Below are 72,089 nucleotides of genomic sequence, written 5' to 3'. Positions count from 1 at the left end.
TGGGTACCTCGGTGAGTTGCCGGCAACGTTGTCTGGCCCACCAACACTAGCCGAGGGGACAGTTAATAATCAAGATAATTAAATTGCTTTTGGCCTCAACATTCACCTTTTAATAAATAAAAATAAGACAATTTTTTCATTTTCTCATCAAAATTAGTGGATTTTTTAAATATAGATTCAAACAAACGTGTTTACATGTACATGATGGATTAGAGTTTCATTAAGGGCCTTTAATAATTCTTGAGTCTTCTTAATTTTATCGGTTATATCACGTCCATCTGTGATCAATTTGGCTTTCATTTGAATAAAATATTCAAAAGCGGTATTTTCGGTATTAAGATTTCTTTCCAACAATTGGGTGAGGCTTGCACCGCGACGTTCAATATCCTCTTTAAGCGGTGACAATTGGCTTAAGTAGCCGTAGTCTCTTACAATGCAGTTTTCGGCATACATATGTGAAAGATCCTCTTAGCAATTGCCTTTTCAAGGATATTGGAAAACCTGGTTCAAATTTACTCAGTTTGTTTTTAATGCAATCAGGTTTTACTTTTTTATACATATACCTCTTAAGTCGTGTCGGGCTCATTTGCGTCAAGATCTCTTCAAACAGATTATTATTGAAGATATCCAGTTCTTCGACAAAAATCGCACTGGCGAATTAGTGAATCGTCTCACCGCTGACGTACACGATTTCAATTCATCCGTAAAACAATTTATATCTCAGGGCCTCCGCAGTGCCGTTGGACTACTCGCCTCACATGGCGGCTATAACATTAGTAGCAGTTCCAGATGTAGTTATGTGCGTGACATATCTTGTCATTTAAGCAAAAGCTCTCAAGCTCAATCCGAACGTGCCACTTCAGTTTGCGAAGAGGCCTGGTCGAATGTGCGCGCGGTGCGTTCGAATGCTTGTGAATACCGAGAGATGGAGCTTTTTATAAGCGAAACCAACGAAGCTGCTCGACTGGCTCAAGACAACAACAAATTTCTTTTTGAATAGTTTGGTGCTATCAACACTTTTTCTGGGTGGGCATCCTATGTCCGCTGAGAGCCTAGTCATTAATGGCTTTTCTAGTGACAGCACAAGGTGTTCAAAGGTCGTTACCTCAGGGTTCAATTGTATTAGGCACAATGATACGCGGAATGACCGCTGGTTCAAGGATTTTTGAGGTAGTTTTTTTCTCCTAACGGCAAATATGTAACAAATGCAAAAATTTCTTTCTTTATCGCACCTTCAATACCTCCGAATAGAACAAAAAGTAGAATTTTTAAGTGGCTACGAAATTCCTCCTGAACGTCTCTATGGAGAAATTCGCTTTGAAAATATTTACTTTTCCTATCCTGCTAGACCAGATCACGTAGGTGCATTTTTTGCTAAAAAAGAAGCTCTAGTAATAATTGGACTTCGCTTCACTTTTTAGGTTGTTTTAAAAAATTTCAGTCTAACACTAAAACCTGGTGAAACTGTTGCTCTAGTTGGGCGGAGCGGTTCTGGTAAATCCACCATAGCAGCTTTGATGGAACGTTTCTACGAACCTACAGCAGGAAACGTTAAAGTTGACGGATATAAACTAGCCGATATTTCGCCTCAGTGGTTGAGAAGCAATGCCACAGGCAAACGTTCTTGATAAATGAAAACAGAAAAAATTAATTTGAAAAAAAAAAACACATTCAACCCAAAGGAATCTACTACCATTTGCAAAATTTTTCTGATTGTTGTATTAGAGCACGGACGAACAGTGCAGGTAACTGATTTTAACGTAAACGTTACACCTAATAGTAACCTTTTGTCTCTTTCAGTCGGGCAAACATGATGAATTAATGGCTAAACGGGGCCTTTACTACGACCTGGTCCTTACTTTTAGCTGCTATGACGCAATTGAAAGACTGACCGTGATGCGACACGCTCTTTTTTAAACGCGTAATGACAAATGTAAGCAAGCGAAAGTAATTTACAATCCTTACTTGCGAACGTTATGTAATTCAGGTCTCTATAGTTCACAACTTTTAAAATTATTAACAGTTGCGATGAAGTTCCGGCCGCCACCTTACCTAAAAACATAGCGGCTCTTGTGTGCGATGTTACTTTTTATCAACTTTAGCATAAATGTATGGATAAGCGTTAGACTAATAGACATAAAGAGACTTGGAAACGTATAGGATATGGGAAAGCTGTCACTTTTCTTCCAAGAATAAGCTACGGAAAGTGGAACGCGATTGGAAAATGGCTTATCTGGCTCGTCAAAAAGACAGTGACACAGCATGGTAGTTTAATATATATCCTTTAAAAGCTTATTTTATTCAATTTCAATTGAATTGGTTAACCAATTCAAACCATTGACGCATTGCTTTAGCTAAAACTAAAGGCAATCGATTAAGATCTCTTACGATGACATAATAAGGAAACGGGAAATCATCTAGATACGATTTTATACTGATTTTTTTATCAGGCAGCATTTCCATGGTTTGTATATCCAAACCAGGAATGCACGCTGTAAACACGCCCATTTAATTGAATTTTTAACCTGAAAGGCAATAATAGAATAGAATAGTAAAACATTCATCCGCAGTAATGATTTGTATAAAATCTGAAAGTTCAGCGATTTTTGTTTTATCTTGTGAGAAGTCCAAAGGATTGACTAATTTTCCTCTATCGAACTGTTCCGTATGATTCAGTAGGATTTGCGGGCTCTCTCCAAACGATAGAACACTTAAGCCTCCACTTTCTAATAAAGTTAACGCTCGTGAAACTAAAGATATCGCTTCTAATGTCAACATTTTCGAGTTGTTATGATGCATTGATTTGGAATCATCGATGGTAATGGTAATCTTATAATCACGTTGGGCGGGCTTAGTACGCCTTAACCAGATTTTATCTTTGCGAAACTGCGACGCTACGTACGGTATAATATTTATGCGACGCCCGTTGCGGTAATCGACTTTAAAACGCGTAAACTTTGTGGGCTCTAAGATTAGGCGTAATGCTCGTTAATTGGCAAAATCTATGTAAATTGGTGGAAGCTAGTCAAAAAACATATTCCTTTAAAATCGCAGACTTTGTCTTACCGGTTTCGGTGCGCTCGCCTCTTGTCGATACATATTTCTTATTTTCGATAATTCAGCTGTGGTCATATCTACTCCATACGAACCACTGCCTTCCAGTAGTTCTTGAAATATTCAGTTAAAATGTACTTACGCAACAATCCAAAACACATTAAAAAGCAACAAAAAATGAAAAGAGGTAGAGCTATTGGGTGGGCGCAGCTGATTTTTTCTATTTTCAGACTAAGGAATTTTATATCATGTATGTACGGTATTTTATGCATAACACGCAGGACACAGGGAAAGAAGTGTATTTCACACCTTGCACCTTGTTGCATATGCGTTGTTGGGTTGCAGGTGTGTCCCTTGATCGGCTTGCATTTGTAAACGTTTCATTGTTCCACAGATACTACATAGTTGAGCACCCATGCTTAGTTGCATTCTGAACGTGACACTGACCAAGAATATAGGTTCCTTGGCGGGTTTTTGAAAATTGCTTTTGTGCGTTATGAAGGTATTGAAACTGAAGACGATGACTTCATTTTTGCAGCTAGGAGACTATTTACAAAGGACATCACACAGATGAACGGACGGGTATGCTTAAATCGATTCCGGATTTGATGCTGATCAAAGCTGCATATATACGTTTTGGAGTCTCTGAAGCTACTTTCTTGGTGTTGCAAGTGTTCTGGCAAAATGAATGTAGGGCCAATATTCGGTGTTGAGTATAGCCCGCATGGGCATAAGCGTGCTCACTATACATTAAATTTGTTCTGCTAATTATAATTATTAAATTCAAAAGCATGCATAAATTTTTCACTATGCAATGACGTTACTTGTGATCTATGATCTTGAAAATTATTATTAAGATTTAAAAAAATTAGTTAACTAGTTATGGTCTTTCTCATTCATTCGTGGGTGATAGTCCCTCAATCTCTTTCACCAAAAGACCGAAATACACAACCAAGACTGCACGAGTGCACGAGTTATGTCGCACGCATAACTTGAAAGCATTTTTATAATCGAATAACTGAAAATGGTATCAAAATAAATTCTATCATGTATGAATTCTTTGATATGACGATACCTTCGATAGCAACTTTATTTTAAATAACGGTTGTCAGATTGTACCTAAAATTGTTTTGTTCATTTGCTATCAATACGAAATTAATAAAAGAAGGAATTACGAGTTTTCTAGGATCTTTAAAAAGTGAAGGTAGATAGTTTTAAATATGCACTGACAATAAATACAACGTATTTCGTTTGTATATTGTCAGAATGCTGCACGTGATTTCATGCAAAATTTGTTGGAAAAATCGCAAGCGGCCCAACAATTAATTAATTAATGTAATTGCTGATCAGTTAGAAGTCGATGAATATTTTTTGCTTGGCCCTATCAACAACTGAGTGTTTATACCTTTCATTATAATGAACACTTTAAAAGAATCGAACGTTTCCTGATTGTTATATGCTTAATGGCGGCTGATCAATTTGAATTGCAATTTCAGAATATAAACGAAGCGAAGAAGAGGTAGAAACCTCCGTTGATTACACAAGGCAGTTCTTGCCCCACTGGTGTTGTGTATATAAGAAATTGGAGCGTCTGGATGGAATGAATAAAACAAAGCCTTTTTAAGGGCCTTTGGCGAGAATAAGTAAAAAATCATTATTCCTTTTATTTATATACACTCATGGTTTGACCCAATTTGTTACATTTGAATGGGTCTCTACAGACTTTCATTTTCTTTTGGGCTCAACATATACATTACAGGATAAAATTTGTGTTCGTTTATATGTGTCCGCCTTACCTAGTTTATAGTAAATATAAGTTATAGCATATATAAGTTGAATTCTTATATAGAAGCCGATAAAGCTAGCCATGTTCAAAGCCGGTGTAGATTTCGGCCAGAAAATTGAAACTAGATGAGCAGTTTTTAAGTTAAATTAGCTAAAATGAGGACATAATGTAAGGTTAGAAATATTTTGCTTCTAAGCATAAATTCGTAGCACACATCAATAAAATTTCGCACGCAAAGTATTCAGCAATTTTCTTATAAGTGTTTCCAAACATATGGCTGGTCACTCCAGTTATGTCCGATCTTCGTAAATATCGTACGCAGATTAAAGTTTCAACTTTTAGAGCAGAAAATTTGCATGACTTGTAATCTAAGAATTGAGGTTAATTTATCATGGACATAAAAAACTGCGGAATGCGTGTTATCTTGATCGCGTCTTCACAGATTTATTATTTATTTATGAAGAGGAAGCGTGCAGAGTCTGTTAAGAAAAGCAAATGCATTTTAATCTTTGACGCATGAATATTAGATGGGCTTGCTTACGCTGACATACGACCAAATACGACCAGGATTGTCATAAAGAATCCACATTTTGTCATCAGTCACGAAGCGATATAAAAATTTGTTCTCCCTTTTCCTGGGCGACAAAGCAATACATATTAAAAAGCGTGTATGAGAAATGTTCCGTAAGAGACTGCCCAGTCGCTCCCATCTCTCAGCCAATTTTCGTGTTTTGGAATAATTCCTATAAATTCATATTAATGATTTTGCCATTTCAATATTTCTAGCAATATTTCCGGTTTCACATTTTAAAACATTTCCCATTTATGCCGTTAACCTGTAAGTGATCATTTGAGATGGAGCTTGTTCTTTGTAAGTCTTCTTCCGTACTTACCAGTATTTTGAAGTGTAAGTGAAGTGAAGTATGTGAATAGCGAAGTGAAAGGAATTCATCTACATATTCAATATATTAAAATCAACAAATTAAAGAATGCTATTGTTGGCTCTTTAACCAGTTAACGTGACGAATATTAGTTAGGGGAAAAAGAAATCCATTATTTTTTGGTAGATGGCTGCACTGATAGATTTCTCGTAAAGTATCGATCAAACAATTTCCGATACTGTACGTTTACATACTGTACATTTCGCAGTAAAAAAAATTCTTTTGCTGTTTTTTGTTTGGTGCATTCAGTTGTGAGTTACAGCGTGTTAAAATTGGCAGTGAACAAAGAGAAAATTCGGTACATTTTACAGTTTTTCTTTGACAAAGGCGAAAATGCAAGCCAGGCGGCTAAAATTGTGAATGGTGTTTATGGTTCCGATACTGTAACAGCCAATTATGTGCAATTTTGGTTTCGTAGATTCCGTTCAGGAATTTTTGATGTTAAAGATGCACCTCGCACAGGTAGGCCGGTCGTCGAAAATGTCGATAAAATCGGAGAAATGATCGAAGTTGACCGGCATGTTAGCAGTCGTAACATCGCCCAGGAGCTAAAAATTGACCATAAACCATTTACACAAAGCTGGGTTCAAAAAGAAGCTCGATGCTTGGGTGCCACACCAATTAACAGAAAAAAACATGATGGATCGAATTTCCATCTGCGAAGCCTTGGTCAAACGGAATGAGATAGACCCATTTCTTAAACGGATGGTGACTGGAGATGAGAAATGGATCACATACGATAACCCTGTGCGAAAACGATCGTGGTCAAAGCGCGGTGAAGCACCGGTGAAGCGGGAGGATTGCGAAAATCGACTACTAGAGTTTTTTGCAAATAGAGACCAGGACTTCTATGAGAGAGTCATTTTGAAGTTACCTTTAAAATGGCAACAAATCATACAACAAAATGGTGCATATTTGACCCAAATCGGACAATCCGAAGCATGTTAAATAAAGTCCTGAAGTTCATATAAAAATAATGGATTTCTTTTTCCCCAAACTAATATATTCGTAATGCTAAAACTTTATGAGAAGATCCGACAGAGACGGATGGACGGATCATGGCATATACATTCGTCCGTACACAGCTAACTGCTTGAGCCATTTTATTCATTGATATAATCACAATTGTTGGGGTGAATATTATAGCTGATGTGAATTTTAAAACTAAAGAAATTGGAAGCACTTGCAAGAAAAACTAATCAATCTGTAAACTGCATATCCCCATCGATGTAACATTAAGATCGTCTACTTATCACAAACTATGCTTAAGGATGTTTTCAAGATTCCTTCTAAAGCGAAGAGTCTTCTTTTACTTAAAAATTTTCTTAGCTTTTTGAGCTAAATCGGAGATAGGACATTTAATGTTAATATTGCCGGACAACATTGAAGAGATTGGATGTCAAAATACTATCTTAATATTATTGGAAGCCTTTCGTTTACGTAATGTGAGGCAATGGACGAAAGAGGTAAAATTCTTTCGTACTACAAACATTTTTTCATTACAATTTTTTATAGTGTATTGAAAATCATGCTTTGGATGTTTTTTACATTTGGGGAAAAATTTGTAATATCTGGTGTTAGTGGAAATCTTTAACATTCTCCATAATTGTTTATTGTTTAACAAACAATGGCAACGTTTGCAATCAATAACTGATACTACAACATTGCTGTTCCAAAGACTGAAACGGCAGCTCAAAGAAGTTAAGGAGAGGAAAGTATGAATTGAAGCTGTCCTACATATTTCCTCACCATATGCACCACTGAAGATTGGTATAGTACACTAAGTTTGTCTTTCCATTTGTTATATCTAAAGTGACTATCAGAGATTTCACAAAGTAATGCCGGTCTACAAAAAAAAATTTTGAATCATTTTACTCAAATTTGTCTGTCCCTATTGTGGGTGCTTTCACGCCAACATTTGGTAAAGCACTCTACTCCAAGCCTGTTCAAATATCGCTTAAGGCACGACCGACTAACAGGCACGCTACTACTTAACAGAATACATTGAAGTTTACTTGTGTTAACGTAGGTTGCGGATGTCAAATATTCGCCTCAAGGCGAAGAAGCTAACATGCTTACATAATTTTTTTATACCTTATGCCACTGGCGGCGAAGGGGTATATGCCCAGAAGGACTTGAAATAGGCACGCGTTTTGTTCAGAATCATTTTCTGAATCTACCCAGGCTTGTTTGCCTGTCCGTCCTATCTTCTGCGTTTGTACAGCAACATGTTTTGGATCAAGGACGGACGCTATTGAGAATAGCTCGGATAAGACCACTTTTTCGCCCACATCCATTATTAAGACCTAATTTTAAAGAATTGTTATCCGAATAACTGTATTAACAGAAGTGGTGTACGATACTATAGAGTTTCTACTTGCTTTTTACTAAAATTGATTATTTTTTTCAATTTTAAAGCAAACTGCCGAAAGCAAATGTTTATTACTCGAATATTATGAACTTTTAAAACGGCTTGATATCATGATCAAAACAAAGTACGAATTATTCGATAATATAACGGAAACATTGTCTATTTTGGAAGCTTCGATTTTACAAAAACCATTTTTACGAGATCTTATTAAGGCAAATAAATGCTTTTTGGATAAATTGCATCTACAACTTTCTCTATAGAATCGTTCAAATACCTTTTTTTGTTCTGTTCTGTGTGTTTCGAAATCATTTGTTCTCGTATGCTAAAACTGTATCGCAGTGAAGGCATAACAGAACTTGTACCAAGTTAACAAAATACATATAGCCGTTGTTAGATAAAGTAGAGAACCTTCTAGCACTGCCAATCGTTCGAATAAAAACGGACGCCTTCGTCTACAAGATGGTCTGGATGAGCTTGTAATCGGTGCTGGTGCGTTTTGAGCCATTACCGGTGAATAACGTCTCCTCAAGGTGATATACTCATCTGAAAAAGTAAAAAAAATTTATTGAACGAAATAAAGTAAGTAAATCTAAATTGTTGTATTATTATTGACTTTTTAAAAAGTATTTCGTATTATAAGTAAATTAAAGTAATGCCAGACACTCAGATATTCTGGTAAAATTTCTACAGGTAAATAAGAGCTTTAGATATATAAGCACCTGCATATGCGAAAAACTGGTCGAGTGAAATAAATTTGCGAAATTGCCTCACATTCGCAATCAACTGCTTTGTGGTGTTGGAAGTCAACAAAGCAATTGGCCTAAGTTTTTACGTTAAACACGGCAGCAAATTTATGCTCTACAACATTCATTGTAAGAAAAAATCAAATTTCTGCAGAGATGTGAAAGAGTCAATGCGACTCGCGATAGACTATAGATATATATATATATATAGATTTATTGTTAATCTTAAGCTGGTTTAGCCAATAAAATAGAAAATTGGCGGCAAATCAATATGAGTAACGTTGCATATGTTGCATATATCGCACTTCGCACCGCTTCCTTCGCTTGAAAGTAAACCTAAAACAGGATATTGATAAATTTAAGTTCTTTTTAAGCAAGGCAAGTTGAAGTGCTGTTGGCTTTGTTTTCCAAAATTTTTTAAATTTAGAAATGAAAAGGCAGAAAAATGGCATTTATTCTCAGATTTGATATAAATTATATTTAATATCTTTTCATACCCGCCAATGAAGGCTGAGGGAGGGTATGCCCAATTTGTCTCTTTTTTTTTTTTTTAAATATGTGTACCACCCAACAGGAAGCTTCAGAGACCCTATAAAAAATATATATATATTCTTGAAAGCAAAAATTAGTGGGCTTTTGCCCGGCGTTCAGAAATTATAAAAGTTAGAAGGCTGATATATTCCATATTTCCATTAACAAAACACTCTACTCTTTATGTGCAAAAATGGGAAGCCATGCTCACACAAATTGACAAGTTATTAAATTTTGCATAATGCAAACAAGACTGAACATTTAAAACTAGTTTGTACATTCCTCAAATAAAGGTATATATTTTCTGCCTAAAAACGGGTCAATTCAAAAACGAATATGACAGATACCGCGATTGATCTTCTCTTCATAATAATACCAGCGATGTGGGTCTCAAATAAAAGAACTCGGATAATAGAATACGAAAGGCATAGTGGTGGGTATGCGAGATTCGCCCCCTCGTCGTATATAACTTAAGGAAGTTACAACTAAGGAGTTGTTCTTTTTAATTAAAAACTTTAGTTGCGACAGATATACCGTCCAACTTGTATAGAGTACTAAACACAATAAATGGTCGCACATATTTGAACATATAAGCCATCTTTATTGCCTTAATCCAATTAATCTCAACAATCAAAACAAAAAGGGACCGTTATTAACTCGGAATATTTAAAAAGGACGCGTTCCAATGAAACGAAAATAAAGAAATTTGCTATTTTGGATCTGAACAGAGACATGTAGACGAAATCTGATAAATTTCAAATGCAATATACAAATGTATCGCAACAGTTGCTCAATCAATATTGAAGATATGCCCGACCTTTTTAGTCATTAGAAACACTGACAAACGGACTCCTCCAACGAGTGTAGCATTAGATGAACGGGATGCAAGTTTTATATTTCTTCCGTAAGCCACAAAATAAACTTCTTCGTAATTCTGAATGATAAAGAAGATCTAGATCGTCTCTCGGTCGACATCTCTGGCCTGATTCTAACAACTTAATGTCAAATACCAGTAAAACTAAAGCCATAGTTATTTCGCCAGTGTGCTGCGATGTCTATTACCTGCCTCCTGTTAAGATGCGTGACGATGGGATTGTGTTTGGTAGTGCGTGCTCTAACCTTCAATTCTCGTTGCGGATCATGTCAATTACAAAACCATACGTATACATAACATTTTAAGGAAGCTGTCGATTTCTTCATCTTATGCTACCGTTATTACTAAATTGACACTGGTTAAAGGTCTCGTCGTGCAGCTTATACCTTATGGTACTGTTATTTGTGATCATTTAAATTCTGTCTCTAGCAATATGTTGCAGGGTGTTATTAACATGTGTGCCAGATACCTCTTTCATAAATGGAAATACAAGAGAGTATTCCAGTTCTCGCTCAAGATTTTTGATTCCGATTTCCAAACCTACCTGAATCTCAGGAACCTAGTCTTTTTGCATAACCTCTTCCGCACTCGAACACCAAAATATTTACATGAAAAAATTCGGTTTGCCAGAGCGAACGATGAATTTCGTTCATTAAGGCTATCTTTGCATTAACGTATTACCTCTCCGACGAGTGTCTTGGAAATCAAAGTATCATAAAATTTCTAAATGATTATTGGAATATACACAAAACTGAAAGAAGGGATTGAAAATTAATCATCACGAACTCGTCATGAATTTCCTAATAAAACGTATTTACCACATTTTTTTTTTTAACTTTTGAATTGCATTCATTTTATATCCTATGGCAACCTTATCCATATCAACAATAAAACAGTGCATCCTTTTCTGAAATATTGCGAGGCAACTAATTCAGTTTCAGCAAATCCACATTTATCCTGAGATTGTTGTTAATCCTCCGCTGGTCTGACTTCTAAAGCGAATATTTGCTTGCATTTCAGTGAGAAGACAGCTGCGTAAGCAGTCTTTATCTTATGACGTCGCCTTGGAAAGCATTCAAAAACTTGTTTTTGTGAATTTTTCAATATTTTGGGAAATATCGTTTACAAGGCAACTGGGCAGTCCTTATGCAGAGAGAGAGTTACGCCGTCAAGTATCCGATTTTGGTAATAACGTTAAAATGCACACGCTGCGATGGCTTCTATTCTCACGATAATTAAGTGTTATTTAGCTTAAAAAGTATTCAGCCTTCGATGGGCCAAAATCCACTTTTTCACTGCATTCATTGCAATCATAACGGATATCTTGACCTTTCATGTGGATCAACGTAAATATAGAATAAGAACTACATCACTTCGCCTAATACAGTTGTTCACTCATTTTGGTAATAATGCATCAAAAAGTAGATTCGACTTTCTCTCCGTGTAAGAGTTTGCGTATCGTGCGCTCGTCCTTGGGCCAAAGTACGTCTGGGTACAAAATTTCATCAAAACATCTCAAATATTGCGACTTGCTGGCTTGAACACAAAAATATATGGAAGGATATCAGACGGACAGACAGGCTGAGGTCAATTTAGAAAATTTATTCTGAATCGATCGGTATATTGAAAGGTGGCTCTGTCTTAAACTCTTCTGAGTGTTACATACGTCCGCACTTATTTAATTCATCAACTAAAGAGTCGAGAGCAAAAACGTACATAATATTACACAAAAGAAAAAAACAAAGAAATAAATAACAATGTGAGCATATCTTTAAGACCTTTAACTAACTAACTAAAGCGCGAGTAGTAAGTTTTAGACGCTAATTTGGCTTCATTTTGCAAAATTTTGAAGTTGGTTGAGATTTTCTAACTTCGACATGCTGGATGAAACAGCAAAATAAAGGGATAAAAGACTAACAGAATTACAGAATTTGTAAAAGAACGAAATAAGAGAACATTTGAACAATATAATCATAGCATATAATAATGAAATAACGTAAAAATTGACTTATGACGTCCAGTGTCCACCACAATATCGCGGAATATTCTACATTGTCAGCTGCTGTAGATTTCAATTTCGGATTACTGATACCCGCCTAAGATGAATTATATTAATTTTACCATACACTGGTTTCCTTAATATACAAACATTATGCTACCACTTCAGTAGCCGAAACTAATCAATCAAAATATACATCACAACGACCACGGTTATTAAGAGGCGAGATAAATATTTGGAAATGCGGTAACGTCTTTTCAATATCGCTATGCCCCTTTAACATATTTGTCATTAGGGAACCCTTTAATTATTAAAAAAAAGAAATATAATATGAAGATAAATAGCAATAATTGAAAAATATGTATGTCATTGGTTACGGCCCTGAAAACATCATATATGCCATGGCGGTGCAGAGTTTACAAATAGCGAGGATGGATGCTTATTAGTTGCATTTGTTTGATTAAAAAAAAAAACGTTTACAAATTCATTTGAAAACGAACGATTACATCGCAAAATGTCGTTGTCAAACGGAAAAACCAGTCCATGTCACAAAGGGCCTTTTTTACTTAAGTTTTACTAGTTTTCAATTTCAAACATACACAAGTACGTCTGCTGTCGACAAAATAACATTTAATAACACCTGCTCGAAACAGAAACAGGTCGTGGTCTAAAGAAAAGCATTGCTTTCAAATACGTCTAAAAAATTCCAATAATTACATGTTAACTTGGAAAAAATTGTTTTAATATAAGCGGCATCAAAAAATCGAAAACAAATAAATTGATTAAAAAATTGTAAATTTTATTTGGATGAGTTGTTTATTCTCACTGTTTTTAATTTTTCTTATAAATTGTACTACCATATGTTATCAGAGACAACTAAATGACAAAATGGTCCAATATTTTATCAAAATCGACACTAGGCGATTCTTACGGACTTTTTGTGTTTCTGTTGTTAATAACAGTATGAACGCTGCTAATTAGCAGCTACTGCTACTGCTACTGCTTGCTCTTACAGATTTCTTGAAATTAAACAACAAAAGTATTGAGGATCGAAAATGCATTCGCTGAATAACTTAACAGTATTAAATGAAAACCATTATTTTATGTAGAGGAAGGTGAAAATCATCGAAATCACCCATTACGTAATTGATCGTTTTCACCAATACATATACTTGATCTATCATTTTTTCGCCATTTGAGAAAAGACAACATTATATATATATATTTATTTAATATTTATTTATTATAAATTTTATTATAATTACATATGTGTTGGGGGTACACATTAAACTACTTATAAAAAACGTTACGGTATAAATATTTTTAAAATCAAACACAACCATCTTCCCATTTTTTATTTATTTTTTTTATTTTTTCATTTTTAATAAAGTTCAATTGAGCCGTTATATGAAATTGAAGGAATCAATCCATATTCATTTTTTACATTTCGGATTTAAGTACAGTAACCCACTTTGATCGAAGAGTGCGTCCGTTTCCTTTGTTCATTCGCAAAACGTTCTACAGACATATCGCCCAAAAATCTTCATTGGTAACATCGGCAATTTTAGAAATCAAACAAAAAATATGTGTTTTTCCGCAGAGATTTCCTTTGAAAAAAATTCCCAATGAATCTCAATTTATTTCTAATTAATTAATTAAAACAAAAAAAAAAAAAAAGACGGCAACAAAAATTTAAAAATTTATATAATAGGTGCAATTAGCATAAATATATGTATGTATGCCCGTAAAAGAAAACTTCGTTATACCCACGATTTTCCCCACCACCATTAAGGTACCGTGATAGAAGCGTTGCTATTCGTTTTAAATGGCTGGGATCATCTGTAGGTGTATACCATTGTTTGATTTGATTTAAGACTATCATAATATTTGTAATAATATATATGGAGTACCATAGATATTCTATGGCTTGCCCATGCAAATAATAATGACAATAATTTGTATATGTAACAACGATAATACAATAATATAATGATAATTGAAACCCTCAAAAGTTATTGCTGGCAATAAATTCAAGACATGTTCGTGGGCTAATCTTGAAACTTAATAAACTGTGGAAAATAGATCCGGCATCTGGATTTTAGATGGGTAATTACTAGATCGGAGAAAATTTCTTCTTTCTTGTCGAAGGATTCTTGTTATCGATTAGAAAGTATTCATCATCAACTTCTCGATGCATTCTACTATTTGTGCGGATGATTGTGTGTATTGCCGACGCTTCATACTTTGATAAAAGATTTTTTCAGACAGATGTTAGCTCAGCCTATATGGTGATATTGTTGTACTAGGGTAGGCCGGTAATAATTCTTCCATGAGCTCGATGAAATTTTCAATCATTCGATTTGTATCGTTCGCCACATGATTAGTTTTAAATTTCTTGATTACTCCTCCACATTTATTTTATGGTCCGCTACTCTGAATCTATTGTGCGTAGTCAGGTATATACGTTCTATCGAAAAAGCGAAAATTAGAATGATCAAATCACTCGGACGCCCATTTGAGCACATTTTTACACAGCTGCAACGAAGTCAGTATTCAAAACAAAACATAATATGCATTTTAAACTCATAACTAATAATTAATTATAGTTTTTTAATAACAACAATTCCATTCAATTTTTTTATACCCGCCACTGAAGCATGGTGGTTATGCTCATTTTCTTTCTTTGCATAATTTATGTGATATTCAAAAGGAAGTTTCAGGTATCCAATAAAGTATATATATATATTCTTGATCAGCGTGAAATTCTTGAATTGAATAAGCCATGTCTACCCGTTTGCCCGTCTGTGTGTTGTTTATTTGTTGGTATTCTGATATTTTCGAATATTGAGATATCGACTTCAAGTTTGGTAAAAACATGGGAAGTTTTTTGCACACACTTGGTACGGAAAATGGTCCACATTTTCCAGAGCAGAAGCCCGTAGTGGAGCGTACACTGAAAGCAGCTCCGTTGGGTATTAAATAAAAGGACAGGAAGAGTAGAATGCGAAAACCTAAGTGCGTTAATTCTAAATTAGCTACGGCGGACGTCAGGTCGAGTAGCCATTTTCAATTGAAAGTGTTTTAGTTATAACTTAATTATGGTGAACGTTTAATACCTTAAGTGTTGCGGCGTTTAGAAAAATCGATTCCTTGAATATTACAATCTTAAGTGGTGAGTAGAAAGTGAGAAGAGAGAGAAAGACTATTCGACGCTATTGATTATCAAGAGGAAACTCCATTGATACTGCCAGGTTATTATGCAGCTATTATTATAAATTTCCTTACAAGCCGGTCTCTATTATGATAGAGATTTTGGAGAAATTTTTGATCGTGATACAATAACACAATGAAGAAAACACAATAAAGAAAGAAATAGTTTTAAGGTTTTTAGATGTAAGGACAAAACAACTTCATATATAAACTACATATATATATAAATAATATATTTTCATATTCCTCTTCTTATATGACTATGGATTCAGAGTTTCAATCGCTGCATAATTTCGAAGCTACGCCAAGTGTGTAGCTAGGAAAAGCGGAAGAAGCACAGTAAGTACAGAAAATATAGTCACCAAATTTTAAAATTAAATTATTACAACAGCAGAAAGAAGATCGTTTCATTTCCAGACGAGAGAAATGCTAAAGTTAGTCCATCATACCAAAGGGCAAACAATTCGATACCGGTTAAAGCTGATTCCTCAAAGATTATATTTGATTTATTCTCAGCAACTGTGAAGCTACTAACGGAACCATCTTGCCGTTTGTCACAAAGTGGCTGTTATAATAAAACTAGAGTTTATTTTGGCATATATTTAATATTATAATGACATCTGATTATGCAATAATTGTTTTCTGTTTTACAAATTTGTATAAAACTAAATTAATTAATTATGAATTTACAATTTAAAATATATTTATAGACCTTTTTAACTGTTTCCTTTTTTTTTGAAAATAATTATCTACGAAAAACCCACAATGCGCCAAATTCTTCAACAGTGGAAACGTCCTGTTTTAACAAATAACGGACTGGAAAGTAAAAGGGCAGAACAAAGAATAACCATTATGAATTTACAATTTGCCTAATTTTTTCCAAACTCTTCTTATAACTATATTGATTCGGAATGATGAGCAGAGAATCAGCTAACTCTTTTCACTTAGTTTCTTATATAAATTAAAGTATGTGTAATAAATAAAACACATCTAATTGTGGAATGAATACTCGATGTTGTGCAATGAACGTCACTTTTGTTCAACTGCATTGGGTAGTTTAACATCTCTGGTCTACGCGATATTCGCCCGCCGTTATGTAACTTCCTTACTTGTTTATTTTGTAACCAGTTTTTCATATGTACCCCATCTCACTTAGGTATAACAAAATTGTACGTACACAATACTTAGAAGGAGTTCATATAGACTCACATTTTGCATATAGATTATAGTGCTTCTGAATCGATCTAGGCTTGTCTGTATGTCTGCTCATTCATTGGCAAAATGAACATCGACGGCGTGTATGAAAATGGCGAAAGATGGGATGGTAGAATTTTGCGCGGATCTGCAGCCTACAGTTAAATAAGTGAAAATTGCTGCATATTTCAGTTTATCAATCAGTAATTTATTTGTTTATGGGTTTGTAACGTATTTGTTATTTAAGTTTTGCAAGGATGTACGTATACTTTATTTATATCATGAATCTATCGCATGTTTTCCGGCCTAGCTCGTCGGATGGGGTGGGTAAAAAAATTGTAATTAGGTTCATAATAATTTATTGGTTATTCTACAAATACATTATTATGCCCTATCAATACTGCTTTTCCCTCACCCCGTCCGTCACCCCCCAGGAAGTCTCATCAGTTATTTAATATTTTTGATAATGCATTTTTTCTATTATTCCAAAAAAAAAAAATAAAAGAAAATATAACAAATCGAAATTATTTAAATTAATTATATAATTAAATTAATTTAAAATCTAAAAAAAAGTATCACAATTCAACGACATTTATATTTTCTCTTTATTTTTTTTTTTTAGAAGAAGTATATCATTTACAATTAATAGAATATTAAAATTATATTTAATTAACATGACTTCACAAAGGATACTCAGGTTTATAATAGAAAAGATTATTCGCAAATAACGGAAAATTCAGATTACTTTAATTTAACAAAATAAAAGAAGCTTACCAAGTTAAACAACCACGTTGATGCGCATCGCCGCAGCTAAATGATTTTTTTTATCGAATTATAAATTATAAAATTTTTGATTAATAATAAGAAAAAAAAATCGTCGTTTATTGATTCGATGAGACACGTAGGCGCTTGGAAGATGGATATTTTCAACGCCTTAGGGATGATTGGGAAAAAATTGATCCTTAGAGCCACGCAATTATTTCAGTTACTCACGTCTGAGTAATTGGAATTTTTTTTGTATTTTCTGCTTTTGAATTATAATTTGGGTCGATATTCGTAATATAGATTTATTCACAATAAGCTATATAAATTTTCACTTTTTGTAGTCTTTTTTTAGCAAGAAGTTTCTGTTAATTTTCCTTTTTTTTTCCTTTCGAAAAAAAATATCAAATGAAATGATAGTTCTCTTTAAAAATGTAAGGAAACACCAAATTTCAAAATCTCCAAAAACTGACAAATCAAAACTGGGTTTATAATCACTTCAAGTGACCACATAGCTGTTCGTTCGAAAAACTCAATCCTTCGACTGACCAAATTTTCTTTCTCTATCCCACAGGAAAACTCAAATTTTCTTTTTTTTCCTCTGACAAATAACCACATTCACTTTTTCTTTTATTTTTTTAGAATGACTAAAATTCCTTTTAAATACCTCATGTCTTTCTCTGTAAGTTACCATCTTAGCTCTCAAATTGTAATTTTTCTCATTGAGTGAGCGCTTGATCGCAATCTTGCACAAGCAACTTGACTAAGCCCTTCATCCCAATTTTTTTGATTTGCGTTGACATAAGCTCTAATTGCAGCAATAACAGTTCGATTAACACGTTCCGATGCGTTAGCCTGAGGTAAATGAACAGCTGAAAAAGTGTGAGTAATATTGTATTTAAGAATCAATTCTTTAAATTGATTAGACTTAAATTGTACGCCATTATCTGATCCGATAATTTCGGCTATTCCAAAAACGTGAAAAATTTCTTCTTCTAGAAATTTGCATATTGGCATCAGTGGTTAATTTCTTAATAGCCTTTAGAAAAGGAAATTTTGGTAAGTGGTCTATAACTACAAATATCCCAATGTTTCCTGTCCTACTACGGGAATATGGACGTAGGAAATCGATGTATAGTTTTTGAAAGATCCTTAGAGTCATAGTAGTTTTGCCCATGGGTGATCGTAAAACATGATTAGAATCATGTTTTGTCATTTTACAAATATCGCACCCATTTATATGGTTTTTTACGTCATTAACCAAGCTATGCCAATACTAAAGTCGACGAATTCGTTCTACCGTTTTGATTATTGCTAAGTGCGAAGACAGGCGATCATTGTGAGCCTTGTAAATAACTTCATCAAGCATCGCATTTGGAATGCATAGTTTCCAACATAAATTGTCATGTAATTGCTCACCTACTTCATGTTGAGTTCGCACACAAATCCATCTAATATTTTTACATCCAGCAGGTTATTTGCTCTTCCTTCAATGCCCTGAACTAGATCTCGATAATCCTCTGATTTAAAATGAGGTGAATTAAGATCCACAAACAGACCAGTATCATCAGCTGTCAAGCTATTTACATAACCATTTTGTGAAATATTATCTAGTAAGTTTGCTGAATTCTCTTAGTCTGAATTAATAAGTGAGACTTCGTCGGGAACGATGTGCTGACTGCATTTTTGATGACAAATTTTAAGTTTAAAAGCCTGTAGTTTTAAGGTCCATCTCGCTAATCGGGAGTTTAAATCCGTTTGAGACATAAGCCACTTTAAAGATGCGTGATCGGTAGCTGTAGCAAATTCCTGGCCTTTGACATAAGCCCTAAATTTTTTAACACTAAGAATGGCAGCAAAACACTCCTATTCCATAACTGAGTAAATTCTTTGAGCTTTATTTAAATTTCTGCACATGAATGCAATAGAAACTTCATCACCTTCAGCTTTTAGTTGAAATAGTAAGCTTCCAATACCTGTGTGGCTTGCGTCACAATGAATTAAAAACAGCTTGGCAAAATCTGGACTATGCAAGGCAGGTGCAGAATTCAATAGATATCTTAAATCTTGAAACGGCTTTTGAGCCGGATCGTTCCACGCGAATCTTTTTTTGTTCTTAGTCATATCAGTTAATGGAGCGCAAATAGTTACATAGTTTTCGATAAATTCTCTGTATCAACCACTCATGCCAAGGGCTCTACGTATTCCTTTTTATATTAGAGCCGGTAGCCTGTGCTGCTAGTGCTCGATGTCTTTTTTTTAGTCTAAGAATTTATTTCATTAGTCTAAAATTATAATAATAATAATAATAATATTCCTTTTCCAGTTTTAAGAACAGGATAATTTGTAATTGCAGAAATTTTATCTGGATCAGTGCAAACAACACCTTTAACAATAATATGTCCTAAATATTTAACTCCTTGCACAGAGAACTTACTCTCCTCTACATTTAAAGTTAAACCGGCATTCCTAAGCAATTTCGCTAATAAATACAGAACTTCTATATGGCGCTGAAAAGTGTCAGATAATACAAGAAGATCATCTAAATACACAAATATTTCGTTTTTTAGATGAGCTGGTACTACTTTGTCCATTAATCTCGACATCCACCAGGAAAACTCAAATTTTCTTTTTTTTCCTCTGACAAATAACTACTCACTTTTTTTTTATTTTTTTTTTTATACTACAGTGCCTATCACAGGTCTTATTGCCCTGTTGTAAAAAAATATGTATATATAATAAACCATAATCAGTTGTAACACTTTTTTCGCAACCTGCCATGTTTCGCAAGATGTCATTAATAGGAAATTAACAATATTCGAAGATTCTTTGTTCCCGCTCTATTGCGCTCCATTTGGAGCGTCAAGCTTGTAACTATTTTGACTATTCTCGATGACTGTTCACCACGTTCCATAAATAAAAACAAATTTCTAGCATTGGAATTGAACATACATTTTTGGGACTTGACACATTTTTCGAGTTTTTTTCCAAATCATTTCTTTTTTCCAATTTTTTTTTTTTTTTTAAGCAAGTAAAGTGAGTGGAAATATTGATTGATTGATTAAGCTCTTTTAGATATTAGAAATTTTTGATAATTTTCGGCAAGTTTGCATGAAATTATTCATTTTCTCGCTTCTTTCGTCACTCAGAAAAATTTCCTTGTCGTGCCGCAAAAAGACTGTTAGCTGTTTTTTTTTTGTAAGTGTCAGGCAAGTCTCAAAAATATCACGGGTTTTCATCAAGTAAGCGAAAGAAGTAAAGAACAAGAAGAAGAAGGAAAATATTCTTGGAAATGATACGTGGAACATAATTGATGCCGATAACTTTGTTAAAAAACCATTGGTATGGTAAAAGTTTACTACCGATGACGAAGCGGAACTGAAGGTTGGGATGTTGAAACAATCGCAATGGCAACAATAACGATAGAACAAAATTGAAAGTTGTTGCACTTGCTAATGTATGTTTGCCGAAGGGAAATGAGACAAAGTTAAAAAGCAGTGCTTGCTAAACTGTGTTTTTGCTTGAAATTATGGCCGCATTAGATGTAGTTTTTTCTTTTGATTACAGTATAGTGCTGTAGGCATGTTTGCGCTGCTGTATGCAACACAAAGAAACAACCGAAGATGGACATACCGCTTATTACGGCGATCGGTTCAGAACCATTTCCGGCACCGATTCAAATTTCTCTGTCCATCGGATTACTGTCTTTGTATTTTTGTATTCAGACTAAAAGTCGCAAGTTTTCGGGATATTTTGACGAAACATCTTACGTTGACGTGATTTGGCCCAAAGACAAATTCTATTTAAAATGAATTTGCTCGGACGATTTTTACGACCAATTCCCACTTCTTTTTCCGTTTATAAAGCTTTAATTTAAGAAAGAATACTTCAGAATAGTGAGTGGATGAGAAAAATTTGGGTTGGGTGGCTAACCCTGTCTTATATAACCGTTCCTACGAAAAATGCGTCTTCAAAAGCCAAAAAAATCTAATTTTTAATATATTGTGACGAAAGTTGAATTAGAGCAATAATTAAAGATAAAAGAGAATTTATTGCAGGATGCCCATAGATAGGAAAAATTTCCTATCCAATTTTTAATGCTCTATGTCACAATAGAATAATATCTATCAGATGAAAATCATTTAGCTATAATTTGGGCAAGCTCAGCTCAAATTATTATCCTCCTGTCACATAAGTGCAAGTACGCCTGTACATGAAAGTCAAGTGAAATTTTTGGCATTATATAATGAAAGTAAATGAATGATTTAATTATGCGACCTGGTGCAAAGTATTTAAGGCCTAGTTGTACTCCGCTATAAAGTCTTTACTTTGGTTTTTGTTTTTTTAATTTTTTGATATTTTAAAGTAAATACTGTGTGTTACTGTTTTATCAATAATAACAAATCTGCAACGGCTTAAATTCAATATTTTTAAGATGTTTATAAAAATGAATGAAATGAATGAAAATGAAGAAAAAAAAGCCTGTGACTCTGTACATATCATCTGTTCTTATTTAAGATAATTCTCTTGAATATGATCAATTTGTATTTTTATACAAATAAAAATATAAATTCAAAAATAATATAAATTAGATAAATTCATAAAGTTAACTTCGCATCTCTAATTGGATTTATCTTTTCTATCCCATGTTACAATTCTTTCGTAAATCCTATAAACGAAAGCTTTCTCAAAATTTGGCAACTCCCTTTTATTTAGTATGTTGAGCAGTTTCTAAAATATCCAATTTTCCCAATTAGTAGGAATAATATTGTTAACAATTAGAATGTTTAAAAGTAACTAAAAGGAAATGAAAATATCAGTGAACTTCTAATTATACCATCATTCGCAAGGAGAACTTAATAAATGTTTGCTAGTTAATAAAAAAAAAAAAAAAAACAAAACCCAAATAGTTGTACGCATTGTACATTGTAAATTATCGAGATTATATGAAAACATAATCTGCAGACAAGCAGAAAATTGTAGTTTATGTCGACTTCGTCAAATAGTTTTACAAAAATATTGTAAAATTTAGAGATTTTATAATGAAAACAAGTGCAGATGTAATTTGGTAAGGAGCAGCAATGCAAACGCAAAAACAAGCTTGTAAAGTAAAGTAAACTTGCTGGATGAGTAAGGCTGCCAGACTCACAGCTGTGTTTTATTGTTGTTGTCAGAAGTAAACAACGAAATTTTCTCATATGGCTGAAATGCGCTAATAAAAAGTATCAAATTTAAAAAAATCTACTATTGAAAGAACGCAACGCGATTTGAAAAAGACAAGTATTAGAAGTTTCGAAAATTTTGTTGTCAAATTAGTGAAAGGAACAATAAGAGATAAAAGCGGGAGAACTAAAAGACTAAAACAAGAGTTGCCAAAATATTATAAGAGAAAATTGTCGTAGGTATAAAAAGCCACGCAAAGTAAAGTTATATTTACTAAAATAACAAAAAGTTAGCATAAAAACAACGAATTAAATTATATAAGTGTTCTTGCTTATGAGAAAATTGTTTCTTCCAAAACTTTCAACAATTATTGATTTCATGATTTTTTTATTCAATTAATCTGGCAACGGTTTAAGGAATTTTTTCTTATTGCGAGAAAAGTAGTAGAATTTCAGGTTGCAGAGAAAGAAAAACTATTACCAGCAAAAAGAAAAAAGAAGAGAAAACCGAAAATGGTAATTCGGAAATTTATAGAGTTCATGAAAAATTTATATATGTAAAGATAATTTATGCCAAAATCTAATATTGAATAAATTTCTTTCGCAAAAAACCAATTGGGCAATAATAAAAAGGGTGAAATGCTCTCAAACAGGCAGTTGCTCACCCTACGCCCGCATCTTATATTAAACAAGCATTAAACTATATTAGTGGTCTTTGAGATACGACAATGATTTTGATTATAAGGTATGTGTGTAAAAAAGTTTCTACGAGTATATCTATTATCAAAAATTATGGAAATGAACCTTATACAATTTCCCCTTTAATGAATTCCTTTTGAATAATAACCATTGTGCTATTTATCCGAAAGTATAAATCCGTATCCGCAATTTGTGTGTGCTTCCGTAATTAGCATAAAAATGTGGCCCCTGCATTCAATAGATCAATAGATCAATAACATATTAGTGGTATTCACTCTTTAGTTTAAAAGGCTTGTATTGCTGTAATGATGCCAGTACATTATTCTCAAAGCAATGAAAATACTTTCATAATAATTGCATGCTCAATCTGAAGTCGCGTTGAAAATTCGATTTTCATTATGAATTGCAGTTTTCTTTCAGTAATAATATCACTTGAATTGGGACAGAAAGAGTAAATACCACCATCACTTTGTTGCGGGCGAAATATGAAAACAGCAAGCACGGATGCAGCTGTATTATTAACAAAATACCTTTTAAATACCAAGTTTAATTCAAATGTATATGGGGATCCTCCCAAAGAACAGAGTTTTGTAGTTAGTGGTAACTTCAATCATACTGAGATGAATTCAAATATGGAAGGGACCACGACAACCCATATCAACCTGTTAGATGATGATGACGAAAAAGATCCTTTGGCATTGGATACTTCCTCGGGAGGGCGGAGTTCTACGGAGGATTCGCAAAGCAGTGCTCCTACGAGTTCAAAACATTCACACAGTTTAAGGTATACATTTTAATAATTACAAAAAAATAGCAATTATTGCCATTTAAGCAAACTCTATTTGATTTATTATTTGTAGACGTCATGTTCCACGGATAATAGTTAAACCCATACTGCCGGATAAAAAGTCCACGACCATGACGATAGCAGCAAGCAGTATAAGTGAGACTGCAAGCACTACCGTGGGCCAAGCGAGCAGCTCTGCCAATAACTGCAGTCCATCCAGTAGAGGCAGCAGTAGTCGACGTATACAACAACAACAGGCTAAGGCAGCAATAGCTGCTGCTTCGGCAGTTGTGACAAACACGACAACAAGTACCATGTCTTCAGCAGCACAACTCCCTACAGCGATAACGCAAGCATCAACGATGCGTGAAGTTTTGGCCTCAATACCGGGATTCAGCATAAAACCGCGCAGAAGATCGAGTAAAAAAATATCAACTGCCGCTCAAATTGAGCAGACAAAAGATGGTAAAATTGACTTGGAAACTCCTGATTCAATTTTAGCATCAACTAACCTTCGGGCTTTACTTAATAAGCAAACGTTTTCTATGCTCCCACCTCTATACCAGTATAATTTAATACAGCTACTGCCCAGCGTGGATCGCGAGGCCATCGAAATGGAGCACAAATACCCGCCTAACACTGTACCTACGGAAGCTATACGACTGGGTCCATCCAGTCTTAATAATGAATTCTTTGCACGTGCTTGTCTTGAATGGCGCGAACGTCTTGCTGAAGGAGAATTCACTCCCGAAAATCAAATGAAACTTAAAACAGAAGCGGAGCGTGAAAAAAACAAACTAGACCCTTGGAAGCTAAAACATTTTGAACCAATATGGGGTGAGAAAGCCGCAAACCGGGCAAGCAGCAGCCGTAGCAGTGAGGCCAATTTACATAGTTCTAAGAGAAGAGCAGAAAGTACCGCTGTAACGCAGACGATAACTTCGACATCAATCACCAGTGCCTCGAGTTCCAGCATACATAAAGTCGCAAGTTCTTCCTTAGATCCCTCAACCTCTAGCACAACTTTCAATTTCACTAATATGCGAGATACTCAAACCCTCCCCTTTAAAAATGAGTCGGAAAAACTCTCAATCGCGACTGTTAACAAAGAAAGCTTTACCAGCGACAAAAAACTAGAACAGATACCTGCAAATTTGAATGCTAAGCACCCGGATATTGTCTCGATAATTAACATTAAGGAGGAAGATGATATAAAGATAAAGACTGAATGTACTCAGGAAATGGTACTTTTCTACTGCATTTTTCCTTATTTACAGTACTGAACGATATGTAATTTTTTTGTAGAGTATTTTGGGCAAAGCCGTAAGAAATAATGACAACTCTTCGACTTCCTCAATTATAGATGCTTCAAGACGTGGAACTAAGCGTTCTTCTGCAAGTCCCTCGTCAAAGGAAAGCTGCAAAAAATCCGATGAGGCTACCGAAGAAAAGCAATTAAAAATGGAAATTAAACATTTGGGCAATGTTCCTAGAGAATTGTCATCGACGGGTAGTGGTGGCATATACACTAATGAGTTATACTCAACAACAAAGGTTGTAAGTCAAATCCTAACTTCAACAAAAAAGGAACCCAGCGAAGATGTCATTGATGCATTAGTAAAAGTAACAGCGACATCAGTGTCAAATACGTCTCAGTACCTTAACCCGCCTGAAAATATTACCACTAACAGACAGCAACTATCAAGGGCCATACACGAGGGAAATGTTACCTGTGCCTCGATTAGTATGACTGACGGAAACCCTTCTATGTTAGTTATGCCTTTGTTGTCAAATAGAAACAGTACCTGTGATAGTACACCACATAGAGAAAACGATGCCATGGAATGCGACGTTATGGTTGCGTCTACGGATCAGTCGGCGTCCCAAATTGAAGAAGTACCCTTAGATTCCGCAATACAACTGGATAATTGTACAAATAATACCTTAGATGATGACGACGATGATGATCTAATTGAACAGAAATTTGCAGACGCTGAAAATTATGTTTTAGAATCGGGTGAAGTTAGCACTGACAACAGCGCAGGTACGTCGATCTACAACTTTTATTTATGTAAATATGTTATTAGAAAAATTGACGGTAATGGGCCTTTTTATTCCTTTTTCATGCTTTAAAGATTCTAAACTTGCAAAATCTAATATTAACACAAATACAAATGTAATGACCACGCCTCAAAAGTGTTCTTCGAACGAGGCAGATTTTGAATACAATATACCTCTTGACCATGGTAAGATCAATTAACCATACTAAATCGATGCACTTAGAAAAGCCGAAATTAATGAATTATCCACAAAAAATGTATATATCTTATCACATTTCTTTAGGACATTTAATGCATTATACAGTCATTAAACGATTTAATGTAGAACATGAATAACATCTTAATTTTGTTGCCTTTATAATTTTGAATGTACTTTTACGAAAATTTAATAAACATATATTCTTGAAAATTTACATTATCACATTAATCCTTTCTTGTCAACAGCCAGTGCATGCCTCCTATGTACCTTAACAAATTCATTCACTTGCTACTAACGTATTCCCATGTTTCCCCCATCTCATGTTGTTGCAGAGTTTTTTGTTGCTTATTTTTATTTTAAAAAAATAAAATAAAAAAAAAACGTAAATTGCTTAAAAATCCACAGTAAGCCATCAGTTTGCCATCATTTTTAAATATCATAATAGGCATGTCGTTATAGAAACTTAAGTATTACATGAGGATATGGCTTTATATTTTATTGTTGTTATTATCGTTGTAATTGTATATGAACAGTTATTAGCACTCAAGGAAATTGTTCCGATATAATTCAAGAGAATATGCTCTTGAATACGACGAGCATGCTATCATCTGCTGCAGCATCCAATTCGCCTTCATCATCACTAACTTCAGCTATTTCGTCGTCGGCATCCGGGTCATCGTCGTCGGTTAGCTTAGCCGAGATGAAAGCTATGATATCGTCGGTTGTTTCGTTTGCCGGTGCTCAGAATTCAGTTAAGTCAGCTCAAGCGATACAATCGCATAATGCGACGGAAAATAGCCACAATAAAATATTTCATCACTTACAACACGATTGGAATTTCGGAAATATCAAAATTGAGGAAGAAGATCATCCTACGTCAAGTAATTTCAATAATTTATTGCAATCACAACAAGGAGTTATAATTAAAATAGATGGCATGGATGTGGGCGAAGTAGGAGGAAATCAACCGCCGGGTGTCTCTGCTACGGTTGAGATTAACAGTAGTGATCAGGAGGCAAGTGGTGAAAGCAGCGCACAAAATATTATGGAAGAGTTCATAGATGATGACAATATACTAGACGACGATGATGGATGTATGAGTGACAACAGTGCGGTTAAAGTGATTGTGGGTGAATTGCAACAACAACATCAACAGTTAATGCAATTACAACAACAGCAACATCAACAACAAGCTAACGGTGCACCCTTACAAATGACAGCGCAACGACCCTTAGATGCTCAATATCTGCAACACCAGCATCAACAAGAACCCTCCGAGCCACATTCGCAGCCGCCGCAACTGAACGATTATATTGGAGAGGTTTGTGTAAATTACGTTTTTTATAATGGAACTATGGCATAAAATATTTTCTTTATAGTTGTCAACTGAAGTTATGTGTGAGGTTCCAATGTCCGCTGCTGAAATGGAAGTGTCCAGCACGGTCCTTACCAGCAGCAATTCTAACGATAGCACTAATGATATTAGTTTATGCAGCAGTAATAGCAGCTCAGTAAGTCTAAATGCAAGCGGTAGCCTTAATCAAGCCCCGCCAAATTTGAGTCGCCTGCCTACCCAAACAATTCAGAATCCACCGCAACAAAGACAAATACTCGTTGATTCAAATGGTCAAATAATCGGCAACTTCTTGCTTCAGCAGCAACAGCAACAACAACACCAGCAATCGCAGCAACACTTGCAGCAGCAGCACCAACAACAACAACAGTTACTGCAGCAAGCAGCTCAACAATTTACATTTCAGGCTGCTCAACAGCAACATGCAGTATCGACGTTAGCAGCTCGGCAGCAGCAGCAACAACAACAGCAGCAACAACATCAACATCAGATGGCCAACAAAATGCTACCTGTGGTACGAAAATCATTTGAATTGAATACTAACGGTCAGCCACATTTTCTCACGGGATCTGGCAGTGTCCAACCGTCGACACCGGTGCCACCCCAGGCGTCCATAGAGGCGACACATCAGCAATTGCAGCAATACTCGATGCCACAGCAGCACCAAACACAACAGAGAAATTTTTTACCAAATCCAGCACCGCAAAGCAATAGCAGTCCACCCGGGCCTCAAAATTTGTTAACCAATCATCAACAGCAACAGCTGCAATTGCAGCAACAATTACATCAGCTGCAACAGCAACAACAGCAATTAAATACATTTCAAACATTGACTACGCAAACGCAACACCAACAGCATCAACAACAACAAACAAATTCTTTAGCCACAACTCCCAAATATATTTCAAAACAATTAAGTATCATCTCAATGCCAGCACGGTCAAGCGTAGCTTCCACAACAGTTGCCATTCCGTCCACAGCTACTACCGCCGCACCTCATGCCCTGAATGCATTTAATGCTGTGCTCAATAATTCATCCGCTGCAAACGTGCTAAAGGCGTTACCACCTTCTGGGGTACCAACTACAATTGCACAGCAGAGACCATCGGTGAAAGTGCCTTCGAATAAAGGGCGTAAGACGACATCAAAGTTACCACCAGGAGCGGTTAATCTCGAGCGAAGCTATCAAATCTGTCAAGCTGTCATACAAAACAGTCCGAATCGCGAAAACCTAAAAGCTCAGTTAAGACCACCAGCAGCTCTTTTAAACCAACAACAACAACAAACTGTGCAAACTTCCAATTCTGCAGCGCTGGCAACCACCGCAGCAAATGTGCTGAAAACACAAGACGATGTAGTTGTCAATGCTGTGACAACAGGACCAGCAAATAGTCTGCCAATAGGTTTACCCACTAACGTAATGGGGGTAGGCAGGCCAGGCGTATACAAGGTAAATAGTAAAAAACACCTTTTTCAAGATTTTAAAATATTTTTCATAAAATTTGCTCTTCTTCAGCGCGCCTCGTATCAAACGAATATTTCCTAGAGAGCCGTTAAAGTATTTAAATTTAGTTTTTCAACGCTTTCAAGTGACTCACTCGAATAAATCGTGGATTTTGTAGTTTTTGAACAATATGTGAAAATTTTATTGATTTTTGGTCAGGTTTTCGTTCAAATTTTGCAGCTCGAACCAATGAGAAGAGAGGAGAAGAGTATTAAGATTTTAGTCAGATAAGAGGGAGATAGGTATAAGTATAAGAAGAATTATCGACAAGGTATTGGATGAAAAACTAGAAATAGAGTAGTTACACTGAGCAGAGGAATTTCTTTTTGCGAAATTAAAAACCGCAAACTCTAGATTCGTTACGAAAATCAATATTTAAACTGTTAAGGTCAGTAAAATAAATGAGCACCACAGGCGGCGCTCTTTCAATGATTTCTTTAAGTTCACCAATTTGTTTCATAAATTCTTGATTTATTTTCAATAAATATCACTCGAGCATCCCTCAAATGAGAGTTCTGTTGTATTGCAGGTTATTGGGCCTAGAATGGGATTTCCTCGTAAAAAATATGTACAACGCAAATCATCGCCCACTCTTATACGTCATGTGTTTGCGAATCAAGGAACCACAATGCTACAGGCGGCAAATGCAGCTGCTACAAACGTGGGCAATCAACAGTTAACAATTTTGCAGCAGCCAACCGTACCCAGCCAGAGCGGGCAGCATGTCTCGCATGTCCAAGCACATGATATTCATCATAATGGGAATGGCCAATATGTGCTTGTGCATAGGGCTAATGTAGGTGCGGCCGACAATCAGGCACCTCGCGCTTCTAGTGCTCCCCCAGTTCCTCAAAATCAGGTTTGTACGCAATTAATAAACGCCGCTTGGTCAAAGTCATTGCATCATATTCAACAGAATCCGATTCATGGTTTAAATGGGATATCAATAACAGGACGCGGGCGTCCTGCTTCGGTTGATGTAGACACTTTCAATAGTACTTTGCAAGATATGCAAAACTCATTACAGGTCAACAATCCCAACACACAAATTGTGAGAAGAAATCTTCCAGCAGGTAAGAGGTAAACAAAGAATACCGTTTCCTAATGAAAATTTATTTTATGGATATCCATTTCAATGAACATAATATAAATTTTCCAAGACTGATAACCTATTAATTAGTATTAGACACTTACTAGGCTAGTTGGAAAATTCACAAAAAAAAAAAAGAGAAAGCTACAAACAATATTTTTAAATTTCATTCTTACATAGAGAATGCATAGAGAATTTCTACTTAATTGCTCATTTCGTTCGTATGAAAAGGTTCTTAAAATATTCAATACGTAGCAATTGTATACTTCTGCCAAGTCGATTATTACATACCCTACCCTGCTTTCCCAATACAGCAAATATTTACTTTATTTTTATACAAATATATACATTTCATGAAAACCCTCATGCTGGATGATGCTCAAAAAATGAACTCGCCTAGTTCAAATGGTAACCATAAGTTATATGTCGAAGATAGTACAACAATTGCTTCCATCAAAACAAAACTCAGTTTGTTGACATAAAAGAGCTTGCGGTAAAGTCTAAAAAATAGACCTATGTAATCCGAGTTCCTTATGGTTAATTTATGAATCTCGCCCAGACCAATTTTCATCATAGAATATTGTAAATTGCATATACATTTTCGGCATATACGGCCTCATTTTTCGTTCGAGTCCTTATATGAATTGGGATCCAAAAATTAGAACTACGTGACCCAAATTCGATAAAGTTAATCCTTACGTCAAATTATTGATATGAACGAATTCTCGTCACGTGGTATTGAAAATGAAGCATTTTTCCCTTATCGAGACTCGATTTCCTTAGGAATAATTATAGGGCAAGGAGTTGATGAAATTTCCCCATCTGATCCAATTTTTTCAGACCAATTTAGAATGCCCAAATGCAATTATTACCCGATTTTCGTCGCGAAAATATTTTCATTTATAGCGGCGTATCAAAATATGATGTTATATCGGCGATCCAATGGAAAAAGTCTAAATTTCATGTCTAGCAACAACTTTAAGAAACCGAAAGACCCGTTTTCGGAATTATTTCAATTAATTAACCGATTTTTTAACAAGAAATATATCGGGAAACGACGAAAAAATATTGCGGCTATAATAAGACAAAAGATTTAGATAAGATGAGATGTAAATCTTAAATAGCAAGATTTTTATGAATTCTATATATATATTATATTAAAATATATATATATATATATATATATGTATATATGTTTTTATAGAATTAATAATTATATCAGAAATATCTTGAAACCTGTTTATTTACATAGGTAACATCTATATTGAAGGACTGGGAGTGGGCGAAGCAACTTCTAATCTTGGGGATGGTAGCGCTAATTATATAGTAACTACAACAACGTCGGGTATGTCGGGCATTATGGCTAGTGGAGCATTGCGTTCAAATCAACAGCCCGGTGGTGGCAATAACAGCCCCAATAACTTAGATCCCAATAACTGTGCCTGTTCTCTAAATGCCATGGTTATATGCCAACAGTGCGGAGCTTTTTGCCATGACGACTGCATAAGTGCTTCGAAATTATGTGTTTCTTGTGTAATTAGATGAGGAAACTGTTGCAAGCCGAAAAATCTATAGATATCCAATGTCGTCAAACACAGCGTTAGTCAGTATTCGCTCTCAATGATAAGATTCTGATGATGATGATATTCGGACTTCTGGATGAGTGATTTTTTTCATATGTCATCAATTATGAAATGTGGGAGAAATTTATCATCTCCAAAAATCAGAAAGAGTTTTTTTGTTAAAGTTCTGTTTTCTCTGTCTTTTCTTCTATTTTTTATGTTTTCCTTTTCTTTTTTTTTTTTATTGTTTTCTAACAATATCTCTAATATTTTATGCAAACTAATTAATCAATTCTCCTCACTTTACATACACAAATACGAATACACACACATTTATGTATATGCATATAGTGGGATTTCTTTTTCTTTTTTTCTTTTTTTTTTTGTTTTATTTATTTTTTTTTTTTTCTTAAGAAATTGTTTAGTTTTTTCCATTTTTTTAGTATTTTCGGGAACTCTTACGCATATGTACGTATCGACATTTTCTATGGGCATGAATTATAGTAGTTTTAGAGACTCGTTTAAAGTTATAATATATCAACAAAATATTACTTGATAACAAAAATTAAGAGAAAACAAAAAAAGTAAAAAGCAAATCACATTTGTAGTTGTTTCAAAAACACCAACAATTATAATTAAATTTTGAAAATATATAATGAAAAAAGAAAGAAAGAAATTGAAAAGAAATGCCCTTAATAGGGCAAATAAGATGGATATGAAAGAAAAGAAATACAAATTTACACACAAAGAAGAAAGGAGGTGAAAGGAGGTCAAATAGCGGAAACGATCACATAGGGAAACGGAAAGAGGGAGGGAGGGGGTAGAAAAGGATGATGAACAAAGTGAAATTTAGAATTTAATTTGTTTAGATTGCATATATGGATGTATGATTATAATAAGTTTTTAATTCGTTAGATTTTAGTATTGTCGTGTTTATTCACAAATGTTTCTCATCACATTTCTTTCAGAAGTTATTTCCTTCTTACATTGACGACTGAATGCGCGATTTAGCGTTTCACAGTTAAGTTGACGTGTAAGATATGTTAGCGGCATTGTCGTCATAAATATGTTAAAGGAATATATCATCAATTAGGATAACAGGAAAAATTTTTCAAAACTCGTTCTCATTTATATAATTCTATTGATTTATATGAAATGGACATCTTCTTTCGTTCCGTAACGTGAACAATGAATGAATGAATGAATGAATGAATAAATTGGAATAACAAAATATTATATTTTATTATATTTCTTATCTCCCGTTTGTGATGTTTGTGAATAGTAATTGTAAATAAATCAACTTATACATCCGTACATATGCATACATACAAACTTACATACATAAACATTCATTCAATATTAAGCTGAAAAATATTTATATATATATACATATATATATATATATATATAAAAGTAGAAATATGTATGTCACTTGTGTACATGGCGAATATTATACTTAGTTTAAATTTCGATATAAATTCTCAAGTGTTTTATTTAGTTAGTTATCCTAAGTAATATTTAGCACCTAAGTTTTTTCTTTAATAAAGAGAGTTGTAATAATGTAAATTGCGTAACCGAGCGTATTTACCACATATACACAAACCTTTCATTCACAAAAACACATTTGATTCGCATGCATGCAATCATATATGATTTACTTAGAAAAAAAAACAAAAATAAAAACTAAAAAAAAAAAAAAAAAGAAAGAAAACGGTCAAAATTTCAAATACACTGACGAACTAATGAGTATAATAATGAACACAACACAAATAATTATGGGTAAATGAAATGAAATTATGTATGCTCTAGATGCACTCACCGCGCAGAAAATTAATTACTAAATAATAAACAATATACGATATAAATTAATAAAAAGAAATTATTATTCAATAAATTACTATTACAAGAATACATTTTTCCTGTTATTTTTTTTTTTTTTTTAACTAAACTTCTTTTACTTCTATTTTTCTAAATTTATGCTTTTTCAATGATTTTATCGCTTGACGACGATAGATGGTTCCACTAAAGTCCAGTCTTTTTATGTTCAAAAACACGAAACATTTTGCCGGCAGAGTATGCAAAATCAATTTTTTTCAAATTTTGCCCGAACGGTTATTAAGCGAAAAAGACATTGTCATTAGTTTTTATCCAAGAATAATGAGATTTTCAAACTAAGCTTACAACCGAATTCTCGCAAATGTTTTAATCTATTTAAAGTTGTTAATACAATCCTTCAATTAATTTTTTGGTCGCTCTTCGCTCTACTTGTTATTTGCTGTTCATTCGCTCGCCTTTTCAAAAAAAAAAAAAAAAAAACTTGTATTTGTACTTCATCCCAATGACGGTCAAAAATATTTACAATGTGGGATTCATATTTCGGAAGAAGAAATATTTTATGCCACGTTCTTCGCCACGTGGCACAATTTACTTGGTAATAATTTACTTGTAATATCGAAATTACATTAATACGCCGTGATTGCATTCGACCCGTACTCCTTTACCGCTCACTGGTCTTTATCATTCTAAAACTGCATAAATACTTTCTCTATAAACGTCTACACACACACACACACACACACATTTTCCACAATAAGTTGTAAAAATATGTGACGACAACATATGACGATGGCGGAGGCTTCCTTCCATTCATTCGCCAGGCTTTGCCTCGATACCTGCGGCGGAATGAGCTGAACATCTGGCGAAGAATGTTGGCTGATATAATCTTAAAATCTTACTATTAAACATATACAGTGTGAATGGCAAACTTAATCGAAGAACTCTTCGAGATTACTTAATTTTATTAAAGCGAGTTTACTAACCATCTAGTCTACTTTTTTGAGAAAAAAGCACCGTTAGCCTTCGTTGCTAGGGATCATCGTACTTTCAGCCCTACAATCGATTGGTTTGGTCTAATTAGCTCGTAATTATAATAAGGACGATGGACATATATATAAGTGTTCTTAACTAATTAAATTTAAATTTTGCTTGGATAAGAGAAGAATTGCATGGAGCTTTATAGTTTCTTAGCTTCTGTTCCGCTTTCTGCATTTACTTTGATCGTTGCGACACTTGCGATTTTGCTTAGTTCCATCTAAAAAAGTTAAAAGTTTGAAAATTTTACTGCATCTTCAACGCACACCTACAACTCGTAGTAGGCTCGACTCATTTAGGCATATTTACAAGAACAACTTAATCGGTTAATTGCGATCCGCCTATGCGTGCTTGTTGAATTTTCTCATCAAATTTCACCATTATTTGCATAAATAATGCATTTTAGAAAATATTTTTGTCATTTCATCGCAACCTAATTTCATGTTATAAGTATTTTATGTTCGACGAGTACACAAGAATATCGCTAAAGAGGTCGTCATAGTTAACTGGTTAAGTATTTGATATGAAACTTATTACGATCATTGCTTTCTTGCTTTTTTCTCCTTGTTGTGAACGACAGAACCCCGCATATAGACCCAATAATCATGCATTCTTTTCAATAAAGTTTCTTTCCTTATAATAAATAAATAGCTTCGCGATTTCGAAAGAGAAGGCGGGAACTTCCGAGAGAATAGTATCATTCTATTAATGGGGCTTGCACACGTTTACGCTCATTTCGAAACCAAAAACACACATTATTTTTTTTTTTTTATTTAATAATAGCACGATTATGTAGGACGGCTACAGACATCATGTGCATCTACACGAACACGCACGCACGCAAAAGTGTTGGCTCATAGGCGTCATTGACGTCAACTTGTTAAATATTCAAACGTAGTGACAAAGAATACTAAATTTTTTTTATTCGCATGCGGGAGAAATCATCTAAACTCGAAATTTGATTGGCTTGCTGAGTGGTAAGTGCGAACGCTAGCATTACTTTTAGAGCAGAAGATCGCTAAGCTGGCAGAGCTTGCAAAGTATGTATGTGTTAAGGTGATTCTCTTAAATCTTGGTGATCCGACTAACCGAATGCCCCACACTAGCTTGTCGTCTTTACCTTTCGTTTGTGAAGCCGTTTTGGCTCTACTGGGGCATAATAATGAGTATAAGCCGGCGATATATTTCGAGTTCAAGATTCGCTCTAAATTGTCATCCGACAGACATATAGATAGATAGAAATGCAAGCGTTTCTTAATTCGTAGAATTCTTCTTTTATTAGAAATGGTTTGGAAATTAAGAAATTAAGAGACATACACACAAAAACATAATCAAATGTTTTTTTATCTGTAAGAATATTCATTTTTTATTTTTTATTGATTTTTTTATTAGATTGAAAATCCTTATGTTTATTTAACTTTCATGTAAATATAAAGATTATTAGATATACAAATACACATAATATTTTCCTTTTTATGTTTCTTTATTTAGCGTTAAAATTTCCAAACAAGAGAAAGAAAGAGAAAAGAACTTGGAATTCATGTGATGATAAGTGTATCAAGTAAAAGAAACGACGATAATTAAGGAAAGTCTCAATGGGGACGAGATACATCACTCGTCAGTTTCCTTCTTTAATAAAGTTAAATAATAAATTAAACGCAGATTTTTGTAACGTATCACAGTCGAACGGATGAACGAACGCGTGACGTGACCTTAGAAATATATGTAAACTTAATTAAAAAACGAAGATACTAAAAACTAATCAACGATTCTAGAATGAGCCAAATATTTCTCAAGCTATACATGATCTCTCTCTCTCTAAATCTTTCTAAATGTACATATTATTAAAAAAGGCCCCCCTCCCCGACGTCCCTAAGAAGAAAAATGTCATATTTACATAATGGAACAAAGACCGGAGGTCTCACTGCCACACACTATTTTTTCTTTCTTTTTAAAAGTAACCTTTTGCAGCGCAGGCTTTAATTCGTAGGTAATCGTCTCCTCAATCGGACGCGGTGCGGGTTGCAGTGGAGGATGATCGGTTTTCGTTAGAGAACACGTTGACTGATTGCTGATGCCGTAACTGGTGCCAATTACCGATATTGTACTTACACTATGATTTGAGTTCGCAATATCTTCTTCAAAGCCACTTGACATGATGCTGGGAATGGTGGTTCCTCCACTGCATAAGACCGGTATCGTCGATATTGTCGGTATAGGATTAGACGATATTGCTTGCTGACCTAAAGTTACTTTCGTCTTTTCATTCAAACTAACAAGATTGGAGTTTGGATTGTTGGTTGCAGTTGTGTTTGTAGACGTTGATGTTGCATTATTACTAGTACTAGTGCTATTTGTTGATATAGTGTTCTTAGTAATATTTATTTTAATCTTATTAACTAAGCTAACCAAGGGCACGGTAGGAGCAGGACCAGCAGCGGACAAATTATGTTCGTTACCGGTCTCTAAGTTACCGTCCATGGATATATTTAAATCCGCCGTTAGCACTTCCTTTACTGCATCCTTTTCTTCATTTGGGCAAGTTGATGCTGACGAGGGAGGACTGGCCGGAACAGTGGCCTTTTCCACCGTTGTTGAGTCTAAAGTTGGTGTCTGCGTCTCTTCTGCACAAAATAAACATTTATAACATTATGATAGAGCTCGACGTCGATATTTTTTGCTTTATTGCTTACCGCTACTCTGAATTGAGATCTCATCCGGTGCAATCATTACAGTACCAACGTCCTCGAAACCATCATCTTCATCCTCGTCTTCTTTAGGCTCTTCTTTAATCTTCACATTCTTATATGACATTTGAGAGCTTTCCTCTCCAGTGATAAGATCTTTTTCCTCATATGTGTCTAAATCCGTGAACGGTATATTAGGTTCCTGTATTTCGACATCTGATTCATTAGTTTCATTAAGGGTGATAGGTGTATCATCTTCTACCGATGTGCCCATTTCTTCACGAGTTACGTTGGTTGGAACATATTCATCATCGTCATCGTCGATTTCGGTAACGGAAGGCTCTTCATTTGGCAGCACAATCACATCGTCGTCTTCTTCATCACCAGGCGCGTCAGTAACGCTAGGACGTTCTATATGCATTCGTGTTGAAATATAATTAATTAATTCTATTTAATATTTGTAAATTTATCCCAATCAGATCCCAAAGTAGGAAAAAAAATATCGCAACTTAGGTATTTGCTGAAAGCACACTCGTCGACTATACTACTACGTTTGTGGTTGGGATGAATTCTTTGTTAAAAAAAAGCGATCAATAAGTTTATATATGCGGGATATGCTATTCGCTACCGTTTTCGTCTTTTTTTTGTTTTTTTTGTTTTTATTCTTACCTGTTTCGGATTTTATTTCGATGTCGACAGCATTGTCGTCATCAATATGAATGAGCGTTTGATCAGAAGCGTCATTGTTAAGGTTTTCTTCTACCTCGATAGTTTTTGGAGGATTAGTGGGAGTCTGGAAAGGAGAAACGAAAAACTATATTTAACATACCATCGATATTGTCTAACATTCAAAGCAGTAGTCTGTATACCTTTTTATTGTCTTTATAACAAAACGAATGATAGATTTTATCTTCGATTCTCAAAGCACGACGCAGGTACCATTCGTCAGCATCTTCGTCGTAAAATTGTTCAAACTTCTCGAGACACGCATCACATGCGCGATCAACATCGCCCCGATCAGCCCGGCAACTGGGTACAGGAGAATTCGTCGAACGTTGATTTGATGTTTCATCGATTGTCTCGACATCATTCTGCTGTGTCTCAAAAAAGTTCTTTTCACGTTCCTCGAGATCTTCAATTTCCTCATACTTTATCCACTCGCTAAGATTGTAATACCATTTACGTGAGTTAGCTTTCCGCAAAGAGTCGCGCTCACGCCTGTTTTGCCGAAAGTGCCAATCCAAATGTTGGCTGTATTTAATAGTTTGTTCGGGTGGAAATCTTACACCACAACTACAGCATTGCATACCCGAAAAAAGCGTAGCTACAACTGCAGCCTGCCGTGTCTTTACTGATTCTGCTTTGGATAAATCGATGGGTTTAATAAGCTCTTCCATTGCGGCTTCCGTTGATTCAGTTCCTTCTGATTGAACGGCACCTTCGGCGGGTATTTTATTAACAGCTGGTAAGATGCCGCTTGAACCACCCAATATACCAGTTGAAACGAGCTTTTGAAATAATTCATCTATGTTAACATTGGTTAAAGCAGATGTAGGCACGACTGCTGTCGACGATGATGCTGCTCCCGGTGGCACTGTCTCAGATTCTTTTACGGATTCTATTTGCGAACCCTTTGGTACTTCTTCTGAGCCTGTCGCATTTATAAACGTTTCCTTTTCAGTCGACGGTTGCGTTGGAGGTTGTGCTTCCACGTAGATCATATCCTTAATTTGGACTTTTCCCGCTACTATACCCTGCGGCAAAGCGCCAAAACGAACAAAATATTTTTTACCCCCAAGAAACAGACTTTTTGGAAGTCCGCCGTATTCAACCCTCGTAGGCATACCATCAAGGAGAACTGTTAACAAATTATCAGCGAATTGTATGGTGTGATCTTTGTCTCCCAATCTGAATATTTGTGCACGAGCGTCCAAGAATAACGGTATGACATTATGAGCGTCCACAATCATATTAATTTTGCCCACAACTAGATCACGCCTTAATGGGCCAATGTTAACTTGGGGTGGAGGACCTTCCGCTTTCAACATTCGCAGTTTATTTTTAATTGGTACAGTAATCGGTGGGCCCCCAAAGTATATTTCATACCAGTGTTCGTCAATATATAATTCACGTGATGGAAAACCAAAACGCAGGCGTAAAACTTCACCATCAATAGTTACCGATTTATAGTCTTCGTTAAATTGCAGCATAAGAGGTTCATGATTATCGATGAATATAGTGCGTTGCCCATTCTGGAAACCAATTTCGCGGGGCTGATCTACCTCCATGAAAACAATCGCAACCTGGTCGTAGAAACGTATTTCTTTGGCAACACCATCGATGGTTATAGTGCGAACAAGATCCTCCTGGGGATTATCGATTGAATTGCAAGGCTTAGGAATAATTGGTGGCTGCTGTAATTCCAATTGAGGCATGGAAGAGGCAAGAAGGCCACGCATTGGCGGTAGCATAGGTCCGTTTACAAATGGTGGTATGGGTCCGTTGTTAATATTATTGATTGGCCATTGGTTGCGCATATTAATCGCCATTGACGGATGAGGCCCAATACCACGGAAGCAGCGTTTATTTTGTGGACCCAAAGCCCATGGTCGCGGCGGAGGCCCTGAAGGCATCATATTACCCATATTTGGATCAACAACACGATCTCCCCATTTAGACACTTTTGATACCCGTTTGTCACGCATTAGCCTTGCGCGTGGCATATGCTCGTCATTTGATTCGCTCTTTTCTTCGCGATGTGGGGAATTTTCAGCATTACTACCGCTAACGCTTTCACTGCGAGGTGATAGAGAATTTCCTTGGTCGTTGGTTGGTACTTGCCCCTTATTTATTTTAGGTATGCGTTTCTTAAGTACCGCCTCACGTGCAGCGTTACGTTCAGCTTCATTTGTATCTTCTTCGGTTAGTTTTTGCTTGATGGCATTAAGCGATTCTCGACGCTTAGCGATTTTCAATTTATTCACTTCGTTAATCGACATGACTGTTTTCATAAGGTTATTGTATTGCTCTTGAGTAATTGATTTGGCTTCCAAAAGCTCTTGAGCTTGGACGACCATAGTACGTATCTTCTCATCATTGGCCTCTTGAGTGTCTTCATTCATATTCTGCAATTCCGCCAAACGCAAACGATGTGATAATTCCTTATTGTTTTTCTCTGCAAACCGTAAGAAAAGTCAGAAGAAAATCTAGAAAGATAGCTACAGCAAGAAATGCATACCAGTTTTCGAAAGTTTACTCAATTTCGCCGTTTTAGCTAATTTGGCTCGAACATCATCCAGAGTCGAGGATTTTTTTGGCGAAATTTTGGAAGCCTCACCCTGCAGCGTTAAAATATGATTAAATATTTTTAGTGGCTATTTTTTCTTTATAAAAACCTTAAATATGTCCCAGTTTTCATTACAACTTAGAGCATCGTTAAGCTTCATGGAAGGGGGTGGCGGCGCCGTTTCCTCACTGCAACTTGGCTGAATGGCTGGCATTAGCTGGCGTAGGTCAACGTCTTCGGAGCCAAAGAGACTGAAAATTTTCGAATTAGTCAAAATATTGATTTTCAATTACTAATCTGAACGAATTTGAAACTCACGGGTCCAGCTTGGTGGACTTGCTCTTTTTAGAGAGAGGTTCTTCTTCGTTTGCAGCGACTGATGGTCGTTTTTTCTTGTCTTCGTCTTCTAGGTCTTTACTTACTTGACCGCCAGATATTATAGGGCCATCACAAGCGTACTTGGCATTCATATCTAAGTGACTTTGTTCGATGTTCGAGGTGACCTCAGGTAACGATGATGACGATGTCAACGATGTAACCAATTTATTTGAAGTTGATGTAACTGTTAAATTTTCTGAAGATTTTTCTAATTTATTAACGTGTTTCTCAATTTTAAATGAGACTTTGTTGGGTGATGATGTCGCTTTAGTGTTTGCACTTGCACAACTTGTATTACAAGTTAGATCTATAATGATGCTGGCCCTTGAAACTGATGTTCCCGACAATTTATGACTTAAGTCTGAAGACGATAAACTTGAGGGGGAGGAATTGGCTCTTAAGACAGATGCCTTTATTGGAGGTACCACCAATTGTGGCCTCAAATCCACATCCATCGCTCTTGCAGTCCCAATTATGGGTGACTCTATTAATGGTTTAATATCTAAAATTGGGTTTCGTTTATATTGACAGATTTTGTTTTTTTTTTGTGGTTTTTTGTGGCACATAAGAAAAAATTAATAATAGAAACGAATTCAAAAAAAAAAAAACCAAGTAAAGAAAAAGCGAGCAAAATTTAAGGAACAGAAATAAAAAGTGCTTTACAAGCGAGATCAACTTAAATTGAAAGTTGTCATCATCACCATAAATAAAAAATATATGTATATATATGTAAATTTATGTATGTAGTAAACTATAAGTTAAGGTTCTAAAATGTACATTTTTTAATATGAAAGTTTGTTATGGTAGAAGTAAGTAATTACTGCTTAATTTTATGTTTACTAAACTCATTAATTAATTTATTATGCTAAAAATTTTGTTTAATTTTTTTTTTTTTTTTATTGACTTAATAAGAATTCCTCTTTAAAACTTAACATTCTCTTTTTCTTTTTTTTTTCAAACTTTTTTCCACAAGTTTTTTTCTTATCATAGTCAATTTACTTGAATAAGGCTACCAATAGCTTTTTAGCTAGAATAGCCAAGTCGATGGTGGGGTGGGCAAATATACTTCGATTAAAATTTCAACGATGAGTTCTCTTAGACGGATATCGATAGAGATTAAAATTCAAATAGAATAGAAGATAATTAAAACAACAAACTGGAAAAAGTTTTAGAACAGTTTATTTTGTACAAAATTTAGTTTTAAACACATTAAAACTAAGCTACATCATTAGCAAATTAAAACAACAAAAGGTACTTAAGAAATATTTTCGAAAACGTCTGCATACAGCTGAACGAAGAAATTATATAGATATGAATATTTTTTTTTTACCAAAAACTAATTGTCGTCGCCACTACTATATTACTACCATAACCACAACCACCAGCATTCAACACCACAACCACCACCATCGATTGGTTTAATCTATCCGGCTAAAGCGCATTTGGACCATATTATTGTGAAAATCTCTGATTTGTTTTTACTAAATACTGTTTTCTGTAAAATGCTATTTAAGTGGAGGAGACATTTCTTACTTTTCTCTAGACCTTTTGCCGACACCTGCGTCAAAATTTCGTTGCCATTGATTTCTTCCGAAGTTTTAGCTCGTTTTTCTGGCGATGTCGTCGATGAGCATGATGATGTTGAAACTCTCCGCAAATCGACGTCATTAAACATATCTTTGCGGGGTGAAGGACTACGAGATCGCGTTTTGCTACGTGAATATGTTTTATGACTAGTAAAACGTTTGGGATCACGAGCCTTGGCAGGAGAATTGTTTGGCGAAGACGATTTACGTTTAAATGCTGTGGACAAAGGTGCTATTTCAAAAGCATCTTTATCACAAGTCGGCGAAGATCCAGACTTTTTGCTACCTTTACCCGATGAGAATGATTTTTTCCGTTCCGCTGAAGCATTTGATCCAGATGATGAAGAAGATGTCGTTGAACTTTTCGATTCGCTACGCTTTCGATCCTTTTCCTTATCTCGACTAGAGCTTTTGTTTGAACGACCCACCGAACGGGTACTGCTTCCGGAAGCAGAACTTCTCGATGGGGATTTACGGATATTTTTACTGCTGCGATCATTTCTTAATGATTCAGATGATTTTGAAGGTTCTGAGGTTGTTTTATTTGCTTCTGTGCCATGCCTTTGTTGAAGCTGTTGTTGTTGTTGTTGTTGTTGCTGCTGCTGTTGCTGTTGTTGTCGTGCCAATCGAGGATCACGATGGCGAATTACATTTAGCAACGCCGAGTTTACGGGATGAACTTTTGGTTTATTAGCCATACCACTGGCGTTATTATTACCGTTAGGGTTGGTCGCATTAATATTGGATGGAGGAAAAGGCTGTGAAATCGAAATCCTCAATTGAAAAATAAAAATTTTTTTATGATTCACAATGTTATATATACCTGAGGATGTATACTCATCATGCTCGGATGTAAATGGGGCCTGAACCCACGCATATTAGGAAAAACCGGCCGCATATTGTTGATTCCCGGACCTATTGGGCCGGGATGGCCCGGGGGCGCCATAAAAGCAGGAGCCATCATGTTAGGCATCATTTGCGGAGGCATGGCAGCTGCTCGTATACTTGTTTGAAGAGCGTTAGCAGCTACCAATGCTTCCACGGGCGGTACGACCCCCTCAGCAGCTTTTGAAAGCTGTTTTTCTTGTTCTTCTAAGTGTTTTTTGGTAGCCTCAAGCTCAAGTTCAAGCTTACGTTTTTTTAGTTCCAATAATTCACGGGTTTTATGCTGTAAAATCTCTTCTACTTCTGTTGGTATGGCCTGAGAGGCGCTAACCTTTTGTCGACAATTAGAACGCAAATCCTTTTTCATTAAGATTTAATATAAGATTAAATCAAACTTACCGTTTTCAAAAAATCTGGATTAACATGAATTGAGGGCGGTCTTGCAGTTATTGGCCAATTATTATCTAAACGCTTAACTCTTAGATCTAAGGCGTAAAGTTTCTGAGATGAGAAAACTTCATTCCAGGTTTGGCGCAACGCGTACATACGTTGCCTAATCTCCTCGTTGACCTAATTGTTTCCAAAAAACAAAAAATTAAATTCATTTAGCGTCGATTTACAAAAGAATTCATTTTTATTCGATACTTACCTTCTCGAACACATCGCAAAATATATTGACAATGCATTGGCTGAAGCGCTGCACATAGGTGCTCTTGACATTTTTTACAATAGAATCGATTAAATACAATATAGGCAATTTAAAATCGGGTGGAACCTGTTTGCAAATATATGGACACACGGTACAAATTAGGAGACTAACAAAAGCAATTTTACCGATTTAGAAGAGCATTTCAAATTGTTTCTCACAATCAAATGAAATTCAATTTAAAATGTATCGAATTTATCTTCTATATGTTGACTAACAGTTCACTTTTAATATACTAACACTGCATCCTAGGGATATTAGTACAAACCAGTTCAAGCTGATAATTATGCAAAGACTATCAACTCACATTTGCCGAAACTTAATATTAACAGTGATGTCAAAGTGAAATTCTAAGCTAAGCCAATAATTTTCAAAAAGACGCAAAGCGGTATAATAATTGAAATTATAACAAAAATTAACAAAAAAAAATTTTCTTCAGAAAATTAATACGCTAACAAGAAGCCAAATCTCTTTAATTCTCAAACGTTTCGATAAACAGCTGTTTTTGTATAGAATCAAAAAGTGAACTGTTCTTTGCGTAGCAATTTTTTTTGTTTTGTTGAGGACAAATAAAAAAACAGCAGTTCACTACAATTATCAAATATGCAATTTATTTCTTTTTATTTTAAGGAGCAAAGCACCAAGTCTTTGTGTTTCTTTGGGACAGAATCCCCTCCTTAACACAAATATAAGCAAGTAATTAGATGTACTCGCATATAAGAACTTGTTTATCCAGGAACCGATTCCACTTTTTTTTGTCTTCTTTTTTTATTTTAAATAACTCATCACTTTCTTTTTTGTCACTGTATTCACCCGAAATCACGATATTTTTGGTTCAACAAATTCTTTGTTATTCTCTTAATAATACAAGCAAATTTTTTAACCTTGGCAATGTGCTGCTCTACCACTTTGACGATAATTGCGGCGTATTCGATGTTTTCCTCTGCCAGCATAGTTAGCATGTTAATGTGTGGTTTGCTATTACAATTCAAATCCGATAGACTCGAGAGGTATTCTTTTGCTACGTGTTCTTCATTTTCTCCTTGCGTTCTTGCGGCCATCTCCATAATTGGCAATTTTCACTTTTTTTTGTTGTTTCTCTATTCTGTAAATATTGAAAATTTTCAATTTTATAAGAATTTGTTCACAGACTTGATAAATAAATAAAACACTATTTTATAAAAACTAAACAAGTTTTTCAATATATGATTTTTTTTCTGTATGTATGCATACATGTCATAAAATATGACAGCAAAAAACACGAAGCTTTCCTAAATATAACAAAAACCCCCCATTCCGTAATGGATTCCTGGGAAGTTGATTATTTTAATTGATATATTTGCACATGTAAAGGAGATGCTATTGTCGTTTACCAATAACATATAGATCACTTATTTATGTATGCACATATTTTTTAGGTTACTTTTGTCATAAATATACGAAAAAGACGTCAGCAAGGTTTTTGCCAGCCGTAGCTTATATATACACAATCACATACACTTTTTTCACCAACATAATTTTCACCGTTATCTCATATTTACATACCTTATCTCTGAAGGTTTTCTTATAATTGCAATCTTTAACACTAATGTAAATGTATTTTAATATGATTAAAAGAAATGTTTGTATTTATTACTAAATATGATTCGCGTTAGTATAAAAACGATGCTTCCACAATTATAATGAACTTCAAGATGGCGACCGATGAAAAGTAAAACTGAGCTGAATTTCTGAAAAAGGCGTTTTTACACAATTTCTATGCAGTGTTGCTAAGTTTAATGAAATTTAATTTATCGATAAGTACTTGAAATTATTACATACAATTTACAAAAATTGTACGAACTGTTGGGAATATATTTCAATAAAAAATAACGCTTTTTATAATTCTTTATATATATGACGAAAAAATAGGGAGAGACAGAATGATGTGTATTTCATTTTTCGGGTTAATAACTACAAAGTGGTAACATAATGGGAAGTCGTGTTACCACATTATTTGACAATAAAAAATAAGGAAATGGATGTATATATAAATAAAAGCATATGATTTGAGAAGTGAAACTAAAAAACCGACCCCCTTTCTTATTACTATAAAATAATATAGATTACAAACCGTATGAATTGAAAATTCCTAAGCTCTATTATTATTTGCGCAGTCCCTCGTATATAATAAAGTATGAATTTATCATTAGAAGGGTAACGGCGTTGGCACAATGAGACTTTATTCCGAGTTTTCTCCAAACTTTTGGGGAATTGACAAATCATACGGTTTTGCATACAAATTAGCCAAAGAATAGCACAAGAAGAAATGATAATCGTTTCTTTTAAGTTTTATTTAATTTATTTTTCTCCTACGCTGTTGTGCATTTGTGATTTGCAATTTTACTTTAGACCACGCATTATTTTGTAAGAAATGAAAAACAAGTAATGAAAAGCATTTATTTTAAAGTTGATGGCAATTTTCAAATTACGTTTCAATTGCTACACAAAAAGACTCTTTGTGATGTCATAAAATTTAAGCAGATTGTGAAGATTAACAATATTGTTATTGTTCACAAATTTTTGTCAAACAATAGGGTAGCGCGGGTGTTCATTGTGTTTACCACTTGAAAATTTTTAAGCCAAAAAGGAAAATGACACTTCATTCCCTCAGCCCTCCCGTTAAACCAAATGTTTGTTTATAAACTGAAAATAATCTGAGACGCAATGACCAATTTGTATATATCGGTTACGAATGACTATGCGATAACACAATTATACGTTATTCCTGTTTTCTTGATGGGAGTTCTACTCCGCCGACTTATTACCAGCCTTGGTGAAAATTTGCAAAACATGTTTTTACATAGAAAAGAAGAAATAACCGCACAACAAGAAATAAAGATAATTTGTTTTAAATTTAGCAATTATTTACGTACTTCTTTGATTATTTTGTACTAATCTTAATTTATTTTTTATGTTATACAATTTAAAATATTAGTTTACAGTTCAGTTTTATAAGGAATGAAAAACAAGTAATAGAGACAGTTTGTTTCAAATTTTAAATATATTTGCAAAACAAAACAATTCAACAATTCGTTTGCTTTTTTTTGTTTCGTCAGAGAAGTCCACTTCCACATTCGTTCTTTTCAAGTTACTTTTTGTTATTTCATTTTCCCGCTAGGTATTATTGTGCATACCCAGCACATATTTACTAACATGTGCTTAAAAGAGGTTGCCTTCAAGCGGAAGGTCAGAAAGTCGTAAAGTTTGCTTTAGACATCAACAAAGCCTATGATTGTGTTGTTCTTTTCCATGTTTCAACTTACAAACCAAAAAAATAGATATATTTCAATAACTAATCAAGAATTTATTATGCTTTTATATTAATTTTCTTATCGTTGCATTTCGTATATTCTTCTTTACGTTCATATTGATTGCTTTAATTTTATTTGTCAAATTGTATGCTTTTATTTATATCTATGCCGTTTTGTTTCTTCTTTCTTATGAAATAATATGGTAACGCGGCTTCGCATTGTGTTAATCACTTGGGACTTATTAACGGGAAAAGCGGAATAACGCATCACTGTGTTGACATCTATATTTGTAATATATTACAGGATATTATCACTTACAAACTAATAGTGGCAACCGTTTCTAGAAACAAGAAGCTGGCAATACCATAAAACATGAATTCACATGTAGTATAAAAAAAGACATTATGAAATAAATAAAGTATTGCATTAAAAAATTTTTCTATTTTTAAGTCATTTGTACAATGGAGGATATTATTAAAGATAATCTAGAAAAAAAATCATTGAAAAGGGAGGATATTAAAGATAATTTAGAAGAGAAATCATTGGAAAAGGAAGAAAATTATGTGGTTTCTCAAAGCAGTAACTCCGAATTCTATTTAAATGCACAAAAGTATTGGGCAAAAATTCCACCTACTGTGAATGGGATGCTTGGAGGGCTAGGCTATATCAACGCTTTAGATATTCAAGGTTCGAATTGTTTTTTACGCGAACTAAAGATTAAAGATGCGAGTAAAACTTGTGCGCTAGATTGCGGTGCTGGTATAGGCAGAGTTTCAAAAAATCTGCTTATGCCGTTATTTGCCAAAGTTGATCTTGTTGAACAAGATCAGGCCTTTGCTGCAAAAGCTCACGAATATTGTGTCAAAGACTCTGGCGCTGTTCTTGGCTATCCAAATCGTTTGGGTGAAATATACAACATTGGCCTCCAAGATTTCCGGCCCGATGTTAATAAATATAACCTAGTTTGGTCTCAATGGGTATTAGGACATCTCACTGATGTAGATCTCCTACTACTTTTCGTACGCATTCGCCAGAGTTTAATTGCTGGTGGTCACTTTGTGATTAAAGAGAATATAACAAGTTCGCGACAAGTCGAAAAAGATGATGAAGACTCGTCAGTTGCTAGACCGTTAAAAATGTACGAAACATGTTTGAAACAGGCTGGATTCCGCATCGTGAAAATGACTCAGCAAAAAAATTTTCCGAAAGGTCTCTATCCCGTTTATATGATAGCCAGTCGTCCTCTGCGAAAAAAAATATGTGATTCTTAAATGTTGTGGAAGATGTTCTAAGGATATATTCAGTATAGTACTGTCAGGGAGGCGAGAGCGATGACCAGTAATGCATAAATAATGTAATGTATTTGCTGTGTATATATTTTAGATATACATGTTTTCTTCTTCTAAAAAATACGCAGTTTTCTGATTTTATTGTGGTTTATAGAGACGTCTACATGATCTGCAGAAACCTATATATTTAGTTGTCGAATACAAATTTATTGTGGGCTTTGGAAGCAAAATTCCGGCTTATTTATCTATTTATTCCACTTATACAAGAAACTCAACTAAAACAAATGGCAGTCGAGTTCAATTGACGCTTAAGTAAATCTTAAAATTAATTATTAATAAAACTTAGTATAAGTACAATAAAACAAATAAGGAGGAAAAAAAAAGAAAAAGAAAAAAAAAAAAAAGCATGTACACAATTAGCATAGAGCCACACCCACAACCGATACAGGACCAAATTGCAAGTGAACCACTAAGCCATCACAAACATGCATAAGCTTGGCAACCGATAATTGTTAACAACAAATTAATTTTCGACTCATAATGACATATTTAAGGTTAAGTCAGTTTAAGTACGACATAGGTAAATCGCGCTTATTAAGCAATGTTGCTTTAATGGAGTCCGTTAATGAGAATAAATGATAGACATCATTTAGGTTCTTGCAAACAACTCTGACATTAAAGCCTATCTCACGAAGTAATGCGGGCTTACATCTTGAATAATGCATAACTGATAAATTGCAAATATATTTGAAAAAATGTGTTGCGAGAAACAAAGTTATTTGTGAAATGAATTCTCTTACGCTCCAGTTTTCGCCAATTTTTAAATAATACGTGTACAACCCTTATTTAAATAAAAGTCAACCAATCTTAACCAACTTCAGAATTTAGCAAATCTGCCCGCGATTGCCATACATAATAATGGCCGTTTATAAGAACGTAACTTCCACTATTTGATACTATTAAAATACGAAGAAAGTAAAAAAATAGTGAACAAATAAGTACAAATATACTAAAAAAGACTATGTTAACAATTCAAAAAAGATAAGTCATTCCATTTTGTCCATGCTTTTGTATTTTACATTTTTTTTATTACAATTTTTGCACTAAAGTTATAACCTATGCAAAATACATTAAATTCCTCAACTTTGCCCATGCGAAATCATTTGCATTCCTCTACTATGCCAATGCAAAATTCTAAAAAAATGTTTCGAATTTGCCCATGCAAAGTTCCTTAAGTTCACCAGCTTTGTTGATGAAAAATCCACTTCATTCTTCAAGTTCAACTGTGTTAACTACGATTTGTAATAAGAATTTTCAAAATCTGTCGAATTATCCTTTGGCTCCAGTAAGCAGTACAATGTCCACTTTAAATAATAATTCAACCTCAATAAACTTACCGCTACGAATGCATCCAAATTTAAAAATAACCGCCTTTGGCGTCCATCACTACACCGTGTACGATTACCTTATCACCATCACGATAACTCCACAATGACAAGTATAATCTATGGGCGCAAGAGATTGCTAAGCAATAGTTGAATTTGTTTCTCTTAAGGATTCTAAAAGGTTTAAAAAATGCAAATTGACCATTTTCGAAAGCTAAAACGGTATAAAAGCAAGCAGCGTGGTCAGAAAACGTTTTATTTATCTTTGCGTTGGAGTTTCGTGAAAATTCAGCTGTAGCGTTCTTTGGGCGTTGCAAAATTCAAACAGTACACCCATCGTATTTCCCTGTGAATTATTAGATGCGTAACGTTATGCAATAGCAGTGGTACGCAGATCGACCATCAATGGCAGTAGCAATCAGCAACAGCAGAAGTATGTGTTCTCAATAATTTGTATAAAAATTGGGCACTTTAGGGAATAAGCGTATATGTTTGTTTACACTTCTCAATACTTGAACATGTATTTGTATAATCTATGGGCACTTTAAAGAATAAGCGAAAGTAAGTACCAAGAAGCCAAGGAAATTTTAACAAGAAAAATTAAAAATAAATATTCTATGAAAGAAGCGGTCGCCATCTATAAAAGACAATTTTCGCTTCCAAATCAAGCTCTGGGAACTTGTCTTACCATTGCGTCAAGAAACAGTCATCACACGCCTCCTCCAAGTAATGACACCACACAAAAAGTTATGGTAATACTATGACTATTATTATCACTTTTAATGTCGAAAACGTCATGATCTTCATCCCTGCCATCCATACTAGCATAAACTTCGCCTACAACACCATCAGTAAAAAGCAAATTCACCATATCAATCGTAGACAAATCTTCTTCCCATTACTCATCTTATCCATCTCTACATTCAACAATACAAAAAATGTCAGCAATCATAACATAGCATCCTTTGCACATATATTCCGCCAAACCAAACTTTTTCACTAAGTGATTTCACCTCATTTTTGTACGTGTAATATTATTAGGTAATTTTGACTCCTTGCTATTGCAAACTCGCGAGGTAAAACTATCGAAAATTTTCTACTGTGTTCAAACATGACATTGTTAAATGACGGCTCTCCAACTCGCTTCTCCACTAGACGAACTTTTACTCACATAGATTACGTTCGGCTAATATCATTACAAAAACGCAGCGGTCAATATTAAAAAATCTATATGGAAGTGATCGTTTCCCCGTCATTATTAATTTCGGCACGCCCCAAGGTAGCTCTAATGTCTTATTCCTTTTTAAGTAACAAAGATGATTGGCATTAATATACTCATCACTGTAGATGATAACATATATGGATTTTATCAGGCCACAAACTGTGAGGCGACTAGAATACTAAAAATTACTTTTAGTGTAGCACACTATGTTCTCGCTCAATATAAAGACAAAAACCACCACAAGTATGTTCCATGGTGGAGCTGTGAACTTTCACTTCACCCAAAATCTAAGCAGCATGGGCTAATTTTCGAAGAGACATGTCAATTGGTAATACGCTAGTTTATAAAAGGCCCAACTCTATTTTCAAATTAAAATGCAAGATCTCTAAGAGAATATGTTATGAAAAGTTCACGTTCGTGGAACCTATATCGTATTGGAAAAACTTTCAAATTGGAAAGTAGGACATTCAATTTAAAGCTTTGTAAAAAACTTCTTGTTGGTTTTTCGTTGCCAAAATCAACCGTGTAATCTCCGACATTTATTTATATTATATTCAGAATCGCCTTTGATGAAGTTAGCCAGATAATATCTAATTACGACAAAGTTGGTCATTGCATTTACGCAGATAGCGTTTTTATTTTCACAAACATTAATGATATCAATTAAGTTCCCGAAATTTTTACAAATACCGTTGATATTTTGGCGGATTGCGCCAATATTTCGCTAGATAAACGCAGGTTACTGAATTTATATCAGAAACATGGTTGTGTACTTTGGTTTCGAATACCACCTCCTTCCTCAAAGGAAGTCTTGTTGAAAACCAAAACCTTGATGTCACTCGTAATCCCAAATTTAGTATAATTTCTAACACCTATACGTTTCCACATAATTAAAACAAATTAAAAAAAATTAATACAAATAATATTCACACCTTTGTTCTATTTACATATAGCACATATGTATATGAACCACACAACTGTTACTTTGGGCGAGCCGATGGCCTGAAAGCTAGGTAATCAATTTATAAAATTTTATTCACAAGAGAGAGAGAAGCTATTTGATTTATTTCGCTATACCTTAGAGCTTTTCACAATTTGTTGCTTTTGGGCTTGTTCGGTTTTCAGTTATGAATGTTTACGCATTTTTAAATTTTTAGGTGTAACCAACATCTTTTGAAACATTTCCTAAAAAAACATTTCAGATGATTTCAAAAAGATTTTGGCTTTTTATATTAAAGCGTCAAAACCTGCACATTGAAGTAGGCATCATTATTGACGCAGTACTCGATAATCTCGCGCCAATGAGGATCTAGTCGCAATAAGTCGGGGTTGCCGTATATTAGAAGAAGATATCGAGGTCGAGATATCGCTGCGTTGATGAAATATAGTGCATCGCTAACTGATCTCATTGTTGAAATTATTTTTATACCAGTCTGCTTTTCCACTAATCACTTTCATCGGTCCGCAGCTGCATGACGCCTCGCGAATGTACATTTGGTTTCTGTTCTCTTTGTCCCGAACAAAGTCGTTTCGATATACGGTCAGTGGGTCCAGGTGTACCACTTTGAATCTAGTTCTGCTCCGGGAACAAAATTTGCGCCGGGGGTAGAACAGTGGTGTTGTGCACTGCTGACCTATATGCCATCAAAAAGATTGGTATGTGTTCATCCCAGTCCTGCTGATTATCGTCGATCACATTTCTCAGATGTTCTTGGAGCGTTCGATTAAACCTTTCGACCATTCCGTCAGACTGAGGATACAACGGAGTCGTTCTAGTTTTATTAATGTCAAATATTTCGCAAACCTCTTGAAAGATCGAAGATTCAAAGTTCCTACCTTGGTCTGAATGCAGCTCGATGGGGGTTCCAAACCCAATTATTGACGAATGCAGCTCGATGTGGGTTCCAAACCCAATTATTGACGAATACTTTGGCTATTGTCTTTGCTTCTTGGTTAGCTATGGGGTATACTTCTGACCATTTACTGAAGTAATCAATGACTATCAGTACGTACTTATTTCCTGCATTGCTGGCTGGAAATGGTCCAGCAATATCCGTTGCGATTCTTTCGAACGGTGCACCCACGTTATACTGCTGCAAGCGCCCTCGCGACTTACTCTTCGGGCCTCTTGATTCGCTGCATTGATCGCAGTTGCGAATCCATGCAGCTACGGAATCCTTGATGTCTACCCATTAGAAATTTTCTTTGATCTTCGCCACGGTTTTTGTGATGCCAAGATGCTCTCTGCTTGGTCCATTGTGGTATTCCCTTATAATTTCACGAGTTCTTGCTTGTGGGACCACCAGTAATTTCTTAGCCCATGAAGCATCCTCACTATGCCGTATGCGCCACAAGTATCCATCTTCGATGATGAGGCTTTGCCACTGAGCCCAATACGCCTTCGTAATCGGACTTTCTCTTGAAATCTCTGCCCACGTAGGACGCTGTTTCTTTTCTAAGGCCTTTAATATAGCGTTTAAATCTTTGTCGGCCATTTGAACACTGCGCATGTCTTCCTTCGAAAAGCTTCCGTTGGGCTCTACGATAGTCCGGCAGATGATGACATCTCCTTGATTCTCGTTCCTTACGCAGAGACACTATGCTGGGTACGTAAGCTTATTGCTTTTCGCCGATGCTCCACTTTTTAAAAGAAAGTTTGCCCAAACAAAATCAGGTGAACATTGCCCTCAAACTTCATTCTGTATCCAAAAGATACAACCTATTGAGTTTTTTACGTTTTTTAAATCGATTCCGGCTTGGCCAGCCGGGAGGAATTCAGAGTAGACGAAACCACAATAACCGAAGGGAACCGTTAACATCATCTTTGATTTTTGAGCGACTTTATTTATTTATTCCACTTATACAAGAAACTCAACTAAAACAAAATGGCAGTCGAGTTCAATTGACTCTTCAGTAAATCTTAAAATTAATTAATAATAAAACTTAGTATAAGTACAATAAAACAAATAAGGAGGAAAAAAAAAGAAAGAAAAAAAAAAGCATGTACACAATTAGCATAGAGCCACACCCACAACCGATACAGGACCAAATTGCAAGTGAACCCCTAAGCCATCGCAAACATGCATAAGCTTGGCAACCGATAATTGTTAACAACAAATTAATTTTCGACTCATAATGACATATTTAAGGTTAAGTCAGTTTAAGTATGACATAGGTAAATCGCGCTTATTAAGCAATATTGCTTTAATGGACTTTAAAGAGTCCGTTAATGAGAATAGATGATAGACATCATTTAGGTTCTTGCAAACAACTCTGAGCGGGTTAAACAGTTCAAAATTATATTTGCATTGACTAAGTTTTATCAACATAAAGTGCCTAGAGAAACGGTTAGGGACATTAAAGCCTATCTCACGAAGTAATGCGGGCGAGTCAATTGCACCATTTATTAACTTGATTACGAAGGAAACCCCAAGAACAAATCTACGTTTCTCGAGTGACGGTAAGGATAACAGAAGCAACCTATTTTCATAGGGTGGAAGAGGGGAAATCGGGTCCCAACCCGAATTCCTAAGGGCAAACAGCAAGAATTGCTTTTGTATAGATTCAATTGAATCTACGTAGCACCTATATGAAGGAGACCACACAACGGAGGCATACTCAAGTATAGGTCTAACCAAACACGTGCAAAGCCTTTTCGTAATATAAGGATCATCAAGCTCTTTGGACCACCTCTTTATAAAACCAAGCGCGGACCTAGCTTTGCTTAACGAGGACTCAATATGCAAATTGAAACGTAACCTATAATCGAATAGAACGCCTAAATCTATGAACGACTCGACGTCTTCCAACCTGTGCGAATCAATGAAGTATTGAGTACTGAACGACTTCCTTCTCAAGAAAGAAAGCTTCTTACATTTATTTAGATTTAGTTTCAGAAGATTGAGAGAGCACCATGCAACCAAATTGTTCAAATCACTTTGAAGATGATGTGATTGCGATACTACGGAAAAAGAAGAAAACAGTTTCACATCATCAGCATACATTAAAATCTCACTGAATTTAATCACGGAGGGCAAATCATTGATGTATAAATTAAATAAAATAGGCCCCAAGTGGCTACCTTGAGGTACGCCAGAAGTCACGGGGAATTCATCCGAGGTAATGAGGTTAAACAAAACCCTGAATGATCTACCATACAGATAAGAGCTTAACCATTCCACTAAGAAGAGAGGAAAGCCAGAGATTTGGAGTTTAAATCTAAGAAGTCTATGTTTAACCATATCAAACGCTTTGCTAAAGTCAGTGTAAATGACATCAGTGCGAGAACCACTAGAAAAAGCCTTGAAAACATGAGAAGTAAACTCCAACAGATTGGTCACCGTAGATCTTCCCTTTCGAAAACCATGCTGGAAAGGAGAAATATACAATTTCATGGAAAAGGCTATATGCTGAGCCACAATTCGCTCGAACAGTTTAGGTAAGACACTCAAGTTGGCAATGCCTCTGTAGTTCTCTACAAGTTGCCTACTACCACTTTTGTGAATAGGAATAAGGAAAGAAGTCTTCCAACACAAAGGGAAAACACCTAAATTCAAAGACTTATTAAAAATCTTTGAGATAATATCACAAAGCTCGCCAGCACAAGATATAAGTACACATGAGGGGATCCCATCAGGTCCAGGCGAACAATTATATTTCAGAGAGCTCAATCCTTCAAAAACGTCATTTTCAGATATAACAAAATTGAAATCGAATTAGAAATCGGATATGGATAATTTACCGATAAATCAAAATTTGCAGTTGAAAAGTTCTGTCGGAAGTATTCCGCAAAGAGATTTGAGGTTTCAAAATCATCCGAGGAATCAGAGCCATTAAAAGAAACATGAGAGGAATATGTGGATATTTTTCTTTGAGAGTTAACAAATTTAAAAAAGAATTTAGGATTAGAAAAACAGAGAGGATTTAACAAACTGAAGGTATCTGCAGTAGTATTGGCGTTTGAGGGAATTAAATTTATGCCTTGAAACAGAGTAAGCGAAATAGTCGAAAGAAGAACCACTTTTCGAAAATTTTTTGAACAACTTGTTTTTCCTATTCTTGTAGTATTTAATTGTCTTATTAAACCACGGGGGATCCTTATTTCGAGGACGGGACTGCTTGATCGGAACGGATGCAGAAATAGCTTGATTTAATACATTGTAGAACGACGACAGTAAGCTATCAATGCTTCCCTCTGAGAAATCGAGCACAAAATGAGAAAGATGAGATTTTAGTATGGAAACATTGATTTTATGGAAATCATAACGTTGATATGAAAAATTTGAATTTGGAACGTTATAGAGGTTCAACGAACCAACATACTTGTAATGAAAGGAAACACCCAATGTTGGATGATATGGATCCTCAGGTAAACTAAACGGAAGACAACGATTAACGCAAACCTCAGGAAAATTTGCAAAGCAGAGATCAAGAAATCTCCCATTACAATTAGGGGTACCATTATATTGAACTAAATTATTATCAAATAATTCATTGAAGAACACAACGGCTTTATCAGATGTTGAGGAAGGAATCAAACAGCCAGAACTATCACTGTAAAACCAATTGACTTGAGGCAATTTGAAGTCACCCAACGCAAGGACTATATCGGTAGATTTAGATTGCTTGGCCACTTCACAAATGAGGGCGGCCTGTTTCTTATATACAGAGATATCCGAATTTGGGGGAATATAGGAGCAGGTCACATATAAGTGTTTGTTAGGAAATTTCACTCGAATGGCGATAAATTCAACATCGGGAGTAGTTGGAAATTCAAACGAATAGGTGGGGAGTGCCGTAGAAATAGCAATTAAAACACCACCACCATTGCGAAACAAACGATCGTTTCTGAAAACTTGAAACGAATTATGGAGAAGTTCCGACGAATGTAGAACTGGCTTCAGCCATGTTTCAGTGAAGACCAGACAGGAAAACTCCGTACTCACTGAATTTAGGAAGGTAGAACGAATTTTTGAATTTAGGCCCCTAACATTTTGATAAATGAGAGAAAATGAGGCTGAGGAAAAATTTAGTTTTTTGAAGGGGAAAGAGCTAATGCATTCGCATTACGAGGTCGGTCCCCAGGGATAAATTCCTTAATTAATGATCCAACCGGCCACAAAGTTTTATTTAAAATCAAATCCATATTTTCGGTCGGAACTAGAATTTTAAAAGATGAGATAGCTCTAGATTGAGAAAGACCCAGTTTGAAAATACTAACTCGCTTTAAATTGACAGAAGGGGCTTTCGCAGCCAGATAACCCTTTATGTTTTCAACAGATGTATCTGGTGCCAGTCTTGACACAAATATGGCCTTTCTGGGAGGAACTGCCTTCAAGCATATGTCATCAGTACTGGGAGCAGCATGGCTAACGGATGGGGAGTTATGAGTTGGGGAAAATATAGAGGGGGTAACCACACTTGCACGAGCAGCTTGTGCGACCTGCTCAGTTTGGCGACCAGCATTTACACTCGAACAGCGAGGAGGAGAGGACGATTTACTATTACCCTTATTAGTTTTGGGCGATGACGCCTGAGAAGATTGAGTGACATCTATGGGAGGAGATACCCTTGCCACTTCAGCATAGCTCAAGCCAGAAGGACTTCTCGGCCTATTTGTAACATTTATGTTACCAACCAACTCAGCCGTAGCAGAAACACTAACATTATTTGTAGCCTTTAGGGAATCGCTAACTTGCACCAACGAAACGGACTTAGGAGGTGACGAACCACACGCTACGCTACGCGTTGAGACTTTGTTAGCTGGAGAGGAAGATGACTGCACAATATACCGACATTCATCAAACCTAGTCTTGATTAATTCAAACTTCTTCCACAAAGAGCCGAGATTTTTGCTGAAATCTGAGAAACAATTTTTCGTCTCCGTGAAGAGTTTGTAGAAATCAATGTCCCGCTTTCTACAGTCAGGACATGACCATCGTAAATCTTTAGAAGGGTCAAGGACTGCATCAGCAGCACGGCAATACGGTAATACCAGCACACTTTGCATGTCCAAAACGATCACACAACCAACAAGAAATGAATCGTTCAGATTCAGGGCCGGTTTTCGCACGACATGGAGTAAATAAACAATCCATGGCCATTGAAAACAAAAAAAAGTAGCTTATGAAGAAAAAAAAGAAAAACAAAAAAAAAATGTTTTTTTTCACGGCACAAATTTTCAGGAAAATTAAAGCAAATTTCTCATTTCCCTACCCACTGTAAATATAGAGCGAAAACTAACGAAAACTGTAAACACAGATTAACGGGCAAAATGAGAGACTTTTACTAAGAGCTCAATTGTTGCTTACAATAAACCAAAATGATTTTTTCACATAAAAGTTTAATAAATTCATATACATTAAATTCACACTTTATTCTTTTAGAGAATTTTTTAAATTTAAACACGAATAAAGCAAAAAAGCCAAGAAATACACTAAAAAAATTGAAATATTTGTTGACAGAATAAAAACGCGACTACAAGACGCACGCAGAGTTGCCAAACTTTATTTTCGGCTTTGTGTAATAGATGCTGTAATTTATAAAAATAAAGAAAAGAAAAAAAAAAGGTTTTTTGTTGTCAAAAAACCTGAGAAAGTGTGCAAAAGTGTCACCTTAATATTTCTTTGATTTTTGAAATCCAATCTTGAATGCGAAACGATTTGAAAAGGCAAAACCAAAATCAAGAAGAACAAACGTACACGACACAGTGATGAAAAGGAGAAAACTTAAAAAAAAAGGTGTAAATTGATTAGCTAATTCGTTGGTCGGCTGCGGATGTTGTACGAGAGTCCTTTAAATAAAAAGAGAATAAAATTGAAATTGAAGAAAAGATAGCTATTAATGTTAAACAAGGAAACAATAAAGCAGTTTTCTAATTTTTTATAAAAAACCGACAAACAATTTCTTCGTTCATTATTAAGAACTGTGACATATAAAAAGGAGACAAAATCTCAAAGCTAAAAAAAAACTATCAAGCTAATGTAAAAGAAGAAGTGAAAAACACGAAAAGATCAATAAAACGTTAAAAGAGCACTTCCTCTTCACGTCGAATCAATAATTGATATTTCTTTTGTGTTATTTTTCCTTAACATTAAACAATTTTTTTTATTTTAAAACCTATAATTTGTTAAACATTCTTTTAGCTGCGGCTATGCGCATCGCCTAGGTTGTTAGTTTTGGTAAGTTTTCTCTTATAAAATTGTTTAAAAACCATTGTTAATTGTAAAAATTTTGTTTTGTAATACTGAAATAATTCATTATAACACTTGCTTTGGAAATATAAAAAAGAGGGAATGTATTATTATTAAATGTTAAAATACTGGTAAGAGTTCCGGGGGGTGTCAGAATGGCGAGGGAAAAGTAGTATGGTTAGGGCATAGATTTATATTAAACAATGAAATATTGTAGCGAAACAAGGGCCTATCATGCATCTGAATACATTTTATTTGGACCCATCCCATCCGACGAGCCAGGCCGGAAAACATGCGAATAAAAAAAAAAAAAAGAAAAAATAAACAATTACATCCGTGCATAGGTTGAATTTCCAAAACGTTACATTTGGCTCACCTTTTCCACAATATTTGTTCGATTGATCAGCCGTTTTCGATGCATGAGTTCGTTCACATGCGTAGATACAAGTCCCATCATCCGTAATAATGAGTTTTATGCTAGCTAGCGTCTCCCTTCGCGGGCTGCAAACATTCAAACATTCGTCTAATTACGGCTCATGTACTAAAAAAATGTGTTTTCTTTTTTTATTAATTTTTTATTAAATTCAAAATAAAATTTAAAATGTTTTATATTCATTCACAACCACATTAAATAAATTCATAAATTTTTTATTAATTTTTTTTATTGTTGTTTTCTTTTCTGTGTTAAAATGTGTATGGCGCTGTGCACCTTATATTTTTCTCAAAAAAATCGTAAAAAACCAATTAAAACAAATTAAAAAGAAAAACAAAAAAATTCAGATAACAGATAAAATATAAAGTACAAATAGAGCACATTATTGTTATTCAGTGTATTGTTCATAAGAAATATTTACGAGAGAAAGCCGATATAAGCGAGTAAAAGGATCGATTGTATATAAAAATATATTCCTCCATAAGTAAAACTATAGCGCATTAAGAAAAATTATCATAATTAATCAATTTAAGATACATTTAATTAATTACAATGCCCAGGTTTTTATATGATTCGTAAGATATAAGGAGTAAAATGTATTTATATTTAAATATATTACGATTCTTTTTGGCATAATCGTGAAAAAAATAAAAAATCAAAAAAGTAAAGAAGAAAGTAATGCAGTAATAAAAAGAAAGAGACGTAAAATTATCTTGCGAATTGAAATCAAAATTTTTATCGGGTTTCAAGAAAAGAAAAAACCCATTTAAGCGTAAAAAATCTTTTAATTTTATTATTTGTTTTCGTATTCGATATAATTATCGTATTATATAAGCATTATGACAAAATTATTCATCTGTCACAGTTTGCCATTAAAAGTGTCACAATTGTCTTATGTGTTTTTCATAAGCTTTTACTATAACCTTCCTGTCAAAGTTGTCATATGGACTCTATACCGTATACTCGAAATTCCTATAAGAAATAAACACACTAAGGTGTATATCAACCAAAAACAGTAGAATATTTATATGAAAAACTGTCATCAAGTTGTATATCAACGAAATTCAGTGGAGGACGCGAATCGCTAACAATGTTAGATAGATTTTTTACTGATGATTTTTTACTACTGATGTTGTCGAAGGATCAAGTTATGAAATTTCTGAATGATAATAGATGTACAGGAAAGTTCTGCCCGTCTCTTTACAATAATTTTCAACAAGTATGCGCATATCTGGCTCTCTCTTTTTATCACTGAATGTATACATGACCTGACCTGGAAAATAAATCAAAACGAAGACGCTTCATGTTACTATTAAACGAAGCACGATCACTGAACGCGTTATCAACTACGATAAGTCACCTTTTTTTATTTTATTGTATACTTTAAATTAATTTCATAAAATGCAAAAAGAATGTTTTTACTAACATAAATTCATTTTCTCATATGAAAATGCAAGGCATGCATTTTAAGACATTTATGTGCAAACATAAAAGATAAATAATTTCATATTGTATAGTGTAATAAAGTAGGATCAAAAGTGTGAATGTTAGATTTGGTTTGATTTGTATCGCCGTGCGCTACTGCGGTTTTGTCCCTAATCTGCTCGGCTGCAGAACGCCAAGTCTCCGAATCCGTATCCAAGTCTATCAGTAGTGCCAAAGAACTCGGCAAGAGACGGTCCCTAATTAAAGTTACGAGGCGGATAGAACGCCTTTATTAAAACAGCGAGTTGATGCGGTTTGATTGAACTGCATAAAACAATTAACTTCTTTATTTGCCAGGTGCATTATTTATACTTAAATCTATAGGTGATTTTATGCTAACGTTATCAATTATTTTAATTAGGGCGCCTGGCATCGTATTGCATTTCGTAATGCAATACCCAGCCAGTTGAAGTGCGACAAAATTTTTGTTTTACTTTTTTGCTACAGAATTATGCAAATTCAGCATAATTCTGTCGCACTTCAAAGTGGATGCATACGACGGTATGCGATCACACTACAATAGAAAATAATCCGTGGTAGTTAACATTTTTTTTTTTTTTTTGATGCTTACTATACTGCGTTCTTGTTTTTTTTTATTTTTTGTGTTTCAATATAACTTCCACCAATTATTTGTTATTAAAAGAAAACAAAACTCAACTTTTTTGGGTTTCAATACAACTTCGATCGGTATCTAGTTTTTCAGTGATTATATTATGTATTATATATCCGTTAAAGCATCCAAAGATTCGAAAAGTGCGAAAAGTTCCTGGAATAAATTTCGAATTATTTGCAAATAATTCGTGAAGTTAAAAGGAATTGAATTTCCACCTGAGTCCAAGTCTCAACAAAAAACGAAGTTATTAATTTTACTAGCAGTTCCCCTAATAAACAACATCACAGTTTTGAAAAAAGCTAAGGTTGATTAGAAGAACTTAACTAAGAATCATTCCTTTTCGAAACGCAACTACTCCGGTGTGCTCTCTTCAAATCTTTCTTGGGCTCTTCGTACGTTCCAAAGTCAAACGCATCAGAGATGTGAAAGGCTCTATAATTGAGTAATCGATTGGACCGTTGAAAGAATTATAAGCACCAGCACCTATAGGAAACGACAGAAATACACACAGCTTTTATTAACCAATAATATTTGTTTTAATTTTATACAATTACAATTATTAACGTACGTATACATTTTACATATAAATACATATGAATACAAAATAGTTTTATTTCTCATTAAGATTAACAAAGTAAGCAAACATTCATTATAGAAATAATGTAATGATACGGGAAAATTTCTGAGAGATTCATAATTTTTTTAATACCAAAAAGGCGAACGAACATCTTTTTGTAATTTTTAATAGTGCAACACTATTTAGTCAACGGATATCTTCCCAATACATCAAAACAATTAGACTGTCAAGTAAAAGTAATTCGACACATGTGAGGAGTTGCAGGAAACTGATATTTGTTGTTGAAGATTCCACATTTTTTTCTTTTCCCCGAAAAACGACATGATGTTGTTTTGTAAATTAGTTTTACTCCCGAACTAAATTTAATTCTTTTTCTCCAACAAGAAAGAATTTTAAGAAAAATTCACTATTTTTTGGGCATTTATTACTTTCGTTTAACTAAACAACTCGATGATTGCAGTACAAAGTCTTAAGAAACTAGGTATTTAACATTTTAGAAAATATTCAGTATATTAAAGCAAAAAAATGATTCCTACTAGTCCTTTAAAGTTAAGTCGAATTAAAATGAATTTACCCCCCAGTTTTTTGATAAACGCAATCTTGCCCTACAGTAAGTAACCACTTGCGTCCCTCGTCCAAATCCATAAAAACAGTCGAATGTTTCGCATCATGAAATGAGGCAAATGAAGGACGTCTACGAAACAATTGAATAACAAAAATTAATTTGAAGAATAGCAACGCGCATCAAATTCAAATCCCATAATTGGAATATTTATACGATCACTGGAACAATTGCCGCAAATAGGTTTTCCACAGTTTCGAAAATGATATTGACGAATTGATTTAATAAAAATAAAAACACAAATCAAAAAGACAATATAGAAATAATCTAAATTTAAACATATTCATTTCCCGATTTGCTTTTGATTCATCATGGAATGAAAATTCCAACAAAAGGGCCGAGAGCACAATTGACAATTATTTGATTCAACCCAAGGTACCACCTCCTTTCTCTCTCTAGCATTCATTTTGAAATGTTTAATAACGTTTAATTATGTTTAATCAAGTTTAATGAGGTTCTCAGGCGTTCCGAAGCATCTGATTGGCAGTCAAAACTAAAAGTTCAATGCATTGCTTGATTCAATAATGAGTACCAATTCAATCCCAGGCATATGACATATAATAAACGGTCATTTAGTCGACGTCTCATAGAAGCATCAACAATTTCAAAGAATTTAGCTCGAATGGTTGGATTTACGTTGGATTATGCTGGATATATGTAATTGATCATCTCCAGAAATTGCGTGTGCAACCCAACTTCGTCAAAGAAAATCTTCTCCACACACTGCATCAATTTAAGCAGCAAAACGGATTTCACTTTTATGGATGGTATTTGAACCAAAGGGTTTTGCTCTCTTACCCGAACCCAATCATCCAACATTTTTACAATACACTTCAGTATTTTCACATCATTACTTTTTTCAATAATGGAAACAATAATGCTACCTATCAATAGTTTCTTCACCTCCACATTCATAACGATTATACGATTTTTAATCATATCCAAAGATAATATAAGTAAATCCAGTGACAAGTGATTTCCGTCTGAATTCGAATTCATTTGATTGCTGTTTTGCATCGCAATATGTTCCTTTGTTAAGCGATTCAAAACTCTTATAAATTGCAACATTAACCGACCTATGTATTCTGGATTGTTGGCACAACAAGCCTTCAATACCATAACAGTACCGAAAAGAGAAGAGGGATTCGGTTGTGGGCTTTTCTCATAAAACGTTAAATTGTCTACCAGTTTTGCTGATAGCACTTTATAACACATCCAAATCATAGTTTTTATGTTGCGGATCGGGAGGATATAATGTAATTAGGCGTGTAATCAGAACGTGCCTGAGTCGAACAATTTTGGTATTTTAATGTACGACACACAAGACCGTTTTGAATAGGCCGTATAATAGTCAACAATTGATCTGGTTTCATGATGCTCGTATTATTAAGGTTTGTACTTGGATTTTGTTTGTCAATCTAAAATTAAATAGAAATAACTTAATAACTTATAAATAACAATGAGTAAAGATAAAGGCGAACTTACCTTTGGAATATAGCGAATATTGCTTCGGAAGGAGGCATGGACGGTCGCATGTCTCGGCTAAAAAATGAAAAAAAAAAAAATGAATACAGGTTAGATTTTGAAATATTTCTTAATATATTTAGCTTAGAAAAACGTTATGTTGATGTCTTTGCAGTTCTTTGAAGTTTTTCCACACAGCAGGATAAACAACACGAATCCCAGTAAATCTATTCAGTGCGTCACGCCGTTACTGCACGATCTTGTTGTCAAAGCAAGCCGTGCCACCGATTGATTATTACAAATTATATCGAAAAAATAATATTTAGAATGAGCTGTTACTTCAAATAACTGCAAGGTGGAGAAAAAATCTAAATTTACCCAGAGACACTTTAACATGTAAGAACTTTGATTAATTTTTATTACATCGCATTAATGGAATCAGGTCTTTTTGAATTAAACAAAAGATAGTCAGATCTCTTCCCCACGTCAGTCATTTTATTTGTACAGAAATATTGTGTATCCTGCACCGCATTATTATTAGAGATAAAAGTGTGAGTAAACTTTTAGCTTGATCAGATTATATGGATATATATTATAATATAAGGCGGAAAACTGCTCTCAGACACACGCCTCCTGTATTTAAAAAATAAATACAATTGAACCGATAGTAAAACTGGTTGCAGCGCCAAAACTAGGCTTGAACGATTAGCTTCGAATTCTGGACAGTGTCCCTCGGTCTGCTCACTGCTCTTTTTATAACTTTAAAGATTGCAATATTCACAACTTGACACAAAAGTTTTAAAACGTACGCTTCGAACAAATCTTCAGCATTAAAGCAAAAAGCATTCATTACCACTTTTACTCTGGCCTGTTGGTTCTCATTTGAAACGAAAGTTTCTTTATACAATTGTTTGATTTGTATTTGCCCTCAATAACATTTTGCGATTCTTTTACAAACAATACCCAACTTGGTGCAATAAATCAATTTTATCAATCTATAAATCAATAATCCATCCCGATACAGCCAAACCTGGATGTAAAGGTATCAATCTTCTGGACTAAACCACAGAATGGACAGTACTGAGTGGACTATTATAACTTAAATAATTACTACAAAAGAGATCAAAAATCATATCATATATCACCACGGGATCTGCATCATCAAATTGCTCTGGTCTTATTATTTTTTTTTTTTTTTTTTTTGGTTTGTTGAGTAGAGATGGACTAAGCTAATAGATTTGTGGCTTATATATCCAGCGTAATTTTTGGTCACAAGTATATTTTGAGGACCCAACGTCGTCCCTTTTTTTGGTCTGACGGATTCTCCGTCTATGTCTGGGGAGAGAGAGAGTGCTAGAGAGTAAGCTAGCATAAGAATAGGATAGGCCTAGCATAAGAGTAGGATAGGCATAGCATAAGAATAGGGTAGACATAGAATAAGAATAGATTAAGATAGAATAGATTAAGAATAGAATAGGCTAGATTAAGCGTAGGCTAAGGGTAGGTTAAGAGTAGAATATAAAAGTAGGTTAGTCGAGTTTGAGTCGTCGACGTGACGAAGTCGATTTTTAGTCATAGACCGAGGAGGTCCCGTTTTAGGCTTAGACATAGGAAGTAAAGTATAACCTAGAGGAATTCACAAAATAAAGGTACCTGCAACCAATAAATTTTTTTTGTGTTTCCTTCACTAGGCCGCTGAGTTGCCCCGGCCTTAGGAAAGAGACGAAACGTCCTCATAATATATAAAACGCGACAAAAAAAAACGGCCGTAATAACATTAGCCGGTATGTTAAGTGTAATTGTGTGTGTGTGTGTGTGTGTAACTATGCTGGTTGAGTTGTTGAAAGTCAAACAATGTTGCAAACGTTGGCTGAAAACGAAAATGAATGCCGTATTATTTATTTATTTATTTGTTTATTTATTCTACTTATACAAGAAACTCAACTAACACAAATTGACAGTTGAGTTTAATTGACTCTTAAAGTAAATCTTAAACTAATTAATATTAAAACTTATTATAAGTATAATAAAACAAATAAGAAGAAGAAAAAAAGCATGTACATAACCAGCATAGAGCCGGTACAGGACCAAATTACAAATGAACCACTAAGCCATCGCAAACATGCATAAGCTTGGCAACCGATAATAGTTAACAACAATTAATTTTCGACTCATAATGACTTTTTAGAGTTAAGAGTTAGTTTAAGTACGACATAGGTAAATTACGCGTATTAAGCAATGTTGCTTTAATGGACTTTAAAGAGTCCGATAATGAGAATAGGTGATAGACATCATTTAGGTTCTTGCAAACAACTCTGAGTGGGTTAAACAGTTCATAATTATATTAGTTTGGGGAAAAAGAAATCCATTATTTTTATATGAACTTCAGGACTTTATTTAACATGCTTCGGATTGTCCGATTTGGGTCAAATATGCACCATTTTGTTGTATGATTTGTTGCCATTTTAAAGGTAACTTCAAAATGCCTCTCTCATAGAAGTCCTGGTCTCTATTTGTAGGAAAACAAGTAGGCGTTGGTTTTATTTTTTTTTTTGGATGTCAATTTTTCTTTTTGGTTGGGAACGTTTTTTTTTGATTATTCAACTTTTGGATTTTGTTCAGTTCAGTAAAAATAAATAAAGCGAAAAAAATAAATTTAAAAATTTTAATAATTGAAAAAAGGCTATTCCCAATAAAAAAACATATTCAGTGGAAAAAGGATATTCCCAATAAAAAAACATATTCAGTTGAAAACAGATATTCCCAATAAAAAAACATATTCAGTTGAAAAAGGATATTCCCAATACAAAAAAAAAAAAAAAAAAAAATATTCCGTTGAAATATGTCATCCGTAAAGTAAAGACTTTTTTTAAGTAATCTAAAAAAAAAAGAAAATTGACAATCCAACGCGAGTGCATTAAATAACTCAGTTCGCTAATTATATTAATGACGTGACCGGTCTCCTGAGTCATCTGTAATCTTGAAGAAAGGATATTCCCAATACAAAAAAAATATTCAGTTGAAGTATGTCATCCATAAAGTAGACTTTTTTTAAGTTAAAAAAAAAATAAAAATAAAAATATAAACATTTCTTACGGCACTTAAAGAAGAGCTAAAAATAAGTAGAAGCAGATAGTTTTAACCAATTGAAGATCGCTTGTTTCAAGAGAACCAAAAACACACAATGTGTGAAATTGTGCACATGCAAGCCGGTCAATGCGGAAATCAAATCGGTGGAAAATTTTGGGAGGTTATATCAGATGAGTATCGCATAGTCGCCACTGGCACGTATTACGGTGACAGTGATTTGCAACTGGTGTAGAAAATCAAAGAGCGGACGTGACAGCGGTTTCAAATTAGGTTAAACAAGTTGTTGATTTTTTTTTTCTCTAGGATCTCGAATGTACATTCGGCGTGCCTAGGTGAGTGGTCGTTTTTATTTTTAATATAGATTGTAATTCCTATTTTTATTGTAATCATAATTTTGAATCAAAATACACATTTGACACTTTTAGGTTAAGACTTTTATATCAATAACACTCTAATAAAATGTTTGTAATCTAATTTTGTTGTTTTGATACTGGCTGGCGAAGTAAGTGATCACTTAACACACTCACACTCACTACACATCCACTTACATTTAGAAAGATTCTATAGGGCAAAATCACTTTCATGAACCCCCCAATTTCGGCGAGCTAGTCAGATATCGTTAAGAGCCCTTTGAGTTGCTTAGCATGCTATATATTTGCAAAAAACTCTAGTAGTCGATTTTCACAACCCTCCCTAGATTCCAATTTTTTATCATTAAAGAAATTATGCAAAGCAAGAAAAAGATGATAACCGCTTAGTGCCAAGTCCGGACTGTATGGCGGATGCATTAAAAATTCCCAACCAAGCTCCCGAAGTTTCTGGCGAGTCACTGTAGATGTGTGTGGCCTAGCGTTGTCCTGGTGGAACACGACACCTCTCCTGTTGGCCAATTCTGGCCGTTTCTGGTCAATCGCTATCTTCAAACGGTCCAGTTGTTGACAGTAGAGATCAGAATTTACCGTTTGGCCATATGGAAGCAACTCATAATAAATAATCCCCTTTCAGTCCCACCAAATGCATAGCAAAACCTTCCTGGCCGTTTGAGGTGCTTCATCGCTCTTTGACCACGATCGTTTTCGCACAGGGTTATCGTATGTGATCCATTTCTCATCTCCAGTCGCCATCCGTTTAAGAAATGGGTCTATCTCATTCCGTTTGGCCAAGGCTTCGCAGGTGGAAATTCGATCCATCATGTTTTTTTCTATTAATTGGTGTGGCACCCAAACATCGAGCTTCTTTTTGAATCCAGCTTTGTGTAAATGGTTTAAAACTGTTTTATGGTCGATTTTTAGCTCCTGGGCGATGTTACGACTGCTAACATGCCGGTCAACTTCAATCATTTCTCCGATTTTATCGACATTTTCGACGACCGGCCTACCTGTGCGAGGTGCATCTTTAACATCAAAAATTCCTGAACGGAATCTACGAAACTAAAATTACACATAATTGGCTGTTACAGTATCGGAACCATAAACACCATTGACAATTTTAGCCGCCTGGCTTGCATTTTCGCCTTTGTCAAAGAAAAACTGTAAAATGTACCGAATTTTCTCTTTGTTCACTTCCATTTTTAACACGCTGTAACTCACAACTGAATGCACCAAACAAAAAACAGCAAAAGAATTTTTTTTACTGCGAAATGTCACCTTTCCAACGAGCATAAATCTGAAATTGTTTGATCGATACTTTAGGAGAAATCTATCAGTGCAGCCATCTACCGAAAAAATAATGGATTTCTTTTTCCCCAACGTAATATTCACATTGACTAAGCTTAACCAAGACGAAGTGGCTAGAGAAGCGGTTGGGGACATTAAAGCTTATTTCACCAAGTAATGCAGGCGAGACAATGGTAGCATTTAATATTTTGATTACGAGGGAAACGCCAAGAACAAATATATGTTTCTCGAGAGAGGTAAGGACAACAGAAACAAGCTATTTTCATAGGGAAAAAGAGAGGCAATTGGATCCCAACCCAAATTCCTAATGGCAAACAGCAAGAATTGTTTTTGAACAGATTCAATTAAAGAAGTATTAATAGAAAATGATTGAACGCAAAAAAAAAAGAAAAAAGAGAAAGAAAAATAATCAATAAAACGATAAATCAGCCTTTGTAACAAAGCAAGTTAGTTCCCCGAGATGACGCACATTTTTTGTTGCAAAAAGATCGGGGAGACCATCATGTAACTTGAAGAAGCTAAAAGAACCTCTAATGCCATCAAGCCTATGACGTCTGAAGATTAGACGCTCAGCAGACTCGACAACATTGCAAACTTCACAAACATCACATGGTGTAGCGCGAATCATTTTTAAATAAACTTTCTTATAGGTATGACCACTCATGAGTCTGTAAAGAATTTTGATTTCCCAGGAATTAAAAGAAGCCACAGAAAAGGGTTTGAATTGAAATATGGGATTTATTGTATAGAAAAGGCGAGTGGATTTAACACGCGCAATCTCTTTAAATTCGTCATTTAGCTGTTGAAGGATGTGGTTCGAATTGCCCGAATTGCTTCATTGGGAGTGTATTTGACGGACAAAATTGTCCCATCAACACGAGCTCTCTCTGCACGAAAATCGTCTTTTACATTTAAAAAAAACCGCTTTGGCTAGGTGCCCAAATGGGGTGACAGTCATCTACTTGAGACTCATGCCACATCTTATCAAACACGTATTGATTCTCATTCATAACATCCTCATACAAGAGAAGTTGACATTTTGCTTTGAGGTAGAGATCGATTCGAGAATTTTCATGAAGACTCTACATTTGTTGATAATGAAATTTCAGAGAAGAATTGAATCTATCTTATCAAAAATATGACAAAGTTTTTGATAGCAAAAAGTGTAGCTGCAAGAGATAGTATCACTGAGAGATATAACTTCCTGAAAGAAAGAAGTATCATCTTGATCTTAATTAATTCCTTGGCAGTGCAAAAAAGAGCTCTTTCGGAAACGGGCCACTCCCCAAATATGACATTGAGAATATGTTGAGGATTTGAGGGGCTCAGTTCAGTACAACGTTTTAGCATACGATTTTCAAATGTTTGTATACGGCTTTCCGACGTCGAGATGCCGGACTGCTGGCCAGGGAATAAAAATCAATGCAGGGCATGAAAAATTGAATAAAAATCATTGATTGAAAACAATTCAATCCTTGAAAATACAATGCAATCATTGAAAATGATAGCACCCTCCTCTGCTCAGGCAACAGGCTCTACGGTATCACAAAAAGGTTAGCACCCTGCTCTGCCCAGGCAACAGGGTCTGCGTTATCGCGAAACAATAGCACCCTGCTTTGCTCAGGCAACAGGATCTGCGGTATCACCAAAATGATAGCACCTTGCTCTACTCAGGTAACAGTTATATTCGCAGCAGCAAACAGCCGCGTCACACCGAAGCCTTCACCGACCGGCCAATACCGGAGAGACTTATCAACAGTCACTTCTCACCCTCGAAGAACAGATGATCTGTGAGGAGCCAAAGTCGTCCCTCATTTTGGCCTCACGGGTTCTCCGGCTCTGGTGGAGGGAGAGTGCTAGTTTAAGTTAGAGAGTAACTTAGTTTAGGATAAAGAATAGGAATAGAATAAGAATAGGGTAAAATTAAAAGAGGGATAGATTAAGAGTAGGATAGGAATAGAATAAGAATAGGGTAAGAATAGAATAGGAAGAGATTAAGAGTAGAATAAGGATAGGTTAACAATTGGGTATGGTAGAATAAGTTAGAAATAAGTTAGGGAGAGTCTTAGTTGAGAGACTGGTTGAGACGGTAGTCGCGTTCAGAGCGAGTCGGAAGGTAAAGAAAAATTAAATAAAGAGTACGGTAAACCCAGTAAGAAAACATGAATTTTCTTGTGATTTAAAATCTTGGGTTGCTGAGCGTCAGAGAATGGACCGAAAGGCCCTCACAGGCAGTCGTACAAATTGATCTCGTGATTTGGACTGGCTGTAGCACTCAAATCAGAGGGCTTGTCGACTGCCTGTTTACTAGACACAGTTGAAACATTTGTGTTAGCCTCTCCATTGGGAGATAAAGGAATATTATTCTCATCCATCCTCAATCTCTTGGTGGGCCCAGTAGCATTCATATAAAAATCTTCAAAACAGTTTCTATCAATAGTTATAAGATCAGAACCAAGGACGGGCT

General features: G+C 34.9%; 3 protein-coding genes and 1 pseudogene across 12 annotated transcripts; 3 read left to right on the top strand and 1 right to left on the bottom strand.

Annotated features, from left to right (window-relative positions):
• Positions 1-1,628, top strand: part of LOC119641279 — a 1,629-nt pseudogene extending 1 nt beyond the window's left edge.
• Positions 1,629-22,257: 20,629 nt separating this feature from the next.
• LOC119641190 (polycomb protein Asx) lies at positions 22,258-33,226 on the top strand. 10 transcript variants are annotated; one of them, XM_038039722.1, is made up of 11 exons: positions 22,258-22,533; positions 23,261-23,372; positions 23,736-24,110; positions 24,187-25,357; positions 25,419-26,157; positions 26,249-26,359; positions 26,906-27,693; positions 27,752-29,176; positions 29,760-30,089; positions 30,147-30,303; positions 31,573-33,226. In XM_038039722.1, exons 3-11 carry the CDS (start codon positions 23,812-23,814, stop codon positions 31,863-31,865), a joined length of 5,313 nt encoding a protein of 1,770 aa, XP_037895650.1. In that variant the 5' UTR covers positions 22,258-22,533; positions 23,261-23,372; positions 23,736-23,811; the 3' UTR covers positions 31,866-33,226. The 10 variants fall into 10 exon arrangements, with proteins under 10 accessions (XP_037895650.1, XP_037895646.1, XP_037895645.1 ...); XM_038039718.1 differs by having other exon boundaries at positions 22,258-22,863; positions 23,045-23,372; positions 23,747-24,110; XM_038039717.1 differs by having other exon boundaries at positions 22,258-22,863; positions 23,045-23,372.
• Positions 33,227-36,271: 3,045 nt separating this feature from the next.
• On the bottom strand, positions 36,272-45,348 carry LOC119641165. Its single transcript, XM_038039679.1, has 12 exons — positions 45,166-45,348; positions 44,225-44,350; positions 43,975-44,145; positions 43,514-43,906; positions 42,638-43,448; positions 41,045-41,606; positions 40,836-40,977; positions 40,679-40,778; positions 38,310-40,615; positions 38,110-38,233; positions 37,447-37,851; positions 36,272-37,377 (listed from the first exon to the last, which is right to left on the bottom strand). The coding sequence occupies exons 1-12, from the start codon at positions 45,346-45,348 to the stop codon at positions 36,647-36,649; spliced, it is 6,054 nt and encodes a 2,017-aa protein (XP_037895607.1). The 3' UTR covers positions 36,272-36,646.
• Positions 45,349-47,969: 2,621 nt separating this feature from the next.
• LOC119641230 (alpha N-terminal protein methyltransferase 1) lies at positions 47,970-49,175 on the top strand. Its single transcript, XM_038039791.1, has one exon. It carries the CDS (start codon positions 48,036-48,038, stop codon positions 48,843-48,845), a length of 810 nt encoding a protein of 269 aa, XP_037895719.1. The 5' UTR covers positions 47,970-48,035; the 3' UTR covers positions 48,846-49,175.
• Positions 49,176-72,089: the final 22,914 nt, after the last annotated feature.

This window comes from Glossina fuscipes, unplaced genomic scaffold, assembly GCF_014805625.2.
Source record: "Glossina fuscipes isolate IAEA_lab_2018 unplaced genomic scaffold, Yale_Gfus_2 147, whole genome shotgun sequence".
Taxonomy (NCBI): domain Eukaryota; kingdom Metazoa; phylum Arthropoda; class Insecta; order Diptera; family Glossinidae; genus Glossina; species Glossina fuscipes.
The sequence above is the reverse complement of the archived record's forward strand: the minus strand, read 5'-3'. Positions and strand labels throughout refer to the sequence as shown.

Coding starts and splice junctions, on each gene's coding strand:
- LOC119641190 (XM_038039726.1), top strand. CDS start 23,812: ATGAAAACAGCAAGCACGGATGCAGCTGTATTATTAACAAAATACCTT. Junction 30,090..30,146: donor CCCCAGTTCCTCAAAATCAG/GTTTGTACGCAA, acceptor CATATTCAACAG/AATCCGATTCATGGTTTAAA. Junction 30,304..31,572: donor GAGAAGAAATCTTCCAGCAG/GTAAGAGGTAAA, acceptor TTATTTACATAG/GTAACATCTATATTGAAGGA.
- LOC119641230 (XM_038039791.1), top strand. CDS start 48,036: ATGGAGGATATTATTAAAGATAATCTAGAAAAAAAATCATTGAAAAGG.
- LOC119641165 (XM_038039679.1), bottom strand. CDS start 45,348: ATGGAGATGGCCGCAAGAACGCAAGGAGAAAATGAAGAACACGTAGCA. Junction 44,351..45,165: donor TAGAGCAGCACATTGCCAAG/GTTAAAAAATTT, acceptor ATTTGCAAACAG/GTTCCACCCGATTTTAAATT. Junction 37,378..37,446: donor GATCTCAATTCAGAGTAGCG/GTAAGCAATAAA, acceptor TATTTTGTGCAG/AAGAGACGCAGACACCAACT.